We start from the raw sequence: 71,109 nt of genomic DNA on the forward strand, positions 1-71,109 counted from the left end.
AGTTCGGGCATGGACAATCGAATCCGACTTATCTGATGCAAGTAGGATCGGGAGCGTCGGTGAAACGCTACGTTTTGAGAAAGAAGCCGCCGGGGAAGTTGCTTCACTCTGCTCATGCTGTTGAGAGAGAATTCCAGGTTGAGTCTCTCTTTCTCTCACTGATTGTTCTTATTTTTGTGGCAATTTGATTTTGGCTTGGGTTGCTTGAGAAAGATGTGTGAGAAGCATGTAATTTACTTCCTGATGCTCGTTTGAAATTGAAATCAAGATCATATGCTGAGCTGAGAAAATTTGTAATTTTTTTTTAATTTTGGAGCTACAGGTTCTTCAAGCATTGGGTAATCATACTGTAGTTCCGGTTCCGAAAGTTTTCTGTTTGTGTACTGATCCAAGCGTGATTGGAACCGCTTTTTACATCATGGAGTTTTTGGAAGGGCGCATTTTTGTCGACCCCAGGCTACCGGTATTAGTTCTTCCTTTATCATTGATGTACTTGTTTAGTATAGCTGGAGTGTTCTTAATATATCTCTTCAAATTTGGTTTCGTTTAGCACAGTGTGCTGAATTTTTTTTTTTTTTATGGTAAATAATGTTCTGCTTTTGGGGTTGAGGTATGTTATTACTCTGTTTGATCAGGGTGTAGAGCCTGCGAGCAGGAGGGCTATTTACCAAGCAACTGCAAAAGCTTTAGCATCGCTGCATTCTGCTGACGTTGATGCCATTGGACTAGGAAAGTATGGGCGTCGCGAAAACTATTGTAAACGGCAGGTGCATGAAATTTTACACACTTTAGTGTCTCAGACGATTCTATGTCTTTGTATACTATAGATAGTTGAATATTACACCATTTAATTAGAATTGAAAGAGAGGAAATTTAATATGGCTGTGCAGACATCTTAATCTGGGCTTGAAGGTTCTATTAATTAGAATCCAATTTTGTTAAAGCTTACTTGGGGGCTTACACTTCTATGCTGTTCTTAGGTAGAGAGGTGGGCAAAACAATATATTGCCTCCACTGGTGAAGGCAAGCCTGAGAGAAATCCGAAGATGTTTGAGCTGATTGATTGGTTACAGCAGCATATTCCTCTTGAAGATTCTTCAGGAGGTGCAACCGGCTTAGTGCATGGGGACTTTCGCCTCGATAATCTTGTGTTTCATCCTATTGAGGTTTGGCACTCCAGATACCCTTAATTGATTTGATACTTTTTTTTTTTTTTCGAATAATTGATTTGATACTTACATGTACCTATTTGCATTTGCCTGCTTGTAGTCTTCATGTCAAATATAGAAAATTTCCTAAGCAGTCTACTGCTGCTTCTGGACTCTAGTCTTTGAGAATGATGCATTTTAATCGTTGAATTTATGTTGAACAATAAAATGCATGCCGACCTCATTTTTCTACGGCATACTGTAATGGATCTTAATATTACAGTAATTATAAAGCTTAACAGTCTGAGTGCATATCTGATGCAAAACTCTCAATGTGCAGGATCGAGTGATTGGCATTCTTGACTGGGAATTGTCTACTCTTGGAAACCAAATGTGTGATGTTGCTTACTGTTCTTTGGTATTTTGCACTGTCCAACTCTTTTCAAACTTAACTTTTTGGTTTGAAACTAGATAGTCTAAATAATTGTAAAATCATGGGCATCTCATTGATTGCTACTTTCCTGTTTTGCAGCCTTACATCACAGACTTTGGGGTTGACAAAGATCAACTTGGTAAAGGTATGGAACATACTGGGCTTCCAGAAGGGATTCCTTCTCAGGCAGAATATGTGGCAGAATACTGCTCTTCATCTGTAAGTTAGCTGTACAATCCTACTGAAACAATAGTGAATTATTGATCCATGTATTCATTTCCTCGTCTAAGAATTTTAGTATATCTTCTTTGAATAATAAGACACGTATTGGTTGTCAAAGGCATTACCAAGAGATGGTGCTGATGCTTTATCATTGCCCATTGTTAAAGTTATGTGATGAACTTTTGACCCACATATGTTAGTTGGGTTAAATTTCAGTATTAGGAATAAATTAATTATATCATGATGCTGTGAATGCTGTTTAGCAATGTTGTGGGCATATCTCTGAGATAGACATTGGGCTTATGAAGAGACTTCTAGTGAAGCAACTATTTTCCACCTGATGGTCCTGTAGATAGTATATTTTCAGTTTTTGACCAAATTCTGCTGAGTGACAGACTTGCATTGGAAATATTGCATTGCAGGGAAAGCCATGGCCTTTTGCTCAGTGGAAGTTTTATATAGCATTTTCTTTATTCCGTGGCGCATCAATTTATGCGGGCATCTATAGTAGATGGACCATGGTATCTTCTGAAGCAATTTTTAATATTAATTTTCAGTTCAGTGCACAAAGCTTGTCATTGGATGTAGCAACGTAATTTAATTAACCATCAAATGCAGGGTAATGCTTCAGGAGGTGAGAGTGCCCAGCATGCAGGTGACAAAGCTAATTTTCTTATAGACTATGCATGGGCATTTGTTAGACGAGAATCTGTGCTTCCTGAGCATCCTCCATCAGGTAGTTACGCTATCTAAGAATGATGCTTGCCTTGTAGTACGTGTTTTCTGCATATTGATTGATTACTTTTCTCATTTTGAATTATGGCTTGCAAGAGTATTGATATACAAAAATTTTTCGTAAGGGTCTTTTGTTGCTCAAAACTGCTTGAAAAGATTGGGACAAGAGAGTGAAGATCAAGGATTTTCAGAAGGGGGAGGAAAGTTTGTCCCCAGTAAAAGGATTTTAGAATTGAGAAAAAGGTTGGTCAAGTTCATGGAAGATCACATATATCCCATGGAAAAAGAATTCTACAAACTTGCTCAGTCTACCTCACGTTGGACAGTGCATCCAGAGGAGGAGAAGTTAAAAGAGCTTGCAAAGAAAGAAGGCCTATGGAACTTATTTATACCTGTAAGTATCTGATCTTCACTTCCCAATTTGAAAATTAGTTTATGCTGCACATACAGATCAGTTTTGTTTCGACTGAACATAATTGGCTCCTGCCTTTATACTTGTGTGCAGTTTGATAGTGCTGCCAGGGCAAAAAAATTAATTTTTGATGGGACCAATCAACTTCAGTCAGATGATACCTACAATCAGTTATTGGGCGCTGGTCTTTCAAACCTTGAATACGGATATCTTTGTGAGATCATGGGTCGTTCTATTTGGGCTCCACAAGTGTTCAACTGTGGCGCACCTGATACAGGAAATATGGAGGTATGAAAGTTTTTTTATCAGTTACTGACTATGAATGATCAACCAGTGTTATCAGTTCCTCTGTCTATCATCCATATGGCCTTCCCTATCCAGATATGAGTCTCTTGATCCTAATGAGTTATTTATCTTGGGGATTCTTCTTGAAATCTTCAAATTGCAAATCTAAGGGAAACACTTTTCGTAAGCTGGGTTAAGGAATAAATTACTGATATAATTTCATAGGATATTTACATATATGTTTTAATAGCAATGGATCATATAATTACTTGTAAGATATGTCTGTCATTTTGCATGATTATTGATCTGGTTCCATGCCTTTGCATTTTAGGTCTTGTTGCGTTATGGGAACAAAGAACAACTACTTGAATGGCTTATTCCTTTACTTGAGGGGAGAATCCGGTCAGGATTTGCAATGACAGAACCCCAAGTTGCATCCTCTGATGCAACTAACATCGAGTGTTCTATTAGTAGGTAAGCTTGTGCAATATCTTCCTGATGGGGATTCCTCTTTCTATGGTGCAAGGTGGTGTGCTATTTCTGTCATTAACAGAACAGCAGCTTTCACTGCAATTATATAGGAAGCCTATCTCAGTATTTTCATCCAAGCTTCTTTTAACAGATACTTGCATTGGATGTGTTTTATGCCTTTTCCTACAGTTTTCTGCTGGATATATTTATAGATAATGTATATTTATGATTGTCACTCAACTATATGTATAGACAAGGAGATTCATATATTATCAATGGAAAAAAATGGTGGACAAGTGGGGCTATGGATCCAAGATGTAGACTTCTTATAGTCATGGTTTGTTCTTCTTCTTGTATGTCATTTAAGTAATTTCAGTTTGTTGTTAATATAACCAACCAATGTTTTCTGAGTAGGGAAAAACCGACTTCAATGCTGCTATGCATAAACAACAGTCTATGATCTTAGTGGATATCCGGACTCCAGGTGTACATATAAAGAGAGCACTTACAGTTTTTGGCTTTGATGATGCACCTCATGGGCATGCAGAAGTTTTATTTGACAATGTACGCGTCCCAGCAAAGAATATTCTACTGGGAGAAGGACGTGGGTTTGAGATTGCACAGGTATTCTGCACTGCTTTTTGTGTAACCTAGTGCAGTTTCTAGATCAGTATTCTAATTTGTTTGGTTCTTATTCAAAATTTTATATGGACTGAATTCCAGATTTTACTTGGAAATTTGAGCTTTTTTTTTTTTTTTTTCCTTTTTTTCTTGTTGGTTACAAAATCCAAAAAAAATTAAGTTGTATAATGAGAAGATTATGATTACTTCCTCCCATGATGAACTTTGATCTGCCACAATGTCCTCAAAAAAATTATCGTACGTGCACAACTACATGCTTCATGTGAGCAAAAAGAAATTCTGAGATTTTTGTAGGGAATTTAAGATAATTGTTCATTTTTTGGGACTTCAATTAGAGAGCAGTAATGAGTGAGTTCTGAGTTCTGATTGGTTTTATCAACTCAGGTACTTGAGGTTCATCGTTCAGTTTGGATATTAACTTTAAGTCTTTAACTAATATTCTTGCAGGGTAGGTTAGGCCCAGGAAGGTTACACCATTGCATGAGACTGATAGGAGCTGCTGAGCGAGGCATGGAGATAATGGCTGAAAGGGCTCTTAGTAGAAGAGTTTTTGGGAAGTTGATTGCTGAACAAGGCTCTTTTCGTTCTGATATAGCAAAGGTAATGATAAAATACACCATTATTAGCTTCATTTAGAATTCTTCCAGGCTCTTCAGCCATTCAAATGAATCAAGAGGTGATCTGAATTGAATCTTCTAAATTGGCTTTCTGTTTTCAGTGTCGAATAGAGCTAGAGAAAACCAGATTGTTGGTTCTGGAGGCAGCCAACCAGCTTGATAGACTTGGAAACAAAAAGGCCCGCGGAACTCTAGCAATGGCAAAGGTATATGATTACTGTTTGCACTTATAACTGCAGGAATCAATTTCTGATCTGGTGCTCTTTTAACTGTCAATCAAATTCTTCTTGCTGGTATGTGGAGCAGGCAGCAACCCCAAACATGGCTCTGATGGTGCTGGACATGGCAATGCAAGTCCATGGCGGTGCTGGCTTGTCTTCTGACACTTGTCTGGCTCATCTTTGGGCCACAGCAAGAACATTGAGAATAGCAGATGGTCCGGATGAAGTTCACTTGGGTACCATTGCCAAGTTAGAACTACAGAGAGCTAAAGCTAAACTCTGAACTTTCAGAGAATATATCAACCAGGAAACAAGGAACTTTTAGCAGTTGAGTTCGTGAAAGTCCAAGTGCTTATTTCATTGAAAGCGTTCTGCCCTAGTTAAATCTTAATGAGTTAATAAGATCAATACGACATACTTCTACAAACATACAGTTGAGAGATAAGATCAATAATGTTGATGTCAAAAGAAATATGCTGTAAACAAAAGAAAATGTAACAATTCGAAGAGGAAGTCCACAATGTACCTGTTGAAAGTAAGCCCTTACTCTCTGTATCTTGTCCAATTAATGGTTACTACTCTTTCAATGTTGAAAAGCAGTTAAAATGATTCCTGTGTGTCATGTGATGATACAACTGTGATAATCGGTATGTGTTAGAAGAGATTTAGATAATGTGCTAATAAAGATTACAAATGCAATTTCAACTTCATTAGATTTTATGTTAATATCTATGTATTAACTCTCATTCTCAGAAACCAAATGGTTTAATTTGAAATTGAATTGCTGGAAGTCTGGAACTTTAGATGGTTAGATAACTCCAATTTCTCAGTAGCAATAGATATGTGGAACATAAACCGCTAATCTGTTAATATTTATTTTTCATTTTTTTATCATCGAAAATAGAGATTTGTTCCCTTTGACTGATATCACTAGATCAACTAGATTTTTGCCGACCTCCCCTAGATAAGGGTGATATTCATCTTCCTCTTATATAGCTGGCACCTCGTAAAAGACCTGTCCAATCTCTAAAATTAGACACCTAATTGTAGACCTTTTACCACTATCTATATCGTAATTGTGTGGATGCTCCCAATGAACAGTGTGTCTAAAATTGTCGACCCTCAATTTTGTTGGGACCAAATGACTGATCTCCAACCTGACATTTCCTAACAGAATTAACTGTCAATCAGAAAAGGCTCAACAAAGGCTTCCGAAGGTGAGCAGAGCCTAGGGTTCCAACAAAGGCTCATATCAGCTAGCCCTACGAGCTCTCTTCCCCTCACCAGAAAAAGAAACGAAACGAAGAAAAGGAAAAACACACTGGTTTATTCCCTGATTTTTTCTCGATCTCCTACCCTACTAGCTAGGGTAGTGTTGATCCCTCAAGCCACTAATTAAGCTGTGGTTTTAACTTGGAGAATTACTCAAGATGGGCGTCCCTGGAGGTAATAAGAGGATCATAATCATTACGGTCTCTTCGGCGCTTCTGGTGGCCATGGTGGTCGGTGCGGTGGTTGGTGTGATCCAATACAAAAAACAGGAGCAACGCGGAGGAGGAGGAGGAGGAGGCGGAGACGGAGACGGAGACGGAGACTCTAAACCCGGAGATAAAAACGCCGTCCGTACATCAAAGCCAATTGTAGCCATTTGCCAGCCCACCAACTACAAACAAGAATGTGAGAATAGTCTGCAAAAGGAGGCCGGAGACAAAAGAGACCCGAAAGACCTCGCAAGAGTGGGGATACAGGTGGCCATTAACAAACTGGATGAGGCTATAAGGAACTCCAAAACCTTGCCAGATCAGGCCAAAGATCCCATGACCAAACAAGCTCTACATATCTGCAACCAGCTGTTGAATGCTTCTATGTACGATTTGAAAATTTCTTTCAATAAAATGGGTGCATTAGATCTCGAAAAGGTTGATGAATACGCGGAAGATGTTGAGGTTTGGCTGAGTGGGGCTGTCAGTCACCAAGCGACTTGCATTGATGAATCTCAGAACACAACCGAAGATGTCGGCAAGAAAATGAAGGAAATTTTGAAGTCAGCTCATGAAAGCACTAGCAATGCACTTGCCATGGTCACCGAAATCACTAACGCCTTGAACTCTCTTCATTTTAAATCGAACCGACGCCGGCTCCTGGCCTCATCGCCGCCATCCAAGAATAACAACAATAATAAGAATAATCAACACAAGCAGAATGGCAACAAAAGTAATCAGGGTCTCCCTTCTTGGCTCACTGATCGTAAGTTGGATCTTCTGACAGCTACGCCTGAAACCCTTAAGCCCAACGTGACGGTGGCTCAAGATGGGAACAGTAAGTATAAAACCATCAACGAAGCTTTGAAACTGGTCCCAAAGAAGAGCAACGACTTGTTTGTGATTTACGTGAAGGAGGGAGTGTACAAAGAAAGTGTGACGGTTGCAGGTATGATGGAAAATGTTGTGATGATTGGTGATGGCCCTACTAAGTCCAGGATCTCCGGTGACAATAACTTTGCTAGCGGAACCAGAACTATGTACACTGCAACAGTTGGTACATAAACCCTAACCCTAACCCTTACTGAATTCATATTTCATGCCCTAGTGCTGGTATGCATGCATTATTAACTAGATTTCATCCATGCGTACATGCAGCTGTAGTTGGAAATTTTTTTGTTGCCAAGGACATAGGGTTTGAGAACACAGCCGGAGCGAAAGGGCACCAAGCGGTGGCACTGCGTGTTCAATCGGACTTCTCCATCTTCTACAACTGCCACATTGACGGGTACCAAAACACCCTATACGTCCAAGCCTACAGGAATTACTTCCGCGACTGCAACATCACTGGCACCATTGACTTCATCTTCGGTGACGCTGTCTCGCTCTTCCAGAACTGCGAGATTGTGGTGAGGAAGCCAATGGACAATCAGACCTGCATCGTCACTGCCCAAGGAAAGACAGACAAGAATGAGGTCACCGGCATCGTGCTCCAAAACTGCACCATCAGAGGCGACCCAGAGTACGAGAACAAGGGATACCTAGGTCGGCCATGGAAGAATTTCGCAAAAACCGTCGTCATGCAGTCACAGATTGATGATGTGATTCAACCTGAAGGGTACATGCCTTGGGACGGCGCCAAGTTCCACATGACGTCATTTTTCGGGGAGTACGACAACAGGGGACCTGGCGCTGACATGTCCAGCAGAGCCGGATGGCCTAGCATCAAAAAGCTTGATGATAAACAAGCTAAAGCCTACAGCGGTAAAAAGTGGTTTGAGGGTGATAGGTGGGTTAAGCCCAGCGGGGTCCCTTTTGTTTCTGGCATCATGTAAGTTTAGAGACTGTAGCTCGATTTCTCTTTTTTTTTTATTTGTTTTTAGAAAAATTACCCATAAATACCATTTTGCCTATAAATTGATTATTATTATTAGGTTTTCCAATCAAATGTAAGCCCAATTCTTTTCTACAATTTCCATGTAGGGCTGTCAATTCTGACACGACCCGATAACACGATTTGAAACCCACACGAAATAAAGCGGGTTAAACCCGCACGATTAAAAAACGGGTCGGCCGTGGGTCAACCCGCCATGACCCATTTAATAAATGGGTCGGCCACGGGTCAACCCGCTAACACGAAGTGAAACTGTATAACCCGATTATGCTATACTTCATCTTGAAATTTTAGATGTTGGGAGTATTTGATCATAGGATTAGACAATTTGAAATATTTTGCTTTATAATTATTGGATTTAATTATGTATGAATTATATATAATTATTTATATTCTTCGTCTTGTGGAGTTTTTAGTGAATTTAATCAATTTATGCATTTTTTTAGTTAAATGGGTTAAGCATGTTGGAAACGGGTAACCCGTTTAATAAATAGGTTGGGTTTGGGTTTAAATTTTTGACACGATTATTAAATGGGTTGGGTTTGAGTTTGTATCTTGCGACACGACAAATACCTTGATCCGACACGAACCGAACCCGATACGACCCATTGACAGCCTTAGTTCCATGCACTTTTTTGTTAATTTTTTTAAAACCATTTTATCTTGAGAAAAATACACCATCAATCTCTTAACTTTGGTATAAAGGCTAATTTGATACCCACACTTACAACTCTACCAATGTGATTATTGAAGCCATTATTACTAGAAATTGCCTATACACCTGATGATTGTGGGAGTTGTGGGTGATTATGCTTATGTGAGTGAGTAGTTAAAGGCGCCTATTCTTTAATTTATTTTTTATTTTGTTTTGACCTTTTTTGTCCCTGATGATTAAAATGTTATCCATTTTTTTTTTTTGACGGTTAGAGAAGTGAAAAAAAGTCTCCTATGGTTGAGAACACCTCTTCTCTTAAATATAGACGAGTAAGAAAATTAGGGTGAAACTTAGATTTAGATTAAGTGTGTGAGGCGCCTTCCCCAATGACGTCTGTAACTTGGTGTCGTTATCTCCACTATATTACATAAAAAACTTAGCAAAGCAGTAACATCATTTATATAAAATTTACTATAAAGGTTAGTAAACACATAGTAGAAGTGCCCATTTTCACTCCAATTAAAAATTAATAAATAACTCCTTCATAAAATAAATTACTTATATTTTATAATAAATTCATAACCTCTCTTTTCTACTTTGAAATTGGGTGATTCGAAGCACCTCGTTCAAAATGTAAAGAGAAATGCCATTGGACTGATACATAGTTGGTTATTCAACAATAATTTGAAATTTCATTCATTTCATTGTTTAACTTTATTAAAAAATAGGCTGCAACTACATACTCTGCATGTGTAAGAAACTTCTGTTGGACCATCATGGAGCATGAATGTGTATGCAATTTATGGATGATGTGTCTTACTCCCAAGTATAGGAGGTCAAGTTTTAGTAAAGGGAAAGTGAGAGTATCGTACCCAAGGGATTGAGTAACTCTACCCTAGCTAGATTACCGCGAAAAAAAAAAAAACCTAGAAAACACATGTAAAGTCTACATTTTTACAAGTTCACAATCTTAGCCCTTTGGAAACTAAATATCATGAGGATGGTATTAACAATTGTGGTAGTGAACGGCTTGGTTGATTTTAATTTTTATGCAAACAAAATTAAAGTGCACAAAAATAAAGTAAGCAAATAAAAATATAATAGAGACTTTGATCAATGAGATAAATAGGAGCATAGGTTTCACACCTAGCATTCCTCATGCATATAATGTAACCCATTTTCAAATAACAACATGCTTTGATAAATTTCCCCTTAGTGCTTTGATGAAGCTACCAAGAAACCAACTAGTCATGCAATTTAACAATCTCTTCCGAAGCAAAGCTAAATTACACAACCTTTATACTATTCAAATCTTCCAGATCCTAAATGACCTATGGTGCTTGAGTCTAAATTCTTCAGGAACCTAAACTCACAACATCATGCTTTAATTTCTAGGTAAGAAACACAAGCAATCTAGTTCTTCCCGTAAGAATAAGCTAGACCACCACCCTATTAGCTACACATGATTCTCGGTTACAAAAGATTGTCAAGCTTAAGTTGACGATTTCATTAATTCCTGTAACATGCTTCTAGGTGACAATTCCAAAAACACATGTAAGAAAGCATTAAAGTAAAGTAGCTAAAGGATTCAAAACATGCATATTCATCAAAAACATGGCATCACATTATTTTATACATAAGTTTGGCTAGGGCTAAGGCCTAGCCCCAAATTTATTCTACTCACAACCCATAGTTACATATGTCAAACCCATAAACATAATAACATCAAGCAAAAAATAGGAAGAGTGGAGAAAGTGGTTGGTTACCAAACTAGCTCCCCTTGATGCAAAACTAGTGAGAGATGTTTCAAAGTATGGAAATTTTGATTTTCTCAAATCCAAATTGCCATACAAATCCACAAATCTCTTAGAAGCTATGAAGAACAAGGCTTGTATATATGGAACTAGAGTGTGATTGATTAAAGATGTAGAGACTCTTCGGTTTTAGAACAAAACCCAACAAGCTATACACTTTTCTCTACACAAAAGCTAAGAACTATGAACTACAAGATGAAGAACTAGGGAGAATGGAGAGGAAACGGAGACAGAAAGGAGATGAAATGGATGAAGAAATATATGAAAAAAGTCCAAAGTGAGGGGAGGGTCTCTATATAGGCCAAAAGTGATGAATGGAGGGTGGAGATCAAAGAAAGTGAAGGGTTGGATGTGATGGACAAATGTGTAAGCACAAAATGTAGATTTAATTTAGTCTTTAAATCCACATTAAAATGACTTAAAAGCTCATAGATATTTTGATGGAGGAGATAAAGTAAGGGTATGAGGGTCATTGTGTAAGGAAACAAGGTAAAAAATGAGATACAAAGGTGTAAGATGTAAGAGGGAGACCACTTGTCATTTTTCAAATTTTGAATTTCAAAACAACCTACAGTACATCTTCCCACCTAAAGTCTTTAATCCTAGTCAGCAGCTGTTCCTTGTCCTCCACACATGTTCTTGACCGGCCAACTTGGCCGGAATCCTGCATTGACCAGCGTTGACCTCTTTTTCGTCCGTTTACGCACTTTCTTCTCCTATCTTCCTTCAATTCAATGTCCACCAAAACTTCGGAATTGGCCTTTACTTTCTTCATACCAAATTCTCCTCCATATGTCTAGATCATCCTGGTAAAATTTCAGAGCTTGGTTCCTCGTGGTTTGGCCGAAAAAGCTGACGGAATCCGTATATGTCATATTTTGCAGTTTTCGTCTTCTAGTACAGAAACTTGCACGGATATTTTGAAAGTCTTCCACTCCTAACCAGCTCTTGTACTCTTCATAAGAAATGATCCTCAAGATGTCTAGAATCTTTCTGTAAAATTTCAGCTCATTTGGAGTTCATTTGTTTGTCTGCCGCTTTTTCTTCCTTGCCTAACTCGGTTTCTCCTAGTCGAAGTAGGAAAAGGTCCTAAGATTGACTTTTTAGTGCATTTCCAAGCTTCTCCATCATTTCCTAGCATGATAAGGGAAACATAATAAATATATTTAAATAAACACAAAGATCAAGCAAAAGTACAAAATTAGGAGAATAATTACTAGGTAATTATGGAACTAATTAACAACTTATCTTGTAATTTTTATAAAAAATTATTTAAAAAAATACAAACAAAAAAAATGTTATATGCTGAGAAAATAGATTTAGTGGATAGTTTTTCCCACGTAATTATCTGTTTCACCATTTTTTTTTCTTATTTTTCTGTTTCTTTTGTAATTTGACTATATTATCCCTGTATATTTTCTTAGTACTAAAGTTTATTAATATTTCAGGGTTATATTGGTTCGTTTTTTCAGTTTTGGCTAACAAAGCCTCTTCTCTTAATAATAGTATAGATGGAAAAATTCTAAGATGCTTTCATTGATAATAGGAGCCTCTTTATATATAGGACATGTACAATTCATTGGAGTACAAGGTATCCTAACCAAATATGGATTAGGATATCTAGAATATCCTATCCTATTACAACTAGAAGAAGTAATCATGTTTGGGCGAAGCACACACAGATTAGGTTTCCTTCAACACTTCCCCTTGTGTCGTCCAAACATTGATGCTCCTCAAGTTGCCTCATTAAAAAGCTTGCCGAGTAACAAAACCCAATAGGACAAAAATAACTTCGGTCGAATGGGGAAAAGAGACTGATGTCTTTGATGACCACGATTATGGGAGTTCGGATCATTTCTGTAGACCAATACTTTGCACATGTTTCTTAAATGTGGATTTGGGCAATGACTTAGTAAATAAGTTCACCACATTATCCCCATATATAACTTGGTTCACTTTAATCTTGAGGAGAGTTTGTTGTTGCTGATTATAGAAGAATATATCGCCTATATGTTTGGTGTTGTCGCCCTTAATGTTCATAATTGATAAATCATGATTATGAATTCCTTAACAATTTTCAATTTGGTTGAAACATTGCATATAAATGATCTATACATGAATATCTAAATATCTAACAGTTGATTTGCGTAAATGTAATTGAAAAGTGGGTCTCACAAAATGTCCTCAATTAGTCTTCATTTTAGTAGTCCTCATTAGAAGCTCTCCCTTCATTTGATTTGACATACGATTCATTAAAGGAAAAAGAGGTAACTACACCAGTACACCCTCACAAATAAACAATTATCAAACACCATTCCTTTCTATTTAAGTGTCATTTTCATTGACCAAAATAATAAGTCAACATTTATGTAAAAAGAGGCAAAACAACTCCGACTATATACTTCAGTCTTGTGGGTATAATCAGTCAAAGGAAATTAAAGATGAAACTGCTTTGAGAAGTTGATGCCACTCTTATACAAGTAATGAATAAATCTATGATCTTCATTTTGAATGAAAGTGCCCCATGGCCCGGACCTACTTATCAAAGCCTGTAAATTGCATACACCAACAACACTTCCTTCCATGTAAATGAGCCCTCAATATAAACAACAGAGGAAAAAGTGGTAACAGCCTAAACTCTATAAAAACTGAAGTTACATTGTAGACAAAATACAAACTACCTCATTGTTATCAAAGATCCATCTCTCTCTTCAGATGAAGAAGAGTGAAGCCGAACAACAAAACAAGGGTATATCATTTGCAACGACGAAATTGAAAAAAAAAATGTATAAGCCCAAATGTGCCAGAGCTTGGAAGCCTCGACCATCAATTCTGAGTCAAACCCAAATGCATAGGCATTGTCATACACATTGACATCCTTGACATGCTGACACTGTACGTACCTGCTCTGCCGTTGCAATCGTTCAAGTAAAACAAGAATTAGAGGTTGGGGACATTGGTGGAGTCGGCGTAACTCTTGAAATCTCTAGTCCCGGAGGTGGCAAAAGTCTTACACCTATTGTGCCTATCAATCGGATCGAGCCAAGGATCACTTAAGGTACCTCTCACCAGCATCTCATTCAGCATTAAACAGCCATCTTCGACCTCTAGCACAGATATTTGCCTCTGCACACAAAACACATAAAAATGCTTCCGAAACCCTAAGACTTCCTCCAATTACTAATTACAACTACGTACTCTCTCTACTTAAGCAGAGCACAAATAAATTTCAAAATCTCCGGTTTCCTTTTACCAAAAAGAGAATCGAGGAAAAGGAAAACAAGAAAATTGAAAGGAGAATTATGATCTCGTCAGGGTTGAGGATGCTGAACTGGACCAAGCTCAGCATCACAACCTCCATAGGCGAGTACGGGAACAGAAAATCCATGGTGGTGATCTCCGATTATGTGATAACCCGGATTTTTTTTTAGGAAATATAATATAGCTTTCAAGAAAGTTCTTGAATTTCGAATTTAGTTGGGAAAAATTTTAAAAAAAAATTGACTTAGTTTCAATATAATAGTAATAAATAAATAGTGTAAATGAAACAAATAGCAAAATGGGACACTATATGTTTGCCGACAAAAAAATAAGGGGATGGGAACGAAGCATCTAGAGGAGAGGGGAAGATTAGAGAAAGAGGAGGTTCTAGGGAAGAGTCGAGAAAGGTATAGAATATGGAGAAAAACCAAGAAATTTCTCAACTTCTTTGTCTCTTTCGCAACCGACTCATTCCCCCTTTATCTTTTTTATTTTGTAAAGAATTGGGGGGAAGGGAAAAAGAAGAAGAAGAAAAAACGAGAGAGAGAGAGAGAGACATGAATCTCGTGTTCTTCTCTCTTTCGGTCTCTCGTCTTGCTCCACTGTAATCCACCTCTATGCATGTCTTTTATCATCTCGGGTTAAACAAGAAAAGGAAGAGATCGAACCTTCCCAAAAGGGGTGAGGTGACGATCTGTTCAGGCGTGATCCGATGAAATTGGAGACGCATAGCCTATGCTTCTCCTCCGATTGCAGAATTAGAATTGGGTAATTGCTTGTGTTTACCCAATTCTATTTTAATGGCTAGTAAGGTCTGTATTTTTCCTTATGCTTACAATTATACAATTTTCATGTATGGGATCGTTTGCAGAATGATTATATAAATACAAATATGATTGTTGTTATGTTAACAGGTTCTGAGAGTTGAAATGAAATTGAAATAGAAAGACTTTTTGTGAATACTAATGAACTTAAATCCGGTTAGGCCCGGGATATAATTAAGGAGGGATCGAGTTCCCTTGGGTGAAAGACCCTAAACCTCATTGGGGCTCGTGGATTCGAGCGGATAATTAAGTAGGGATTGTGCCTCCCTTGGGTGAAAGACTCAAAACCCAATTAGGAATCCGCTTAGTACGGGGTGTCCTCGGTGGCCTTAATCTGAGGTTATCTGCTTGTTCAGGGTGTTCTCGATGGCCTTAATTCGAGAGATATTGGGCATAAACGGGGCAAAGAGAAAACTAAAGAAATGTTGTTTGTTAATTTCGAAAAACATGGACCTGAAAATATTATGGTCCGAGTCAGTTAAGATAATCAATTCAAGTAATATGGGTGTATAATTTACTTGATTATTCATTAGTCACTTCCTAGGTCAGGGTGTGACGAAATGGTATCAGAGCAGGGATTAGAATCCCAAGGAATTTACCTGTGGTGGTTGAATGAACCAGTATATAGTTCTGGTCATTAGTCACTTCCCAAGTCAGGGTGTGACAGATTAGGTTTTGAAAACCCTAGATTTTTTCGATAACCGAAAATTCCACAAAAGCTAATAATCTCCTTCTCGGACTAGAGACATGTGGACACCAAGGCCACAATGCTTGCTGGAGCACTCTAAGCACGTGAGACGCCGTAGGAGATCGATGCCGCCATTTTTAGCTCTAATTCGCGAATTCTTTGAGAGGGATTTAGGGAAGGCTCATATCTAAATTGAATTGCAAAGGTTTAGATAGTCAAATTGTATTAAAAATTTTTTATAAGGGGGTTAGAAAGAAATTAACAAAAAAGAGAGGTTTAATAGATTGGGAACTCAAAAAAGATTACGTCAAACAATTTTTTGTTCAAATTACTGCTATGCCACTGTAGGTATAATAACCCCATAACGCTGAATTCCACCATCCCAGATGCAATTTCACTCGGATCGACAAATGGGTCGTCTACACTGTCTTCCTCTCGCTACTCCTCTTCGTCTTCCCCCGCGGCCGTCATTTCCTGTCGGAATCTCTCTCAGAGTCGACGACCAAGAAGCAGAAACTGGCACGGTGGAGGAGGACACTTTTAGAAAGAGAGCATTGGGTGAGGGCCTTCAAACCAAAATCATTGCCGACAAGGTGACAACGTTGCCTGGATGAATGGGTTGGTGGAAAATATAAATGAATGCGAGCAAAAGCACAAGCTGAGAAAGAATGAGCAAATGCTCTTGATTTTAGATTTTGATTAGGTTGAACAAAAGCTCTGGTGGTTGATTTGGTTTGCTGTTCTATCAATGTAATTGTGATTTGATGGACTTTAATGTGTTTTCTATGGTTTAATTGGAAATTGTCTAGCATTTTGTTACTGAAATTGTGTTGATTTTGTAATGGTTGTTTGGTTTTTTGTTCTATCTTTTAGTGCAGAGGATCGTGCTGGTCTTGTTAATGCTCTCAAGGTAAGATTGTTTGCTCATTTTACTTTTGAAGTATAAAGGAGAGCCGGTTTGGTTTTTGGGGGGAATTATTCTGTGGTCCTGGAGTACCACGTGGCACTACCATATGGTGGTCCCAACCAATAATATCACTCGAATATAATGGGGACCATGCAGAGGGTTAAAAAAGAAAAGAAAAATTAATTTAAGAGGCTAATCATAAATAATTACGAGTCACGTGGGCCAATAATATCACTCGGGACCACCACGTGTACTATAGTTCTGGACCATGTGATAATTTTCCCGTTTTTGGTAGTTTTGATGATGATCATGATATCATTAGGTTCAGTTTGGCATTGGAAATGCATGGGAAGAAATTTGTGTATAACAAATTTAGGACAAGGAACAATGTGCTAAAAGATACAGGTTTCTTCCATGTTTCTCAAGCAATAGCAAAAGTCTTTCTCCATCCCAAAGACGTATCATCAATTTCAAACCTAACCTTCACCTCATTTCTATCTCGAAACAGTAGTAGCGCTAACTTTCAATATTGTCTCGATCTTCAAGCAGTAGCAAAAGTTTGTTATTTCTTCTCCATTTTCAAAGAAGTACTCATCTCCATCTCGAAGCAGTAGCAGTTAACCTCCAAATCAGTGGCGTAGTTAGAAATTATATCAAGTAGAGTCAAGAATATGATTGAAATAGCTTAGTACCATTGTATACAAAAGAACTGAAGTTTCGTAGTACAATAAATGATAGTTATATGACTTTTTCATATGTTTGTGACTTAAATCTTTTGAAACTTGAATGGTTTACTGAAATGTAAACAAATGAATAATGAAAAGTCACAAAATTTGAAAAGATGTAGAAGGGTCAATGAAGGGTTTACAAGCTGTGTGAAACTAGAAACATCACATAACTTGAACAAAAAAGCTAAGTCAGGTTAATTGACCTTTCTCAACCACCCCTAGCTACGCCCTTGCCTCCAATAGTCTCGATCTTCAAGCAGTAGCGAAAGTATTTTCAAGCTGTAGCAAAAATTTATCATTTCTTCTCCATCCCCAAAAGAAGTAGCAAAGCTAACCTTCATCTTATCTCTATCTTGAAACAGTACCAGCTAAGCAGTAATAGAACTGGACGAGTGTCTGATGTGGTTTCTCTCTCTCTTTTTTTGGTCTGATGTCATTTTTCTCTCTTCATTTAAATAGAAAAGAGTTTGAATTAAAGAAAATAATTAGTATTTACTTATCCATGTCTGAAGAGTAAAATTATAAATGTGTTGTTGATACATGACAACAACATAACAACTTATCCTTATGTGAAAAAGATTTTCCTTAATTATGAGCATGATTTGATATTTTATGAATGTAGTAGCAAAATAATCATTTGTCAAGGACTATTCTATAATTTGCTTTTTTTTTTTTTTTTTTGAAAGAAGACCTTGTTAAGTTAAGCTTGCGTAATTACAACAATAGCATGAATAGTTACTTGAACACTCAACATTTCAACCAAAACCCTAAGCGCCGCATGGATGCCAGAAACCCTAAGCGTCCGACCAAGGCTTCTGCCCAAACTCAACGCACTACTGCCCCTCCAACCATGGACGACGTCACTGCCTCCTTCGCGGCCTCGCTCGCCCTAGCAACCAACGAGGTCGTGGACCTCTCTCGATCAACCAATACGACAACGTGTCGTGGCATGCAATCCTACTTGCTGGCCAGACCGCTTGCTGCAAAACCTGCGCCGTTGCAAGACCTCCGGCGTTTCCTTCGTCGGGTTTGGGTCCTTGAAAGAGATTTCAAGATTCAAGAGCGGGGGGAGAATCGTTTTGTGTTGGCCTTTGATCTGCAACGAGACCGTAACAAGGTTTTACGCGGCGGTCCTTGGAGGTTCAACCAAGCACCGATCGTGATGCAGGAATATGACGGGATTGCTCCACCCCAATCAGTCCCGCTGAATGCTTTGTTCTTTTAGGTTCGGATTACTGATGTGCCTCCTCTCTTTGAGGATAAGGATACCATCAGGGCTATTGCTGCCATTGCTGGGAAGGTCATCGAATTGGATGACAAGCTTTTTGACAACACAGGAAAGATCCGGGGTAGGGTTTCTCATGATCTCTCGAAACCCTTCTTTCTGAAGAAAATGGTAAGGCTTGCGTCGGGAGTTGAGGAAGAAATCTCTTTCTTCTTCGAAAATTTGATGGGTAAGTGCAACTACTGTGACTTGATTTACCATGGAAATGGCGTGTGCTCAGCAGCTAACAGTGGAAAATCTCTCAATACGGAGATGTTGACACCTAGAAGATTGGAGATTAAGAGCCCGTCGTTTGGTTTTGTCCAAAGTCAGTTTGAGAATGGTTTGTTCAAATTTCATAGACTTCAGACTCCTATATACTGCCTTCTATTGCTCGTTCTCTCTTTCATCCCACTGAGCATGGAACCCGAAAGCCTATTATTTTGAGGAGTTTAGATGGTAGGTCTTCGTCTAGTAAGGAGGCATCGTTGGCTTTGGTCCCCGTCATTGATGTTGTTCCAGCTAAAAGAGAACGACAACCCTCTGATTTTCAGTCTCCAAAAATATTGAAGGTCATCTTACCTGAGTTGTTTGCTTGTTCCCAACTTACTGAACCGCCTGCAAAGAAGCTTCGAATGCCAGAATTCATCTCCAAGTTCACTGCTCGATCATTGGGATTGATAGAAGCTCCAGGCAGCATCCTAGTGTCTAAGGCTGAGTTGGAAAATACCAACACTGAACCAAAGAAGAAGAAAGGTCGGCCTCTTGGATCGAAGAAAAAGAAGCCACCTAATCAAAGAAGATAGCTGATGCACAAGAGGCAAGCTTGGTCTTCTTGACAAAACCTCCTAGCCCTAGCATCAAGGGCAAGGAGATAATTTAGAGTCTTTTCTTTGTTTGGGACTTTGCCTATTTGCTATGCTTCTAGTTTCATAGTTGATAGGCTTGCTTGTAATAAGTGAGCATGGGAGTTCGTTAATGAGTGGTACTAGATATATATACCACGTTTTCTTATTTGCCCTCTGTATTCAAGGCAGTGGAAAGGTATGTAATGTACTGCTCTAGCTTGAGACTATAATGAGAACTCGTCATTTGATTAAAAAAAAAAAAACAATAGCATGAATTCTTTTTAATATACCTGGCGAAGATTTGAAATAGTCACAATTATTCATACTTTAATATGCTTTCGCAAAACAATACCTATTCAAAGACATTATTGATCCATTTACCAAAAATAAAAAGCCAATGATCTAATCCATCACCAACCAATTGGTAGTCCACGACTTAAGGAAAAACAATCATAATTGATGGGTCTCCAAAAATAGCAAGCTTAATTTGGATGATCTCAGTTTAGGAAACAATCAACCACGACTAATTTTATTTGGATAGGGACTTTCCCCACCTCAAGTTTCATAACTGTAATAACTGTCATTTGGAGATCTCCCTTCCCTATAAATTCCTCCATTCGCAAAAACATTCCAATCAGCGGGGCACCAATAAGTTGTTATTGTGCACTGCTTGAATAAAAAGGTTCGAATAAAAAGAGCCCCAACGGCTCTACATACGCAGCAACTCACTTGAAAAAGAAAAAAAGAACAACAAAAACAAAGAAAAAAAGAAACTCTCTTATATCTTTTTCACCACCAGGATACCCCGCACCTTTTATCTTTGAGAGCTTCTATCCAGTCTGTCAACATGAGCGGAGATGACCGTCACGCCAAGAAGAAGAAGTTCGCCATCCTCGGTGTGTCGGCGTTGATTCTGGTGGCCATGGTGGTTGCTGTGGCTGTTGGGGTCACCGAAAGCCAGAAAGGCGGAAAGGACGAGAAGAAACCAGCCACAACATCCAAGGCAATTGAAGCCGTCTGCCAACCAACAGACTACAAGGAAACTTGCCAAAACAGCCTCTCTGCAAAAGCCAGCAACGTCACCGACCCAAAAGAGCTCATCAAGATTGGGTTCCAGATCGCCATAGACAAAATCCAAGAGGTGATCAACAACTCCCCCACCTTGAAAGAGCTCGCCAAGGATCCGAGGAGCAACCAGGCCCTTCAGAACTGCAAAGAACTCTTAGAGTTCTCCATCAATGATCTGAAGAAGTCGGTCGAGCAGATCGGCCCCTTCGAAGTTAGCAAGCTCAAAGCATATGTCGACGACCTTAAGGTTTGGCTTAGTGCCTCCATCAGCTACGAACAGACTTGCTTGGATGGGTTCGTGGACACCAAGGGTGAGGCCGGGACCAAAATGCAGGGCTTCTTAAAGCAATCACAAGAACTCACCAAGAACGGACTTGCCATGGTCACTGAAATAGGCAACCTCTTGGTAAATGGCAACCTTAAAACCCAACGTCGTCTCTTAGCTGAGGCTGAGGCTCCTATAGACCAAAAGAAGGCAAATAAGATCATCCCCTCATGGATTGATGGACGCAAGCTCGACCTCGCTACCGCCAATCCCAGCTCCCTTAAACCCGATGTTGTAGTCGCTGCGGATGGAAGTGAAAATTACAAGACCATCAACGAGGCTCTCCAGGATATGCCCAAGAACGGTGGTGAAAAAACGTTTGTGATCTACATCAAAGAGGGAACGTATGATGAGAATGTGTTGGTTGACAAGCATATGACCAATGTCATGTTTATCGGTGATGGCCCTACCAAGACCAAGATCACGGGTAACAAGAACTATGCCGATGGTGTCCAAACATACAAAACCGCAACTGTCGGTGAGTGTCGCTATATAATTCGTGTGACATGCTTACATTTTTCGATAACCTAACATATTAGATTGTGTAACGTATGTTTTAAATTTGTGTGACGCATGCAGCTGTGATCGGAGACTACTTCATTGCTAAGGACATAGGATTCGAGAACACAGCCGGACCTAAAGGACACCAAGCCGTGGCACTGCGTGTTCAATCTGATCTGTCCATCTTCTACAACTGCCAGATAGACGGTTACCAAAACACTCTCTTCACCCAAACACACAGGCAATTCTACCGAGACTGCACCATCTCGGGAACCATCGACTTCATCTTCGGTGATGCAGTCGCCGTGTTCCAAAACTGCAAGTTGATCATCAGGAAGCCCGACTCAGATCAGAGCTGCTTTGTCACCTCCCAAGGAAGGAGTGACAAGCGGCAGCCTACTGCCATCGCCCTCCAAAATTGCACCATTAGCGGCGAGAAGGACTATGTGAACAACAAAGGTGCCTACTTGGGCAGGCCACAACACGCCTACTCTAGGACCATCGTGATGCAGTCCGAGATCGATGACGTTATCAGCTCTGAGGGTTGGATGGAGTGGACTGGTAAGACCAACCACGAAACATGCTGGTTCGGCGAGTTCTCAAACAGGGGACGTGGTGCGGCCACCAACAAGAGGGTGAATTGGTACAAGTTGGTCACCCGTGAACAAGCCGCCGAATTCACCCCCGGCGGAATTCTTTCTGGTGATAGGTGGATCAAGCCCAGCGGTGTGCCGTATGAGGCTGGAATGATGCGTGTCTAAGAAACCTAACTATCCATAGCACCTGCTGCAAATAGACACCTAAACTCTATAAAAACTAAAGTTACATTGTAGACAAAATACAAACTACCTCATTGTTATCAAAGATCCATCTCTCTCTTCAGATGAAGAAGAGTGAAGCCGAACAACAAAACAAGGGTATATCATTGTGCAACGATGAAATTGAAAAAAAAAATGTATAAGCCCAAACATGCCAGAGCTTGGAAGCCTCGGCCATCAATTCTGAGTCAAACCCAAATGCATAGGCATTGTCATACACATTGACATCCTTGACCTGCTGACACTGTACGTACCTGCTCTGCCGTTGCAATCGTTCAAGTAAAACAAGAATTGGAGGTTGGGGACATTGGTGGAGTTGGCGTAACTCTTGAAATCTCTAGTCCCGGTGGTGGCAAAAGTCTTACACCTATTGTGCCTGTCAATCGGATCGAGCCAAGGATCACTTAAGGTATCTCTCACCGGCATCTCATTCAGCATTAAACAGCCATCTTCGACCTCTAGGACTGACATTTGCCTATGCACACAAAACACATACAAATGCTTCCGAAACCCTAAGGCTTCCTCCAATTACTAATTACAACTACGTACTCTCTCCACTCAAGCAGAGCACAAATAAATTTCAAAATCTCCGGTTTCCTTTTACCAAAAAGAGAATCGAGGAAAAGGAAAACAAGAAAAATTGAAAGGAGAATTACGATCTCGTCAGGGTTGAGGATGCTGAACTGGACCAAGCTCAGCATCACAACCTCCATAGGCGAGTACGAGAACAGAAAATCCATGGTGGTGATCTCCGATTATGTGATAACCCGGATTTTTTTTAGGAAATATAATATAGCTTTCAAGAAAGTTCTTGAATTTCGAATTTAGTTGGGAATTTTTTTTATAAAAAAATCGACTTAGTTTCAATATAATAGTAATAAATAAATAAATAGTGTAAATGAAACAAATAGCAAAATGGGAGACTATATGTTTGCCGACAAAAAAATAAGGGGATAGGAACGAAGCATCTAGAGGAGAGGGGAAGATTAGAGAAAGAGGAGGTTCTAGGGAAGAGTCGAGAAAGGTATAGAATACGGAGAAAAACCAAGAAATTTTCTCAACTTCTTTGTCTCTTTCGCAACCGACACATTCCCCCTTTATCTCTTTTATTTTGTAAAGAATTGGGGGGAAGGGAAAAAAAAGAAGAAGAAAAAACGAGAGAGAGAGAGAGAGAGAGACATGAATCTCGTGTTCTTCTCTCTTTCGGTCTCTCGTCTTGCTCCACTGTAATCCACCTCTATGCATGTCTTTTATCATCTCGGGTTAAACAAGAAAAGGAAGAGATCGAACCTTCCCAAAAGGGGTGAGGTGATGATCTGTTCAGGCGTGATCCGATGAAATTAGAGACGCATAGCCTATGCTTCTCCTCCGATTGCAGAATTAGAATTGGGTAATTGCTTGTGTTTACCCAATTCTATTTTAATGGCTAGTAAGGTCTGTATTTTTCCTTATGCTTACAATTATACAATTTTCATGTATGGGTTCATTTGCAGAATGATTTTATAAATACAAATAGGATTGTTGTTATGTTAACAGGTTCGGAGAGTTGAAATGAAATTGAAATGGAAAGAATTTTTGTGAATACTAATGAACTTAAATCCGGTTAGGCCCGGGATATAATTAAGGAGGGATCGAGTTCCCTTGGGTGAAAGACCCTAAACCTGATTGGGGCTCGTTGATTCGAGCGGATAATTAAGTAGGGATTGTGCCTCCCTAGGGTGAAAGACCCAAAACCCAATTAGGAATCCGCTTAGTACGGGGTGTCCTCGGTGGCCTTAATCTGAGGTTGTCCGCTTGTTCAGGGTGTTCTCGATGGCCTTAATTCGAGAGATATTGGGCATAACCGGGGCAAAGAAAAAACTAAAGAAATGTTGTTTGTTAATTTCGAAAAACATGGTGACCTGAAAATATTATGGTCCGAGTCAGTTAAGATAATCAATTCAAGTAATATGGGTGTATAATTTACTTGATTATTCATTAGTCACTTCCTAGGTCAGGGTGTGACGAAATGGTATCAGAGCAGGGATTAGAATCCCAAGGAATTTACCTGTGGTGGTTGAATGAACCAGTGGATAGTTCTGGTCATTAGTCACTTCCCAAGTCAGGGTGCACTATAAGAAATTTTAGCTTTTGCAAGGGGTTTATATGCAAAGACTTAAAATTCCTTGTATTTAGTATGGTTACACAAGGAATTTTACCGTTCCTTGTATTGTTTAAAAGTATATACAAGGAATATCCAATTTCTTTACATTTAGGGCCCGTTCGGTATCATTTTGCGATACTGTTTTTTGTTTTATGAATTCAAAAATTTATGAATTTGCGTTCGGTGCATTAAACTTGAAAAACAAGGAAAATAAATTTTAGGAAACAATTCAGGAACTATGAATAAATATGGGAAATGACTTTTTGACGTTTTCATTGTTTCCTGAAAACAACTTGCCCTACAATTAGAGAAAGTGATTAATTTTTTTTACTTTTAAGCACATAGATCCACAAACTCTTCTCCTCACTTTTGATCTTTCTCTCTTTCTTTCCCACAATTTCCATTGAGACTTATCATCTCTTCTCATGATCTCATCTACTTTATATGTTGTTTGAACTTTCTTCTTCCCCGTTTTTTTCAATCAATTGAAACTTGCAGAATTATGCAATAGAGAAGAATGAAGGATTTAGAAAATCTCTCTTTCACGTGTCAGATCTAATTTATACGGATGATTTAGGGTGAAAGCTTCTGTATTTTATGCTTCAATATAATTGGATTATCTCATGGGCAAGAGGAATTAACAACTAAGGTTGAGACGTTTGATTGAATTATCTTTTTGAACTAAAGATTCAAGAGCTTGCAACTTCATATGATATATTTTATAAACAAATTTGAGGGATTTGATTCTTCTTGTTCAATCTCCTTCACAATACTCTGTTTCTTTTCTCATATCAACCAATAAAGGATTCATAATCAATACAAACAAAATAGTCAATTTTTCATGATTACTGATGAAAAACTAAACAGAGTGCTATAGATATGTTTTTTTTTTTAAATGATAGATATGTTTTTGATATTTCAAGTTTTGAAATACTTGTACCGAACATGTATTTACATATTAAAAACTTGTAGTTTAATTCCCCATTTTCATTCTACAATCCAGTATTACAAAAATAATTTCATAAAACGTTATAGGACACACCCTTAGCTTCTAGATATTTTAGAACCCATAAATTCCTTGCACATGTTTTCAGAGTCCTTGCATTGTTTTGGGCGGGAGCATTGAGCGCTCGAATGAAATCACTTAATACAAGGAATTGCAAAATTCTTTGCTTTTTATGCACAAATATTGCAAGGACACAAGATATTCCTTGTATGTGAATAAATACAAGGAGCTAAATCCTTGCTTCTCGTGTTGATGTCAAGAAGAAAAGTGAAAAGCAGAAGCTTCCTCTCACACACTCCAAAGACCAGATCCACTGAGGGCTCTCGATAATCTCTCAGAATCTGAGAGCAAACCTTTTCGAAAATCACCAATTCTCTGTCTACCTTTCTTCATCTTATCCATCCCTGATGAAGTTCACATGATGGTTCGTGTATTCAGGTTCTCTTTCTCTCTCTCTACTTGAAGGTTTAATCTTTAATAATTCATATCTCCTTGCGAATTGATGTATGCGCTTTCCATATTTGTGCTCTGGGTTCTCTTTTCTTTTATCAATTTGGGATTTTTATCATGTTTCTCTGTTTTTGGGTTGTGAACAGGTTTTCAATTTGCTTTATTTTGTGTGCAGGAAGATGAAGGCAAGGATTTTAGAAAAGGTGTGCTTTTCTGTTGATTTTATTGTCTGGGCGGGTTCATTTCAATATCCACAAACTGGTTTTAGGGTTCTGGTGCTAACTCATTTTTTGTCTTTCTATGGCATAACATACATTCCTTTTGTTCCCAATTCATTCTATTGTATTTTTTTTTTTTTGACTAAAAGATGCTGGACTTTCATTGATAATTAGGCAGCATGATTAAGATCATACTGAATTACATCATGTAAGCATTCTGGAGGTTGGTGAATCCACACCTCATGCTGATTTGCCTCAAAAGCTAAGGCAGCAAGTCTGTGCGCTGCATTATTACAAACTCTCGAGGCATGCTAGATTTGCAAACCCGAAATGCTAGCCATTAAGACTACAATATCATCTAACAGAGCTCCATGCTCATCCAGTTCATGATCTGCACTTAGAATCTGTTGTACTGCTTCTAGACAGTCACTCTCAATGGTGACATTCTGCAGTTGCATAGATTTAGCCAAGTCCAAACCCTGTCGGATAGCACATAACTCTGCATGTTTCGCTGATCCAATGTGTTGCATAGTGTGTGCGAATGCAGCAACAAAGTGCCCTTGTGAGTTTCAGAGTATACCTCCTACGCCTCCCCTTGTCATTTCAGGCATAAACGCCCCATCAACATTCAGCTTTGATCTGTCCCCGAGCTCTGGTTTCCAGTGCCGCATTGCTTCTTTGACAGTTCCTTTTGTTTCACTGCGAGCTAATTGGAACTCTTCCAACAAGGCCATGGCATGTAACAAAATACTTGGGGCAGTCTGAGAAATGTTCTCCCAAAGTCTACTATTTCGATTCTTCCATAAACCCCACAGAATCATCATCAGTTTCTCAAACACTTCCATCTTAAGTGTCAAGGCACACTCAAGAAGCCACTCTTTGAAATCAATAGAAGGCAATAAAGTATGCTGAAGATGGAAAGGAGGAGCAGACAATAATTCAACCGCAAGCGGACATTTACAAAAAAGATGTGATGTATCTTCTAACCTGTGAGTGCATAGCAAGCAATTCACTTCACCACTATACCCTTTAGTAAGCAAGCGCTCCCTAGCAGGCAGTAAATTATTTGCAGCCCTCCACACACAAGTTTGGACTTTGCCAGGGACCTTTGCGTTCCATATTCCTTTCCATAAAGCTTGAAAGGGGTCACCATCTGAAGTGGCAGCTAACAATGGGAAAATAACCCAATCCTGATCACTTTGAACTTACTAGAAACAACTGCATAAGAACAAACTTTAATCAATCTCAACACTTGTAATTTATCAGGAAAAATAATATTATGATAGGAGGGATAATATTGCTGTGTTGGTACCTTTAGGTGTCCTTACAAGATTAGAGAAATTTTGTTTTTCGCTTTGTTGATATGAATTAGAGTTTACATAATGTCTTTGTTTTATTTATTGTTATTTTTTATTTTTACGAATTTCTCAGGCTTGCAATCCACAATTGAGTTAAAGATCATTCAGCTACCTCATCACTGATCTTCAGTTGCTTTGTTTTGAAAGGTATTCGATATCTTTTTTACATTTGTTTATGCCAAACTCATATCTTCATATGTGCTTTATTGTCCGACACTTACAGGAAAGACCAAAGGTTTTTTTTTACCCATTAAGACCAGTACAATCCTCAAATAATTTATGTGAAGTCATTAAGTTGAGCTGGATCAATATGTCACTATGGATGGTCTGATATTGATGAAGAGCTTGATAAAAGGGAATTGAGGATTTGCGGGTGATATTTATACTAAATGAGGTTCATGCTAACTAGATTTTAGAAGATCTGTTGTGAGGTGATTTTTTTCTCGTTGTAACTAAATGATTATTTACTAATGATTTTGATCTAGTATACCTAAATCTGAGGTACATTATATGTCATGTATACAGGTGTTCATATCTAAGACCTTATTTATATCTCTATATTAACTGAATTTTTTTATTAGGTGTTCTTTGTGGTGGACTTGACTGATCCAGTTGTTGTTGCATATGCGGATTCCAAAATGTCTACTGCTTACTCTCAGTTCAAGACTCGACTGAAGGAGGAGTGGATGACAACATACCCATAAAGCCAGTGCACGACCATATGCACAACATGCTTTGGTGGCCTCTAAGGTAAATAGAAATTAGTTTGAAGTTCAAAAGTAAATGGACACTTAACTGGTTAGTCATATCTATGTATATTTGTTTAATGGAGTATGGCAAGGAGTTGTCGCTAATACATAATTAGGGAGTGAAACGCAAGGATGATAATTATGAATGGATCAATGAGGTTGCCAAGAACAAATATGTAAGTCAGCTAGTGTAGGTTCTGGATATCACTAGGTTCTGTATATTACAATGTGTTGGTTGGTGATCCCTCCATTCTTCTAGGGCCTTCAAAAATCTACTCTACCATGTATAAAATGATTAGGCTAGTTGCAAGAAGCTTTGGTTGTTGAGCTATGGGTAGGTTACTATAGCTTAATTGTGGAGTCATTTGGCCAATCTCTTTCTATCATGTCTTAATCTCTTTGGTTTATTCTTTTTTATTCATATTTCTCTTACTAGCTAGGTGAATGATATAGCTCTGGGCAGCGTCTTTAGATATATGGATATATACTCAATGTAGAAATTGACTTTTGTACCCAGATCGATCAATCAGTTTTGTCATGGATTGAATACACAAGATAATTTTTGGAGGGATGATGTGTTTTTCTTGTCTGAGATTTTGCAGTATTACTGAACTATTCTTTTTGGCTAGCTTTTGACTATCCAACTGCTCTGTCTTGTACTATAAATCAAGCCTCAAATTATATTCTTAGTGTTATTAATTTTAGTCTTACAAAAGGCAAGACAATCTGGGATTTATTCTATATATTGGCTGGACCATAAGAATGGAAACAAACTAGCCCTGTATTCCTTATACAGATCAAATAAGTGTTGAATCATGTTATTTGTCTTCAGTCATTTTTCTTATAGTTTTATTCTTTTATAGGAGAAGAGGGAGGCAGAGAGGAATGCCCTTATAAAGGAGTTGTACCAATACGTATCTGAGGGTACTCCACATGATTCTATCAAACTGACTTTGGAAGCTAAGTTCCCAATATAGTATGAAGGAACAAAATGGACACTTGAAGGCTCAAGTGGAAAGTTTGTTGAGGCAATATCCTAGGCAAATGAGTGAAGATGACTTCCTCCACCCCAACAGCAGCTTCTAAGACTTGCTTGAGAATTTTGGGTGAGCATTTGCTAGGCTTTTGGTCTGATATCCCTTTTTGTGCAGTAATAGCTTTTTACCTTGATTATCCTACTATCCAGCAATACTCAAGAAAATCCGTTGTCCATTTTGAGAATACAGATTGACACATTACTGGCATGTACATTGAAACTTTCGGTGGATTTACTTGAGTTTTGACATTCTGCCTCACTCGAACAGATGGGACATCTAAATTAATCTTATTATCGATTAGTGGCTGTGAAGCTTTAACTTTTGATGTACAAATGAACAAGTTGATTATATATGAAGCACATATTTTTATCTAAACTTGTTATAGATTAGTGTTAGTGGCGTGGCTGTGGCTTGAACTTTTGATGTAATTCTTTACATATGAAGAACTTATTTTTAATTTTTTAATCCTTTTTTATTATTATTTAAACCCTAAAAATAATTAATGAAGGAAATCAAATATCCACAAAAGAAAATGCAAAGAAATTTCCTTTATTTATTATCTGTACATTCATATTATTATTAAAAATGCAAGGAAATTGTCCTTGTATATTAATCCTTGCATTTGGGGAAAACTGAAACTTTAATACAAGGACTGATATGCAAGGAACTTTCCTAACATAAGGGCAATAATGTGGACCTCAAATTATGAAATGCAAGGATAAATTCCTTGCAAATGATTGTTTAAATGCAAGGAATTTTCAAGTTGTTGCATTTGCTCTTTTACAAGAGCCTCTTTGAAGGACCCAAATGCAAGGAATATTCCTTGCATTTGGGTTAAGGCAACGAATTTCCAGTTTTTTACAAGGAAAAAATTCCTTGCAAAAGGCCATTTTTCTTGTAGTGGTGTGACAGATTAGGTTTTGAAAACCCTAGATTTTTTCGATAACCGAAAATTCCACAAAAGCTAATAATCTCCTTCTCGGACTAGAGACATGTGGACACCAAGGCCACGATGCTTGCCGGAGCACTCTAAGCATGTGAGACGCCGTAGGAGATCGATGCCGCCATTTTTAGCTCCAATTCGCAAATTCTCTTTGAGAGGGATTTAGGGAAGGCTCATATCTAAATTGAATTGCAAAGGTTTAATTAGTCAAATTGTATTAAAAAATTTATAAGGGGGTTAGAAAGAAATTAACAAAAAAGAGAGGTTTAATAGATTGGGAACTCAAAAAAGATTTCTTCAAACAATTTTTTGTTAAAATTACTGCTATGCCACTGTAGGTAAAATAACCCCATAACGCTGAATTCCACCATCCCAGATGCAATTTCACTCGGATCGACAAATGGGTCGTCTTCACTGTCTTCCTCTCGCTACTCCTCTTCGTCTTCCCCCGCGGCCGTCATTTCCTGTCGGAATCTCTCCCAGAGTCGACGAACAAGAAGCAGAAACTGGCATGGTGGAGGAGGACACTTTTAGATAGAGAGCATTGGGTGAGGGCCTTCAGACCAGAATCATTGCCGACAACGTTACCTGGATGAATGGGTTGGTGGAAAATATAAATGAATGCGAGCAAAAGCACAAGCTGGGAAAGAATGAGCAAATGCTCTTGATTTGAGTTTTTGATTAGGTTGAACAAAAGCTCTGGTGGTTGATTTGGTTTGCTGTTCTATCAATGTAATTGTGATTTGATGGACTTTAATGTGTTTTCTATGGTTTAATTGGAAATTGTCTAGCATTTTGTTACTGAAATTGTGTTGATTTTGTAATGGTTGTTTGGTTTTTTGTTCTATCTTTTAGTGCAGAGGATCGTGCTGGTCTTGTTAATGCTCTCAAGGTAAGATTGTTTGCTCATTTTACTTTTGAAGTATAAAGGAGAGCCGGTTTGGTTTTTGGGGGGAATTATTCTGTGGTCCTGGAGTATCACATGGCACTGCCATGTGGTGGTCCCAACCAATAATATCACTCGAATGTAATGGGGACCATGCAGAGGGTTAAAAAAGAAAAGAAAAATTAATTTAAGAGGCTAATCAGAAATAATTACAAGTCACGTGGGCCAATAATATCACTCAGGACCACCACGTGTACTATAGTTCTTGACCATGTGATAATTTCCCCGTTTTTGGTAGTTTTGATGATGATCATGATATGATTAGGTTCAGTTTGGCCGTGGAAATGCATGGGAAGAAATTTGTGTATAACAAATTTAGGACAAGGAACAATGTGCCAAAAGATACAGGTTTCTTCCATGTTTCTCAAGCAATAGCAAAAGTCTTTCTCCATCCCAAAGACGTATCATCAATTTCAAAGCTAACCTTCATCTCATTTCTATCTCGAAACAGTAGTAGCGCTAACTTTCAATATTGTCTCGATCTTCAAGCAGTAGCAAAAGTTTGTCATTTCTTCTCCATTTTCAAAGAAGTACTCATCTCCATCTCGAAGCAGTAGCAGTTAACCTCCAAATCAGTGGCGTAGTTAGAAATTCTATCAAGTAGAGTCAAGAATATGATTGAAATAGCTTAGTACCATTGTATACAAAAGAACTGAAGTTTCGTAATACAATAAATGATAATTATATGACTTTTTCATATGTTTGTGACTTAAATCTTTTGAAACTTGAATGGTTTACTAAAATGTAAACAATTGAATAATGAAAAGTCACAGAATTTGAAAAGATGTAGAAGGGTCAATGAAGGGTTTACAAGCTGTGTGAAACTAGAAACATCACATAACTTGAACAAAAAAGCCAAGTCAGAGGGGTTAATTGACCTTTCTCAACCACCCCTAACTACGCCCTTGCCTCCAATAGTCTCGATCTTCAAGCAGTAGCGAAAGTATTTTCAAGCTGTAGATAAAATTTATCATTTCTTCTCCATCCCCAAAAGAAGTAGCAAAGCTAACCTTCATCTTATCTCTATCTTGAAACAGTACCAGCTAAGCAGTAGTAGAACTGGACGAGTGTTTGATGTGGTTTCTCTCTCTCTTTTTTTGGTCTGATGTCATTTTTCTCTCTTCATTTAAATAGAAAAGAGTTTGAATTAAAGAAAATAATTAGTATTTACTTATCCATGTCTGAAGAGTAAAATTATAAATGTGTTGTTGATACATGACAATAACATAACAACTTATCCTTATGTGAAAAAGTTTTTCCTTAATTATGAGCATGATTTGATATTTTATGAATGTAGTAGCAAAATAATCATTTGTCAAGGACTATTCTATAATTTGGTTTTTTTTTTTTTTTTGAAAGAAGACCTTGTTAAGTTAAGCTTGCGTAATTACAACAATAGCATGAATTCTTTTTAATATACCTGGCGAAGATTTGAAATAGTCACAATTATTCGTACTTTAATATGCTTTCGCAAAAGAATACCTATTCAAAGACATTATTGATCCATTTACCAAAAATAAAAAGCCAATGATCTAATCCATCACCAACCAATTGGTAGTCCACGACTTAAGGAAAAACAATCATAATTGATGGGTCTCCAAAAATAGCAAGCTTAATTTGGATGATCTCAGATTAGGAAACAATCAACCACGACTAATTTTATTTGGATAGGGACTTTCCCCACCTCAAGTTTCATAACTGCAATAACTGTCATTTGGAGATCTCCCTTCCCTATAAATTCCTCCATTCCCAAAAACATTCCAATCAGCGGGGCACCAATAAGTTGTTATTGTGCACTGCTTGAATAAAAAGGTTCAAATAAAAAGAGCCCCAACGGCTCTACATACGCAGCAACTCACTTGAAAAAGAAAAAAAGAACAACAAAAACAAAGAAAAAAAGAAACTCTCTTATATCTTTTTCACCACCAGGATACCCCGCACCTTTTATCTTTGAGAGCTTCTATCCAGTCTGTCAACATGAGCGGAGATGACCGTCACGCCAAGAAGAAGAAGTTCGCCATCCTCGGTGTGTCGGCGTTGATTCTGGTGGCCATGGTGGTTGCTGTGGCTGTTGGGGTCACCGAAAGCCAGAAAGGCGGAAAGGACGAGAAGAAACCAGCCACAACATCCAAGGCAATTGAAGCCGTCTGCCAACCAACAGACTACAAGGAAACTTGCCAAAACAGCCTCTCTGCAAAAGCCAGCAACGTCACCGACCCAAAAGAGCTCATCAAGATTGGGTTCCAGATCGCCATAGACAAAATCCAAGAGGTGATCAACAACTCCCCCACCTTGAAAGAGCTCGCCAAGGATCCGAGGAGCAACCAGGCCCTTCAGAACTGCAAAGAACTCTTAGAGTTCTCCATCAATGATCTGAAGAAGTCGGTCGAGCAGATCGGCCCCTTCGAAGTTAGCAAGCTCAAAGCATATGTCGACGACCTTAAGGTTTGGCTTAGTGCCTCCATCAGCTACGAACAGACTTGCTTGGATGGGTTCGTGGACACCAAGGGTGAGGCCGGGACCAAAATGCAGGGCTTCTTAAAGCAATCACAAGAACTCACCAAGAACGGACTTGCCATGGTCACTGAAATAGGCAACCTCTTGGTAAATGGCAACCTTAAAACCCAACGTCGTCTCTTAGCTGAGGCTGAGGCTCCTATAGACCAAAAGAAGGCAAATAAGATCATCCCCTCATGGATTGATGGACGCAAGCTCGACCTCGCTACCGCCAATCCCAGCTCCCTTAAACCCGATGTTGTAGTCGCTGCGGATGGAAGTGAAAATTACAAGACCATCAACGAGGCTCTCCAGGATATGCCCAAGAACGGTGGTGAAAAAACGTTTGTGATCTACATCAAAGAGGGAACGTATGATGAGAATGTGTTGGTTGACAAGCATATGACCAATGTCATGTTTATCGGTGATGGCCCTACCAAGACCAAGATCACGGGTAACAAGAACTATGCCGATGGTGTCCAAACATACAAAACCGCAACTGTCGGTGAGTGTCGCTATATAATTCGTGTGACATGCTTACATTTTTCGATAACCTAACATATTAGATTGTGTAACGTATGTTTTAAATTTGTGTGACGCATGCAGCTGTGATCGGAGACTACTTCATTGCTAAGGACATAGGATTCGAGAACACAGCCGGACCTAAAGGACACCAAGCCGTGGCACTGCGTGTTCAATCTGATCTGTCCATCTTCTACAACTGCCAGATAGACGGTTACCAAAACACTCTCTTCACCCAAACACACAGGCAATTCTACCGAGACTGCACCATCTCGGGAACCATCGACTTCATCTTCGGTGATGCAGTCGCCGTGTTCCAAAACTGCAAGTTGATCATCAGGAAGCCCGACTCAGATCAGAGCTGCTTTGTCACCTCCCAAGGAAGGAGTGACAAGCGGCAGCCTACTGCCATCGCCCTCCAAAATTGCACCATTAGCGGCGAGAAGGACTATGTGAACAACAAAGGTGCCTACTTGGGCAGGCCACAACACGCCTACTCTAGGACCATCGTGATGCAGTCCGAGATCGATGACGTTATCAGCTCTGAGGGTTGGATGGAGTGGACTGGTAAGACCAACCACGAAACATGCTGGTTCGGCGAGTTCTCAAACAGGGGACGTGGTGCGGCCACCAACAAGAGGGTGAATTGGTACAAGTTGGTCACCCGTGAACAAGCCGCCGAATTCACCCCCGGCGGAATTCTTTCTGGTGATAGGTGGATCAAGCCCAGCGGTGTGCCGTATGAGGCTGGAATGATGCGTGTCTAAGAAACCTAACTATCCATAGCACCTGCTGCAAATAAACACTAGTATTCTAACAAAAAAATAGCACTGTAACAAAAAAAAAAAAATATCATTTGAAATTCAAATAAATTATATTATTATTGCGTTATTATGGCCTGAGTTTATTAATTGCTTAACTACTGGATATGAGTAAAGTGCCTCTAAAAAGTTCTGTTAGTTAATAGCTAGCATCTATTTTAACATTTAGTTCTGAATTGGATTTGGGGAAGGCCGAAACATCCCCTTAGCATAATTAAGGAATGATAAGAATTTCTCCATCCTAATTTTTTCCCTCCAACATTTCCAATTTTATAGCAAATGTTATCCCATTGGGGAATTGTTAATGAAGTAACATGAGTTTCCTTTCAAAAAAAAAAAAATGAAGTAACATGAGTTCTTTCAGTGACTTCACTTCTCAATATTCCATGTTAATTTCTTTTATTTGCCTTTTCCTCATTATTTATCTTACAATTTGTACTCCATCAGAATCATTTAATGATAAAGTGATAACCTACACCATGGGATTTTGGGTGTTTTTATTTTTTATTTTATTTTATTTTATTTTTATTTTTTTGAGAAAAAAAAGAATAGAAGAAGCATTTGACACTACGTACTTTCATGCATGCCCCACTTGGCTCGGGGTAATATAGCTCAAAGATTTTGGCTGGATTTTCTTATGATGTTATTCATGTAGATAAACAGGAGTTGTCTATTGTAATTGAATTTGAATGTTTATCATATATTTATTTAATATTTAATTGAACCAAAATTACAATTATTTTAAATTAAATTTACAACATTAACAACAAATTTATTTTTATACTATTTAATTACATATATTTGAACCAAGTCAACATTGACAACAAATATTTTCACAAACTTGTTGTGAAGTTGTAAATAGAGTAATTACATCTAATAGAACTAAGATTACATAAAAATGACTCACGTTATCACAACGACAATAAATTTTTTATTAAAATGTGTGTATGACACTCATTTATGTAACATATGAATCTTAGATGTTCTGCCTAACTACAATTCATGGAACTAATTAACCAAAAAGCAATTGGAGTAAATGCTACTACTTAGTACTTACCAAGAAAGCAAAAAGCAGCAATCCAAAACTTAGAGACCAAACCAATACTATTAACTATTCTTCTTGCTTGTTGAAATCCCAAGCAAATGCAGAACACTGTGAAATTACTACAAAAAACTGATGAGCATCTCTTTGATAGCACAAAACATTAAACAAATCTCAAATGGTTGTTTGATTAATTATTATTATTATGAGTAAATGCTACTACTTAGTACTTACCAAGAAAGCAAAAAGCAGCAATTCAAAACTTAGAGACCAAACCAATACTATTAATAGAAAATTACATATAAGTAACAGACCAAAGATTGAAAAACAGAAAACCCACCTTTTGTAAGTTTTATACAAATAAGGACAAGGAGCCCGGGCCCAAAGAAAATAAAGCAGGCTTAATTCCTGGTGTTTCATCCGCAATTACAAATTTGAACAATTTTTTGTTAATATTACAATGACGCCACTGTAGGATGGAATAACCCCAAAACAGAGGTCTGATGTGCAAAGTACCGTAAGCTGGCGATGAGCTCCCGCATCGTCTCCTCAAGGCATCAAAGAAGTCCGCCTCGTCCAAGCGCTCTTACGCCGGCGACAGGAACAGAGGGATGGCGGCGTCGCTGCTGATGATGATCGCCTCGTTTCGGATGATTCCGACTTGGTTGTGATCTGCGAGAAGCTCTGATTGGTTTCGATCAGTGAAGATCAACTGAATCGACGGCCAGGAACATCAAATTTCTGAAATCCGATGAGGAATTGGTCAGTTGCTGTTGATTTTGGGCTATCACTAATGTTTAGTTTGTGGTTGCAACTTGTTGTTAAGGATGAATTGAGAGGTTTTATGAGATGGGATATGGGATTTATGAGAATGAGAGTTTAATTGTTAGTTTGGCTATTTTCTGGGATTCAAAGAGTTCTGTTTTTAATAAGAAAAAGAAAAGTTGAATGAACTGTAGTTTTTTTTTGTTACAAAACGAACTGTAGTTTAGATTTGTAGATGAAGGAATATGATTTCTGAAAGCAGTTTAGTTTGCTGCATCAATTTAGTTTTGGATGATAGTTTGTCCTAAATAGTTTAGCTGCTTGTGTTTTTTTTTTTTTTTTTAATTTCGGTTAAGCACGTAATCTGCTAAATATGGGTTGAACTCGAGTCTGTGGTGTGATCTCATGTTCAAGTTTTAGGAGTAATTATTGGAGTCAGCTGTGGTTGATCAAAGGTCTTGTTATATGTTTACTGAGTCTTGTAATTTGAGACTTTGACACACTAACTTTGGCACATACAGTAGCAGCATAAATTATAGTCTTCAGCATCTCGTTTGTGCAGAGAAGCTGGAAATGATATTTGGGTTTGTTTGGTTTGTAGATAAGTCGGTTTTTTTCTGATGCTTACTTGAGTTTGCTTTTGCTTGTGGTGGGGTTATACTTAAAATGTGGTGTCACTTGTTGGGACTTCAGATAATAGCTGTTGGTTTGGAGTAGTTGTGCTTTTGCTTGTGATGGTGGTATTATAGTTGCATTTCAGATTTTTTTTGAAAGACTTGTTGTTCTCAGACAAAAGTAGTGCAGTAGTTGTGCTACTGTGTTCAGTTTATTGTTGTTATGTGCTACTGTGTTATTCTTGCATTTGTGCTACTGTGCTACTGTGTTATTGTTGTATTTGTTATGTGCTACTGTGCTACTGTGTTATTGTTGCTATGTGCTACTGTGTTCAATTGAAATTTTTTTCTGCAGTTTATTGTTGTTATGTGCTACTGTGTTCAGTTTATTGTTGTTATGTGCTACTGTGTGCAGTTTATTATTGTTATGTGCTACTGTGTGCAGTTTATTTGAAGTTTCTTTCTGCAGTTTATTATTGTTATGTGCTTCTGTGTGCAGTTTATTTGATGTTTATTTGTGCAGTTTATTATTGTTATGTGCTACTGTGTGCAGTTTATTTGAAGTTTCTTTCTGCAGTTTATTTTTGTTATGTGCTATTGTGTGCAGTTTATTTGATGTTTATTTGTGTGCATTTTATTTGAAGTTTATTTGTGTAGTTTATTATTGTTATGTACCTGCTACTGTGTTTAATTGAAGTTTCTTTCTGCAGTTTATTGTTATTATGTGCTACTGTGTAGTAGTAGAACTGAACGAGTATGAGTGCAGCGAGGGCAGTAGCAGGATTGGACAAGTGCAGTAGCAGAACTGGACGAGTATGAGTGCAGTAGCAGAAAACAAGTAGCAGAACTGGACGAGTATGAGTGCAGTAGCAGGATTGGACGAGTACAGTAGCAGGATTGGGCGATGACGAGTGCAGTAGCAGAACTGGACGAGTATGAGTGCAGTAGCAGGATTGGACGAATACAGTAGCAGGATTGGGCGATGACGAGTGCAGTAGCAGAAAACAAGTAGCAGAACTGGACGAGTATGAGTGCAGTAGCAGGATTAGATGATGAGATGAGAGTAGTAAGAGAGTGAGATTTTGTGAAGTAACATAAATGGATTATTATCAAGGAAATAAAAGTAACATAAAGAATTATTCTCAGAAAAAAAAAAAAAAAAGTAACATAAGGGAATTAGAAGTCAAAAGAAGTAGTTAAGGGTAAAAAAGTAAATTAACTCATGGCATGAGGCAAGTGGAGAGCAGATTGTCCTTACTTGTAAGATTTGATCTTTATAAAATGATTAGAAGTTAAAAGAAGTAGTTAAGGATAAAAAAGTAAATTAACTCATGACATGTGGCAAGTGGAGAGCACATTGTCCTTATTTGTAAGATTTAGTCCTTATATGTTTAATTCAATCTTTAGATGATTTATTTGTAAAGTCATCTTTTGTCAATAACTTAAATGTAATTTGTTATACTATTAACTATTCTTCTTGCTTGTTGAAATCCCAAGCAAATGCAGAACACTACTGTGAAATTACTACAAAAAACTGATGAGCATCTCTTTGATAGCACAAAACATTAAACAAATCTCAAATGGTTGTTTGATTAATTATTATTATTATGATCCGATGTACCCTGATGAACACAATTCAGAAGAAACATTACCTTACATATACTAAATCAAAGAAATTTATAATTTTGGAGAAGATCTAAGTAATAACATATATGCAATTGATGTGTAAATCCAATCAAAAACAACTGATCAAAAATAATTCAGAAACTAAACCTAAAATACCCGCCTGACATGTCTTAGGGTTTGCGATGAAAGCTGAGAATGGATTTGATTTCAGCGATTTATAAGAAGGAAATCTGAGACGATTAAAGAAAAGAAGGGAGAGGAGAAAATGAAAAAAAAAAAAAAAAAAGATTGCGGCTAATTGATAGGTTTTTTATACCAAAAAGAAGAAATAAGGGCAAAATAGTATTTTCCATGATCGGCTAGACTTGAGTCAGCATTGTTGCTAAGCCGGTACTATTCCTGAGTTATAGTATCAAACCCTCAATTAGTATATACTAGCGTCTAGCGATATAGCCCGCGCGATGCCGCGGGTTTGTTTGCTTGATGCAGCACTTCTAATTTAACATTAACATTTCTGGGGTATTTCTAAATGTACCCTGCACAGTTCTTAATACACCCAGCTAATTTATTTATTTAAAAATATATCTAATTAAACCATCTAATTTCCCAAACTAACCTTATCTTGTACCGAGCAAAAAAAAAAAAAAAAAACACGGCCATGAAAAGTTTCCCAGCATCCTTTCTCGTGTACAACGGGTACCAGAGTCATTGTACACGAGGCCTACAGGCCCTTATAAATCTTCTACTCGAGCGAAGTATCCCAACAGGATAACTAAATGGTAGCTCCCTTACATAAGCCAAGGTCCAGTCCCTTGCATTATAATCCCTGCCCCAAGCGAGGTACACCGGGTAAGCCAAGGTCCAGTCCCTTGTTTTTTGAGTCATCTCACCTCCCGAGCGTTCTCTATACTTGGGGGACTTATTCATACCACTTATCACAAGTGGAGGTAGTACCCGACCGGGACTATCATTGAGCTTCACGCTCATACTTTTCGTGTTATGGTCTATTAATGGAAATATTGAAATTTTTCACCTATTGTAGATCGCAACAATTAAATTTCTTTTACATCCCATTAATAAGACCATATGACAAAACTCACACCCGCTCAACATGAGCGAGCTCAACTCTTACGTTCCCGTTACACATAAGCCAAACAATCGGGTTATGGCTTATACGTTCGGGTTAAGTAAGTTAGCGTTCATTCCTCTAACCTATCCTTCGATACCGGAGCTTCATTCTCAGCCTTACCGGCTTCGTCGAACGTAACCAGAATCCAAATTTCTGTTTTACGTACTACGTGACTTGGGGGACTCGGCGAGTAACCACACTCCCGGTCCTAACACATGTGCATCATATGCATACAACATATACATATCATTATGTACGCGTCATCGCGTTCATCACACATCTATGCATCATATGCACTTCGTTATACTTTCACAACCACATACATTCTAGACTTATACGTCGTATGTCAACACTACATAATACGTGCATACACGCTATATATAACATACATCTCATACAAACATTCATGCACCTCAATGCATTTAACTCCAATGTTACCTAGATTGCCCTAGTGCAATCAATATGCTCTTTGTACACTCTTATCTTATTTGCAGGTACTAGCTAGATGATGGGCCCCGTGGCACCAACCTGTCATGGAAACTTCACAAGACCCGGAAGAGTCCCTTCTTGCTCACAGAGTTGGGGGACTAGTATGGGTATGGCGTTCAACGAGGTCATCACTCATACTTTGCGGCATCATATTTAAACTCCCCAACCAAGAAGCGCCTCTTACTCGGGGACTTGGGGGACTTGGGGGACTTGTACATACCGCCTATATCACATACCGCCAAGCATAAGCAACAACCTCATAGGTGGGCCCCGCGACATGGTAGGTCCCGCCTACGATATGTATCCGGTAGACCAACACCCGAGCTACCTCGCCATGGTGGAGGTCAGCCGGTATCTTGCCAGGAGGTCACCCTCCCATGCTCTCCAAAAGCCTTCAAGAGAAGTAAATATGTGTATTTTGTCCCACATTGGAAATGTAGAATAGAATGGGACTTCCTTTAGCTATAAGAGGAAGTCCTCCTCTTCTTGGAAGGGAGGGGATCCATGATCCTTATACTTGTATCACTACAAAGGCTACTTGGCCTCACTACTAGTGGAATCTCTAAGTGGACGTAGCCTTGCCTCAAGGGCAAGGTGAACCACTATACATGCTTGTGTGTGTCTCTCTCTCTCACCCCATCATGATTCATACTTAGTTACCGTTCCGTATTCTCACACAGAAACAATAGCATAAGTGGAATACGAAATAGCTAATCAATGAAGCTTTTTGTTACCTAACTCCTCATAGAACACTGATCCCTGCACTCTCACTCAGGTAAATAGTGAACCAAACTATAATAGAGATTCAAAATAATGTGGTTTTGAAATGAAAGCTTTAACCAAATGGTCTTTTCCATCTTTCAATAGGTGAATAGATTTTGTTTACCTTGTTACAGGATCAGGGTAATGGCAGACCTGCTTGCATACAAAATCTGCATAAACAAATACAATCATTGTAGAGAGTGCACCTCTGTGGAGTCAAAACCTCTGATCCTCTAGTTTTTGTTCACTCAAACTAAGACGTTGACTAAAGATAACAGGAAAAGAAAGTATCCATACGTTCAGGCTTGATGTTCAAAAGCCCATATTCCAGCTTGTGAGGGAAAGGAAAAGGGAAGAAACCTCACTATTAAAACTGGAAAGGAAAAGGGAATAACCTTTTTAGGGCAATGTATTACAGTTTAGAAACTCTACATGACTGATTCAAATAAACAGAGCTACAGAAATTACGTATTGAACAACGTGAAGTTGATAAGACATACATATCATTAACATTGAATAGAAATCACTGTGGAAAAGCAATTCAAACCGAAATTGGAATGGAGCGACTGATGTTGATAGAGGTTGAAGTTCGTGGGAGATTGTTGATTTTGATGGCTGGGTTTGATGCTGTGAAACAGTGAATATGGATGTTGATAGAGGCTTCCCGAAGAAACTAAGAATTTGGGATTTTTGCTTATATAATGAGGGGACATGGCAGAGCCGTAGGTCAAAGCAAAAACAGAGGGCAAAACCGTCATTTCCGCTTCCCAGTGAACAATTAGGAATAGTAAACTCAGCTTTAGATATATGTATAACTAGTAATATTCGCCTGCGCTTTGCTGTGGGAATTACTGTTATATGTTACTGGGATAACATTACATAGCAGAATGTTTCTGTTGCACACCTTCATTAAAGAATGATTAAAATATTTTACACGAATTTCTCACTGGAATCAATAACTTCAAATCAAACTTGGTATGTATCGTCTAATAAAGCAATAGATGAAAGACAATAATGAGAACTGTTTGATGGATGTTGGCTTGAAAATTAGCGGTTTGGCTTGTTATTCTGTAGTTCCTGCAATGTACATTTGATAAATTTTATCAAGAATGAATTGCTGATTTCAAAAAGTCAGCATTGTTTGGGGAATGTGCTGATTTCATTTGTGTAGTTAGTGATTATGCTAACCTTGGAGCGCAATATCTTAAGCTTCCAAATCTGTGTATCAATGAACATCCAATTGCTGCAGTTGTAGAAAGACATGAGCAGCTACTGCACTACCTCCACACCAAGTAGAATGGTCTGCTTAGATACAACCAAGACATTTTTTGACTCTGCGAAGGACAATAGGAACCATGGTCATCAAATGCTGAGTAGTCAACAAACTTGCAAAAATAGTGTCAACATTAATAAAAAAACGCATGCTACTGAATCATTTCAGTGTTAATATTTACAGTTGGATCAGATTTTCAGTGGCTAAAGTCAGATAAAGAAAAAAGAAATAATAAGGAGAAAGGAAAACCATGATGAATGCAGAGAGCAACTGTTGGGAGAGAAAATAAGTTTAAAAGTATACATTATATCAAGATTGAATTGAAATGAAATCTAGTATACATTATATGAACATTGATACAATTTACTTTTAATCAAAAGTAACTTTAGAGTAAATCATCAATTTCATGCTGAAAATAGGAAATGATAAAAAATCAATATAAACAGTTATGATCGTATTTTTTTAATATGAAAAGAGTGGAGAAGTAGTAGAGAGTATATTTTTATCAATCATAGTGATAAAATAGCTTGCAGAGAAAACTTACCAAGCAAGGGATAAACTATTCTTTAGGTGTGTCTTGCGTTTTGGTCTCCAGCTAAAGAGTGGTTGCAGGTAGAATGCTATTTTGATGCTTTTAGATATTCATTTCATAAGGTGTTGACCTCTCTTGGTTTGTTGAGCACTTGATACCTAATCAGCAGCATATCAAATGAAGCATCATAAACAGAAGATTCACTATTGTACCCTATAAAACAAAGTAATGAGAAAAACTTCTGAAAAATACACCTGCCACACATAACCAACCAAGCACAAAGCATGCATATCATAAGGAAAAGGCATGTAATACCCCGGAAAATCCAAATTAATTTCCGTGGATTTTTAGAAATGATTTCACGATAGTAGGAGCGAGTACGAAGCTTGGAGAAGTTGTGGAATTAGTTCGAACGATTTTATTTTCGAAAACGAACGTTTTTAGGGGGTCAACAAAGTTGACTTTTTATTCGTTCAAAATTTGGGAAAACTTCCTTCATGAAAGTTGTAGAGCTCGTCGATACGAGTTCGTGGACATGTGGAACGCATTATTCGGAGTTCGTATGATTAAGTTATGAATATTTGAAAATTGGGAATTTTCTATAAATAGGAAAAATTTCTGATTTATTCATTAAGGACAAAAAAATGGAGATTTTGCGGAATAGTCCCCCGAAACCCTCCGTCCTCTCTCCTCTCCCACGCGGCCGAACCGCTCGACCCGACCCGGCCGAACGGCCCTCCTCCGGCCTCCTCTGGCCACGGACCCGGCCTTCCCCGAGCTCGCCGTCGCACGCCCAGCCGCTCCCTGCCACCGTCTTGCATCGCCGCTGCCCCCAGACGTGGATCGAAGCCCCCCCCAGCCTAGCTTTTGACCCGATCGGATCTTGGCCGTGCCGGCGTTGCACGGGCCGATCCTCCCCATTTTCGTGATCTCCTCCTTCCCCTGATCATCCTCATATCCTCCTTGCTTGACGATTTGGAGTGTGGAGTGAAAGATCACGAGTTGAAGATTTCGACGTCCCTGATTCAATCTGGAATCTGATCAGACGCACGAGATTAATCCAACTTCAACGCTTGATCTAGGACGATCTAGGCCAAACCAGACTTAGCTCCAGGTATGGAAGTCGATCACCCTTTCATTTTGAACCAGTTTGTAGTTGGTCACTTTGCCATCTGAGGTGGTTGACCGGCGTTGACCGCCGCGTTGACCGCCCACTGACCACCGCTTGTGGCGGCGCATCAGACCATATTTCGAGTTTTCATTATCTAGGCGATGATCTATGCATCCATACGAGCGTTTTGATATATAACATGGTCATGTTAGAAAAAGTTGATAAATAGTGGATTTACGTTTTGACGTTACTATTTAACGTTTTTACGTTTATCTTCGGTTTACGATCTGTGAAGATCTGACCATCGGTTTTGCTTCAATTTTGGATATGTTGATCGTATGACTGTCCCGGTGACCTTGTGAGGTCACGGGCGAAGATCCGACCGTTGGATCTTCGTATAATTGAGAAATAGTGATTCGGAAGGCGATTCGTGAGAATCTGACCGTCGGATTTTCATATAATTTTGTGGAGATGTTAGTAAAAGCGATTCAGGAAGATCTGACCGTTGGATCTTCGTGATAATTTTGGAGGATGATCCTAAAGGCGATCCGTGAGGATCCGACCGTTGGATCATCATTAAATTCAGATCCGACCGTTGGATCATCGTTTAATTTGAATCTGAGCGTTGGATCGTCGTTTAATTACATATTTGAGTTGTTGGCTAAGTCAAGATCATTATTGGACTAGGTGATTGACGGTTTGAGTTGGTGGACGATTGTGGATCGTATTTTGAGCTGAATTGAAGACGCAGCGGGATTATCGAGGTGAGTAAACCTCACGTGGTTCATATTACGAACCCAATACAATTAATTGCTTTATTTTGTTGCAATCATATGAACTATTGTTGGTGTTACTAGACATTCCTGTGTGAATGTCTGTATATATATTATTACGTGAAATAATATGTATTGTTGGAGTTGTGTTGAGTTATTGTTGAGAAACAATATATTGTGAGAGATATTGAGTTTATTGTTGAGAAACAATATATTGTGAGAGGTGTTGAGTTTTATTGTTGAGGAACAATAAATTGTTGTGATCTGTGGAGATCACTAGGTCACGAGGTGACCATGGCATCTATTAGTGAATCACGCTCTCGTACCGGGCTGGTGGTTATTAATAGTATTAAATCGTAATCACGTCTGTGGCCGGACGAGTGGTTACGTTCAGTTAGAGCTCTAGTCTGTCTGCCAAATGTGGAGTGAACTTATGAGTGAAATTGAGAGTAACTCATAAGTGTCAATATATATATGGTAACCTTATGAGGGAAATTGAGAGTAACTCATAAGGGTCTATATATATATATGAGTCTGTCTACCAAATGTTGGGAAATCTTATGAGCGAATTTGAGAGTAACTCATAAGTGTCTATATATATATATGAGAGTGAGTGATCTTATGAGCTAAATTGAGAGTAACTCATAAGTGTCTATATATATATATGAGAGTGAGTGATCTTATGAGCTAAATTGAGAGTAACTCATAAGTGTCTATATATATATATGAGAGTGAGAAAGTAACGTGGGTTTGTGGTAGTCTTGGAATCTAATAAATCAACAGTTCTTTCTTGTTTACTCATACTGGCTGTAAAAAGCTTACCGGGTTTTGTGTTGTTGCAACTCCCGGTACACTATTCAAATTGTGTAGCGGGTAATCCTACAGGACAGGAGAACCAGGACGGTGATCGTGCGGTTAGAGCAATTGTTAGAGTTTTACAACAATTGTAAGTTGTGAGGTGTGTTATGCTCATTTGAGCTTTATAATATATTGTGAGAGTGAATTGTAATAATGAACTCGAAGTTTCGAGATTTGGTTTTTTGTAATTGTAATTATTCAGGTTTCGGATTTGAATTTATTATTCAAAATCCGGGGCGTGACAGTTTGGTATCAGAGCGTAAGGTGCATATTTGGTGATGTGTCAATACCTTCCGAGTGATGGCCCGTCTGCAGCGGATCCCCATCGTGTGCTCTTTGGTATTGGCTAAGTCATTGGGTATGCGTGAGTGTTGGGAGTTGTTTAGGCCGCTAGGTCGTTTAGGGAACGTGAATACCTTCCCTATAGTATTGACTTGGTTAATATGAATTTGTATTTGACTTATACTGTGTTTTAAGTGTTATACATGTCTTAGCCAAGCATACTATACTCCTTAGGTGATGGAGATTCGAAGGGGTTGTACTTAGAACCTTACAGTTGTCTTGTAGGTTCGTATTGGAATAAGTTCAGTGGCCGCGAGTTACAATCCTTGAGGAATAGGAACCTCTTGATTCAACTCTGTTAAGTCAACGAGGATTGTTTTATGGAAATGAGGTTCTTTTGATTGTTGAAGTGTTTGGTTGAGGACATGGTGTGGACCTATGCACGTACCTAGTGTGGATACGAGTATGAATTGTTATAAATTTTGTCTTCTTAAGTTGGACGTACAGATGTTTAGATGAGGTGTACGTATCAAGGATTAGATATCTTGTTTTATAAAGAGACGTCTTAGTGGAGTTTTGGTAATTGACATGTGATACGTGATTAAAGTGACTCTGAGGCAATTATGCTGACCTTGTGTGAGATTGAATTCTTAGTGTAGACTAAGAAGGTTGTGTGGTGATTTTATATACACTACGTGATGAACTTTTAGAAGGAAAAGTTATGAGTAAAAGTATGGGTTTTTCCCTGATGTCTATAGCAGACTTGTGAATATAGTTTTGTTCAAGTGAATGAAATTGAATTTTGAGGCCTATGTATGGTGCAGGAAGAAGCATGGAGGACATGTTAGAGTCAGGCAAGGGTTTGCCTTTGGTGATTGATTTTAGGTGATATAGTTAAACGCAATTTCAGATATTGATTTTAGTGACTTTGTTAGGTATCCATAGTGGTTCAAGTGAATTACTATGTGATATGGAGTTTGATTCGATTTCTGAATCGCTAAATGTTAGGGATTGAATTGTGGTGAGTTTTTGTTGAAGCAATTGATAGATGGAATTATCGAGATTCTATAAGAGTTGTAAGAGTAACTCTAAAAACGTGGGTTTTTCCTAGCTAACTCAGGATGTGTTTAGCTTTATAAATCCCTAATCCTATCGATGAAATTGTTGTGTTTGGTTTGACTCAGAGGATACTAGCTAGACCTCGATGCGACTTAATTGATTGTTGGATTCTTTTTGAGTGATTGTTTTTATTGCATCATTATGAAAGATGTGTGCAGTAGAGTTGTTTATGGTTTTGAAAATAGTATTGGGTGACCAAGGTTCGATCCTTGGTGTTGTTGTTGGTTAAACAAACAGGAAAGAAAACATGCACACCATCTTATTGAGTTTATATTACAAAAAAAAAAAAGAAAAAAAAAAAAAAAAAAAAAAAAAAAAAGGAAAACGAGGACTATGCTGTACTAAGCCTAGTCAGCAGCTCCGGATGGGTTGAGGCTGAGCTCAAGAGAAACTGGAGATCCACGGTTGTAACCGCCTGAGCCACCGAAATAGTAATCATGTGCACTACCTTCCTCGGAAGTAGTCTTCAGGTTACCAAAGACGTCCTCGCCGTGCACGGGGAACAGAGGAAGAGTTTGAACCTCCTGGTGATCTCCTCCTCGTTGTTGCAGGGATGTTTGTCCTCCTGTTGTGCCAAAAGAGTTGTACTAGTATTAGTGTTGAAGTGTGAGGAAGAATATGAAACAGAATTTAAATCAAGAAATCCTTCATTACCAGTAGAATAGGTGGAACCAAAGTTGAGATCAATAGATCTACCATCATCAGTAGAACTAGTGGACCCAAAATTGATGTCAATGGATCCACCAGCTGGCCCAAAATTGATGTCGATGGATCCACCAGCACCAGTAGAACCAGTGGACCCAAAATTGAGATCAATGGATCTACCAGTACCAAGAGAACTAGTTCTCATGGGCACTGGAGCAGCCTGATTACACCTATTCATCTGCTTCTCTCGAGCCCTGACGTTCTGGAACCAAAAGTAAATGTTCTTACCCTCAACATGCCCATACTGGTTCAGCTGGAGACAGATCTCGTGAATCTGCTCTGTAGTTGGGCACTTAAATCCCTTGACGTAGTAAAGATCCTTGAGGATTCTTATTTGTTCTGGAGTAGGAATCCACCTGGTACGGCTTCGCCAGAAATCCATGTTGGCACTACTTCCAGCTGCTTGGGTGTTTCCTCCCTCCTCTGTTGGTTGCTGTTGTTGTGGTTCCATTTGTTGCGGGGTTTGGAGCTCCATTAGTTGCAGAGTTCGTGGCTCTTGGGTCATGGGGTGAGAGGATGTGGAAATCGAGGAATACATGGTTTAGTGTTTGAGGGAGATTTTGTTAGAAGGATTGGAGTTGTTGAACTGGTGATTGGAGATCTGAGATTCTCAGAGGAAAGATGAGATCGAATCTTCAAATGGAAGAAAAGATCTGAGAAAGAAGGATTGAAGATTTGGAGGAAAAGATTGAAGATCTGAAAGTTCAGAGGAAAGATGGGATTGAATCAACTAGATGGGAGAGAAGATCAGAAGAGAAGGATTGAAATTGATGAAGAAAGGATTTGAGAAGAGAAAGGCTGAAGAGTTGGGAGAGAGGGGCTGGAACTCAGGAGAGATTTTCGTTCCTTTGGAATGAACAGTTGCGCCCTCAGAATGCACCTATTTATAGAGCGAGGTGAGCGGATCTCCACCGTTGGATGGACGACTCCTGTGATTCATTCTACGCGTTGGATTAAAGTCGCCCTAAAACACGGAAAAGCTGTTGGCGCGTGGAGAGCGTGTAAGGGGACCGAGGGAATCTCGAGGCGCTGTGGCAGACAGCTGTAGCCGAAAGCAGATTTGACTGCCGTAAATCACGGAAGGGATAAGCCGTGACACAAGTGGGCCGTACTTGGGCCTGTCTCGGATCAAGGCATCACTGTAGCTGTGGGTGGAGGCCTGATGGGCCGAGTTTCAGAAACAGTTTTGGACATGATGGGCCGAGTTTCTGAAACAGTTTTGGATGAGTTGGGCCGGATTTCTGTAACAGTTTTGGATACGTTGGGCTGGGTTTCTGCAACAGTCTTGGATGTTTTGGGCCGAATTGTTTAAACAGTTGAAACAGTTGGTTTAAATAAAAGGATTGGTATGGATAATAACGTGAGCAGCCGTGCTCGAGTGGTTGAGTGTACAGTTCGTGTACAAGAGGTCTGAGGTTCGAACCTCGCCTCTCGTTTATTTTTATTATGTTCGTTATGACATAATAAGTATAAAATTTGTACACATTATATTAAGCACAGCTTGTGCTCCAGTGGTTGGGGGACAAAGGTTTCGTGCGGCAGGTTGAGGTTTCGAACCTTGCCTCCCCCGTTATTTTATTTATGTCGCTTATGACATAATAAATATAACACGTGAGCATATATTAATGAAGGCAGCTCTTGCTTCAGTGGTTGAGAGCAAAACTTTCGTGTTCGAGGTCGGGAGTTCGAACCTTACCTCCTACAAATATTTTTGGATCTCGTATATGATTGATATACGGACGTATATACGGTATGTACGGTATATATACGTATATACGGTCTGTACGGTATGCATACGTATATACGGTATACCTACGGTATGTACAATTTCATACCGTAGCCGAGCTAAACTTTGTGGGCCGAATAGTAAGCCCAAATTGGTTGGGCCTATTCAAAATGCTTTTGTTCGGCCCGAATGGTAGGCCCAAATGGTAAGCCCAATTGTTCGGCCCGAATAGTAGGCCCAAATGTTAAACCCAAATTGGTTTGGGCCGGTTCGAAATGTGGATGGTCCGATTTCTTCAGGCCCAATTGGCCAGCCCTAGTGCTTAGCCCAAGGATTGAGCAAGCCCAAGTCATCATCATTGGGTGACATAATTTATTGGCGTGCTTTTTGGGATGATTTGTTTTGAGTGATGCATCTCTATTGTTGTGAAGAATGGTGCATGCTTGAGTTTTACTATAGAGATTTACCGTGATGCTAATTGAGTAGCGAAACACTTTGTGGGAGTGTTTACTGTGCTTGTATGCCAGTACAGAGTGATGATCTATGTGAAGATCTATGTGATGATCTATGTGAAGATCTATGTAAGGATCTATGAGATGATCCACGTGATGATTTTGTGTAATTGATGTGGAGTGATGTTGAGCAGTTGTTTTGTGAATTTACATTGTGATGAAAGGATTTAGTGGCCCTAGGAATGTATTTTTATACAAAGGATTGTGGCTTTGTAGATTACTACAGATTTGGAAAAGATGGAGATTCTATGATTAGGTCAACCTTAATCGAGAGGAATTGACTTACGCTCAAATTTCGGGACGAAATTTCTTTAAGGAGGGTAGACTGTAATACCCCGGAAAATCCAAATTAATTTCCGTGGATTTTTAGAAATGATTTCACGATAGTAGGAGCGAGTACGAAGCTTGGAGAAGTTGTGGAATTAGTTCGAACGATTTTATTTTCGAAAACGAACGTTTTTTAGGGGGTCAACAAAGTTGACTTTTTATTCGTTCAAAATTTGGGAAAACTTCCTTCATGAAAGTTGTAGAGCTCGTCGATACGAGTTCGTGGACATGTGGAACGCATTATTCGGAGTTCGTATGATTAAGTTATGAATATTTGAAAATTGGGAATTTTCTATAAATAGGAAAAATTTCTGATTTATTCATTAAGGACAAAAAAATGGAGATTTTGCGGAATAGTCCCCCGAAACCCTCCGTCCTCTCTCCTCTCCCACGCGGCCGAACCGCTCGACCCGACCCGGCCGAACGGCCCTCCTCCGGCCTCCTCTGGCCACGGACCCGGCCTTCCCCGAGCTCGCCGTCGCACGCCCAGCCGCTCCCTGCCACCGTCTTGCATCGCCGCTGCCCCCAGACGTGGATCGAAGCCCCCCCCAGCCTAGCTTTTGACCCGATCGGATCTTGGCCGTGCCGGCGTTGCACGGGCCGATCCTCCCCATTTTCGTGATCTCCTCCTTCCCCTGATCATCCTCATATCCTCCTTGCTTGACGATTTGGAGTGTGGAGTGAAAGATCACGAGTTGAAGATTTCGACGTCCCTGATTCAATCTGGAATCTGATCAGACGCACGAGATTAATCCAACTTCAACGCTTGATCTAGGACGATCTAGGCCAAACCAGACTTAGCTCCAGGTATGGAAGTCGATCACCCTTTCATTTTGAACCAGTTTGTAGTTGGTCACTTTGCCATCTGAGGTGGTTGACCGGCGTTGACCGCCGCGTTGACCGCCCACTGACCACCGCTTGTGGCGGCGCATCAGACCATATTTCGAGTTTTCATTATCTAGGCGATGATCTATGCATCCATACGAGCGTTTTGATATATAACATGGTCATGTTAGAAAAAGTTGATAAATAGTGGATTTACGTTTTGACGTTACTATTTAACGTTTTTACGTTTATCTTCGGTTTACGATCTGTGAAGATCTGACCATCGGTTTTGCTTCAATTTTGGATATGTTGATCGTATGACTGTCCCGGTGACCTTGTGAGGTCACGGGCGAAGATCCGACCGTTGGATCTTCGTATAATTGAGAAATAGTGATTCGGAAGGCGATTCGTGAGAATCTGACCGTCGGATTTTCATATAATTTTGTGGAGATGTTAGTAAAAGCGATTCAGGAAGATCTGACCGTTGGATCTTCGTGATAATTTTGGAGGATGATCCTAAAGGCGATCCGTGAGGATCCGACCGTTGGATCATCATTAAATTCAGATCCGACCGTTGGATCATCGTTTAATTTGAATCTGAGCGTTGGATCGTCGTTTAATTACATATTTGAGTTGTTGGCTAAGTCAAGATCATTATTGGACTAGGTGATTGACGGTTTGAGTTGGTGGACGATTGTGGATCGTATTTTGAGCTGAATTGAAGACGCAGCGGGATTATCGAGGTGAGTAAACCTCACGTGGTTCATATTACGAACCCAATACAATTAATTGCTTTATTTTGTTGCAATCATATGAACTATTGTTGGTGTTACTAGACATTCCTGTGTGAATGTCTGTATATATATTATTACGTGAAATAATATGTATTGTTGGAGTTGTGTTGAGTTATTGTTGAGAAACAATATATTGTGAGAGATATTGAGTTTATTGTTGAGAAACAATATATTGTGAGAGGTGTTGAGTTTTATTGTTGAGGAACAATAAATTGTTGTGATCTGTGGAGATCACTAGGTCACGAGGTGACCATGGCATCTATTAGTGAATCACGCTCTCGTACCGGGCTGGTGGTTATTAATAGTATTAAATCGTAATCACGTCTGTGGCCGGACGAGTGGTTACGTTCAGTTAGAGCTCTAGTCTGTCTGCCAAATGTGGAGTGAACTTATGAGTGAAATTGAGAGTAACTCATAAGTGTCAATATATATATGGTAACCTTATGAGGGAAATTGAGAGTAACTCATAAGGGTCTATATATATATATGAGTCTGTCTACCAAATGTTGGGAAATCTTATGAGCGAATTTGAGAGTAACTCATAAGTGTCTATATATATATATGAGAGTGAGTGATCTTATGAGCTAAATTGAGAGTAACTCATAAGTGTCTATATATATATATGAGAGTGAGTGATCTTATGAGCTAAATTGAGAGTAACTCATAAGTGTCTATATATATATATGAGAGTGAGAAAGTAACGTGGGTTTGTGGTAGTCTTGGAATCTAATAAATCAACAGTTCTTTCTTGTTTACTCATACTGGCTGTAAAAAGCTTACCGGGTTTTGTGTTGTTGCAACTCCCGGTACACTATTCAAATTGTGTAGCGGGTAATCCTACAGGACAGGAGAACCAGGACGGTGATCGTGCGGTTAGAGCAATTGTTAGAGTTTTACAACAATTGTAAGTTGTGAGGTGTGTTATGCTCATTTGAGCTTTATAATATATTGTGAGAGTGAATTGTAATAATGAACTCGAAGTTTCGAGATTTGGTTTTTTGTAATTGTAATTATTCAGGTTTCGGATTTGAATTTATTATTCAAAATCCGGGGCGTGACAAGGCATAATAACGTCAACTGAATCACAATAGTGTTTTAGTTTCATTGATCAAGAACAGGGATAGTATTTTCATATGGTTGAAAGTAAAGTCAATATATATGCACAAACAACACAAACAGCGTAATGAATATATGTGGTAACTGTGAAAACACAAAATCATTGAAAACCTGATTCTTTATCAGCAAGTATTGAATTTTCAAGTATTGAATTTTGAAGCATTCAATCCTTGACCGATCAAATACAGGATCCGCAAAAAATTTCAAATCAAATTCACACAAAATCACAAATACCTTCCACTTGTTTTGTTTTGAGTAACAACTTTCCACCTCTCTCTTCTGCTTCTTTTCCTTATTCCCTGTTCTCTTATCTCTCTCTTTGTTTTGTCTCCTCTCTTTCTGTATTGGATGAACAACAAATCCGAAAATTATGAATCGGAGCATATAATAAGAAATCAAACTATCAAATTAATAAAAATAATAAAATCAAAACAGAGACTTAAATCACCTAATACAACTTGGTCACCTTGTTCTTTTTTTTTTCTTCTTTTTTTTTCTTCAAATAATCATATATGCAAGTTCATGGAAAATATCAGAAAGTATTCATTTAGACATGCCAGAAACAAAGAAAAGAAAAACTTGTACGTCTTTGAAAATGATTGAAAGAAGCATCAACTTGTACGTCTTTGAAAATGATAGATGTATGTAATATTCTAGATGGTGTGCGAAATCAACTTGACATTTATTTGTACATATATTGAAAGAAGCCTGATTTTTTTTGTACTACCCAAAATGTTGCAGACCCTTCTCCAGATCATTCAATTTGATAATATCATGAAGCAGCTAATCCATCACTAACTTATGAAATATATAAACCCTCTAAACATGTATGAAAGGAAACAGAGTCTCGCGTGGAAACTGTCTGTACCTTCTAGACATATATGAGCCACCCTCTCCAACTCCTAGACAGATTAGGACATGTTGTATGCTGAGGTTGTTTCAAAAATAGCAGTGGTTGATGAGGCCAAAAGAGAACAACAGGTAATGGTTAGATGAGGCCAAAAGGGTTGCTTAGAAAGAATATGGTAAACAATGAAGCCTGCATCTTTATAAGGAAAGGAAGAACAAAGAAGGACTTGGCCAAAACTAATGAACAACTAAAGTTTCTTAAAAGCTTACCGAAATGAGGCCAATGATATTATTTAGATTTCCTGAATAGATTGGTATACGAGTGTGACGACTGCTCATTAATCATTATTGAATCCAGTGTTTCCTAAGGACATATAAAAAAGATACATCAATGAGCTAGAGTTGAACATAAGTAAATACTATGTACATATTAGAGTGATAAATATCTACATGTGAAGTTTGGAGTTTATGAAGGGTAAAATTTTCTGATATTGGAGTCAAAACATCTTCAGCAGTCTTCCGCGTCAAATCCAAAGCACCACCAATAGTGGTAGTTTCATGATGTGACAACTCTCCACCTTTCCCTGCCTGAGGATGAACAACAGCATGTTATATAAAAACTAATAATTGATCAATTTCAACTACCACAGAAGCCCTAAAATAGGGAAAGAAAGAACTCAAGCCAATAAAAAAAGAAAAATGTAAGAAACATATTTTCAGGATTTTTGCTTGCTTATTTTATCTAATCTACCTTTGATTATGATTTCACTTTGGGTAAACAAACCATCTTATATATCCAGCCATCTAAATCAAGTGGCTTTGAATCATCCCACTTTTTACTCGCTAATGCTTTCTCTTCCTAAATTGGGAGACAATGATTTGCAAAACCGAAGAATGTGCTCCCAATTCACAATCCAAATCATAAAAAGGAAAAGAAATTCCAGCCCCAATATCATTCACCAATTTCTTTTTAGGCAATTAAGGGACTTTGAATCGTCCTTCTGTTTTTCACCAGCTTTTTATTTTATTTTTTATTTCTTCTTCTTGCCTTCTTGGAATTTTAAGGGAAAAAGTATACTTCCAGTAGAACATGAAAAATTCGGGCAAAACAAATAAGAATTTGCAAGAGAAGTGAACTTAGTTACCAGCCTCGCATTAGCTGCTTGAATTGCTTCTCATTGCTTCATCTTTTGTTCTAACATTCCTTGGATTTGAAGAAGTTGTTTCCCGTTGTCTTGCACTGCCAAAAGCAATGTCTCATTCGAACCAGGATGGAATGTATGTTCCACTCGTTCTTCTTCATGAAGTTCGATCAGTATATGCCTTCAACTTCACTTTTGATGAGGAAGGAGACAAACTGCAGCTTCTGGTACTGAAAAATTGATGAATGCACTGATCACTAAAAAGTTTAAGATGAATTTTAATGTGTGAATGAGATCAACCATCTAGCAAGTAGCAACAAAGTCAACAAAACAAAAAAATGGAACCAAAAACCTATTTCAATAATGATCTCATTCACACAGAAGCAACAATGAAGGTTAAATTGAGCATCTAAACTAATTGACCGAGATCATACCTTGCAAGTATGTAATATTCTAGATGGTGTGCAATTGATTTCAACAGCATCAACTTGCTTGCATGAGTTGTAATGATAGGATCCCCACTCAAACCAAAACCAGCCTGCAACGTGTCACGCCCCGAATTTTGAATAACAAATTCAAATCCGAAACATGAATTTAACAACTTAATCAAATAAACGTTCTGAATTTTTTTTTTTCTCAGAACAAACACACCACTCGCCACTCAAATATAAAATCTCGAAGACCTCGAGTTTATTATTACAAATTCACTCTCACAAGTAAAATTGTAAAGCTCTAAATGAGCATAACAAACCTCACAATAGAAAATCAGAATAACACACTTGCAGCTACTCTACGCAGCTCGATCACCTTCCTGATTTTCCTGACCTGTAGTAGTACCCGCTACACAATTTGAATAGTGTACCGGGATTGCAACAACACAAAACCCGGTAAGCTTTTGACAGCTCGTATGAGTAAACAAGAATGAACTGTTGATTTAATAAAATACATTTCCTTTAACTCAAGTATAGAAATGTAGAAACATCACAATTACAATGATCACCACAAAACCACTTCACTTTCTCACTCTCATATATATATAAATATATATATATATAAATATTATACACTTATGAGTCACTCCCCGTTACCCTCATAAGGTCACTCAACATTTGGCAGACAGACTAGAGCTCTAACTGATCGTTTCCACCTACCCGGCGCGAGGGCGTGGTTCACGATTTAATGCTATTAGTTTCCACCTACCCGGTACAAGGGCGTGGTTCACTAATAGATGCCATGGTCACCCCCGTGACCTATTGATCTCCACAGATCAATATATCTCAACAAATCAACAATTTATTGTTTCTCAACAATAAATTTAATACCTCTCACAATATTGTTGCTTTTCAACAATAAACTCAACACAACCATAACAGTACATAATATCTCACAATTTCAACAATACATATTATTTCACATAAATAATATATATATAGATAGACATTCACACAGGAATGCCCATTAATACCAACTATAGTTCACACAATGACGACAAAAAATAAATTAATTAAAAGTACTCGGTTCGTAATATGAACCACGTGAGGTTTACTCACCTCGATAATCCCGCTGCGTCTTCAATTCCGCTCAAAATACGATCCACAATCGTCCACTAACTCAAACCGTCAATCACCTAGTCAGATACGATCTTAACTTAGCAATCATTCATAAACCACACATATACGGAAATCCAACGGTCGGATTCTAATTTAATGATGATCCAACGGCCAGATCGAATTTATATGATGATCCAACGGTCGGATCCTCACGGATCGCCCTTAGGATCATCCTCCAAAATTATCACGAAGATCCAACGGTCAGATCTTCTTGAATCACTCTAACAAACATCTCCTCAAAATTATACGAAAATCCGACGGTCAGATTCTCACGAATCGCCTTCCGAATCACTATTTCACAATTATACGAAGATCCAATGGTGGGATCTTCGCCCGTGACCACACAAAGTCATCGGGACAGTCATACGATCAACATATTCAAATTTGAAGTAAATCTGACGGTCGGATCTTAGCGGATCGTAAACCGAAGATAAAACGTAAAAACGTTAAATAGTAACGTCAAAACATAAATCCACTATTTATCAACGTTTTCTAAAATGACCTTGTAATATATCAAAACGCTCGTAAGGATGCGTAGATCATCACCTAGATAATAAAAACTCGAAATATGGTCGAATACGCCGCCACAAGCGGCGGTCAGTGGGTGGTCAACGCGGCGGTCAACGACGGTCAACCACCTCCGATGCAAAAGTTGTCAACTACAAACTTGTTCAAAATGACGAGTTGATCCACTTTCATAACTAGCATGAAGTCTGAAAACGAAAGGAAGTGGTCGGAAATTACCTAGAACAGTCGAGGTGGCCGGAAAATTTCCAGAATCCGGCGAAAATTTGCAGAATCCGGCGAGGTTCGATTTCGATGTCAAAACTTCAATTTCAGGCTTCGATCCCTTCTGGAGAGTTGTTAAGAAACTAAAGGTGAACTCACTGGTTCACGAATCACAGAAAAATATGGTCTGTAGCTCGAGATATATCGATCGAAAGCTTCGGTGGTCGGGAAATTTGCAGAATCCGGCGAGGGCTCCGATCGACGTAAAAACTCCCACCATTCGCTTCGATCCCTTCTGTAGACTTCTTCAGAAACTCAAGGCGAGTTCACCAAGCCAAGAATCAAAAGAAAAGGTCGTCTGTAACTCGAGATATCCGGATTTGAAGGTGGGTTGTTTTTCGATCTAAACCTGTCGAGCTCCGTTGAACGTGAAATCGTTCTACCCAGGTCTGGTCCTTCTAGGTGCTTGTTCAGAAAGTTGAGGCGAGCTCGTGGATGAAGTTTGGTGAGGATCGGTGACCGGTAGCTTGAGATATTAAGCTTGGAACCAAAACGAGCTCAAACCGGGCGGAGCTTCCCGCCGCCACTGGTGGCCGTGTCGCGGTTCAAGGCTGCCTCTGGCAGCTGCGCAAGGTCGAGATGAAGCCAATGGAGATGGTCCGAAGCTGTTTGGTGGCCAGTGGAGGGAGAGAGAGACCGGAGAAGCCGTGCTCTGTTTTCGAATGGGTTTCGGACGAGAAAGAGAGTGAGAGTTTGAGTGAGAGAGAGAGAGGGTGTGAGTGAGGGAGAGTGTCGGCCAATGAAGATCAACTCAATCAGTTAACCCAAGCATAATCATTAAAGTTAAAGCAGCGAAATCATGAAAGTAAGCAATACTGTTTTGCTTTGATTAAAAGAAATCAACCGGGTATTACACAACGTCTATTTCTTCTTTTTCTTCAAGCAAATTGGTATATGCCTGCGCGTCAGATATAAGCAAGAGATTTAGACATAGCAAGACTGGAACATGTGGTACAAATAATCCTAGAGATTATACAAAATCAAAGAATCAAAAACAAATGTATTTTGCACCCTAAAACCCTGAGATCAGATTTTTAAAACCCAAAAATATTAATCAGTTTATAAGGAATAGTAATTAATAAAAACCAAACAATTTCCACTTCCGCTAACGTAGTTCTTGAAACAATGTTGCGAAGATAAATACATAGGACCTATTCAATTTCAACAATACATAGCAGACTCCTTGTTGATGAAAAATGTCAATAAAAGCCCAATCTTTCCCACTACACAAATCAACAAGCATCAAATTTCAAAACCCAGAAAAAAAAATGACGGAAAAAGAAACTGAAAAACCAAAATTCAGAGAGAAACATATGCTTTGCTGATCGAAAATCCCAATAAAAACTCACCCTTTCCCATGCAGAAACCAATAGATTGAGATACATCGTGAATATCAAAACTAATGAAATAAAAGTTGAGGACCAAGAACAGAACTCTGGCGAATAATCGATCCGGGCATAAAAGGAATTACCAGAGATATCGAACGGAAAATTTCATATTGGATGTTGCTGTTATTGCAATATGAAAGAAAATTGGAACTTTTTCCTCTACTCCCTCGGGCCTATGTGTCTCTCACTCTCTTTCTGCATGAAAGAAGTAGCCCCTCACTCTCTCTGCACACACCCTATATCGTCTGTGGAGCAAAGACACAGTGCCAGACTACCAGGCCGAAAGCAATCGGTGCCACAAAAATTGAACAGCTGGAGGGACAGTTTCGTAAAAGACCAGGCAAGAGAGGGGTAGAATGGTCGAGACACTATTCATTTATTTTGTCTGTTGCGAAATGAACAGTGAAAGGCAGTTTAGCTTTAGTATATTTAGTAATAGTAATATAACTAGCGAGATAACCCGCGCGATGCCGCGGGTTTATTATCTTGCCCCGGCACTACTAATCCGACATTAAATTTTCATGACCGATATTAGTTGTCAAAAAAGAATGTTTCACTTTTGAAGAATTCATTCAATTTGTGAACTCAGGAACTTTCAATCTCAGATCTTAAAATAGGGCCATAAGTCAGCTATATGTACAATGAAATAGGAAACCCCAAAAGAAAAAAGAAGAAGGAAAAAAAAAAAAAAAAAGGAAAAAAGATAGTGTAGAAGCCAAGACTACTAAACTAATGTAACTCATTCTACTGGAAATGTATATAAAAGTAAACTATACTTATTAAGAGCAAAGCTCCAGCTTAAGTAACCACTACAAGTGGCCTAGTGGTTCTTGCCTAGTTGGGTGTGCTCCCCAACCTAGGTTCGAACCCTGAAGCTGTCAAAGTGGCCAGGCACTGTGCTGCAATGCACAGTTGGAGCATTTCACATGCGCCGAAGGGTTTATATTGGGCCTAGGAAGCCTTTGGGTTCCCCTTGACAAAGTCAAAAAAAAAGCTCCAGCTTAAGTTTTCTTCAATTTCTTCCTCATCCCAGCAGCTCTTCACGATGGCTTTCTCTCTTCACTTCATTTCCATTTACTCCCTTCCCATTTCCATTCACATTAGCATTGCCATTGGAATAAGAACTGTCACCAATCACGACAAAAAAGATCAGTATCTTTTAGTTTGCTCAAACATTCAGGTGACCAAAATTAGCAGTATGGTTACACAACCAATTCTCTTATTGCATCTATCCTATTTTGATGAGAATACCAGAATTTGTATTGAAGAAATTAATTAATAGCATACTGACCTGAACTTCAGCTGCATTGAAGCAGTCCCCATATAACACCATATGGAGGTAGAATTTTGAAGCTGAAAACCGAGATATTTTTATGCCTCACAATCAATCACAAACCAAATAAACAGAGAAAACCACCTCACAAAGAATCAAAAGGAGAAAGACCCATGCAATAATTTTGGTACCCTAAAGGTCAGTTTTTTCTTTCAAATACGTACTCTGATCAAGTAGAGAATGGACTGATTGATCACTCAAATCACTTAAATTTAATAGTTTAAGCACCCCAAAATTCCAGCCATCATTGGACCTATTTTTCTAGAAAGAGAGGTTCCCAAATATTGATCCTACTTTCTTTCTCTCTTTTTTTCTTTTTCCCCCAACCAAATAATCTTGAAAAGATTGAAGCCCGAACAATCCTACTCTTTCTTTTCAGCAGATTAAGAACATCAGAGGGAATTACTTCCGACTGCAATCAAACCAATGAATCAACAAAAACATTATTGACGATGAAAAATTACCAGCTAAAGAATCCTAGCGTTCCAACCAAACAGTAGCGAGCAGCCAACTGCAAGACAACCATAACAAACAGAAATTAGATAAATTGAAACTCTTCAGAGCCAATGAAGACAGAAGAAAACCTGAATCCACGCCCAAAACTAATTATCTTTGCTGCCTGATCAAAACCCAACCTCATCAGCAACCGACAACCAAAATCTCTGCGCCAGAAAAGCTCCAATCTCCAGCCATGCAAACTCCTCACCCTCTCTCTCTCTCTCTCTCTGGATGAAAACGGTACTCTACCTCTCTCGCTCTCGCTCTCGCTCTACCTCTCTGTTTTAGGCTACCGATCTCACCCTCTCTCTTCGTGGCAACAGAACAACAGGACAGATGGCCAGAAAGATACAGCACAACACTGGGGGGCAATCGAAAAAAACTCTAAACATGCAGGGGCAAAGTCGTCACCACACTGTTCATACGGAAATCACTGTTTTGTATTTTTTACATTGTTCAAAAGTGGACATTCTAAGCATTGCTTGGCCGATCTATTTCTTCAAGTAGGTTTTTCATCTCTGGTGGAGCTCCAATCTAATATTATGGACATATTATTTTACATGTGTTTTTACACTTCTTTTTAGCCATTAGATTAAGTGTTTTCGATGGTTTTGATTAATTTCAAGTATGATGTGGCAAATAACGTGGAAACAATTATATTTTATTAAAATAATAAAAACTTAAATTAAAATAATTTTTTATGGAAAATCAAAATTAGAAGATGGACGTGTTCTTGGAAAATATTTGAGGCCTTGCCTCTCTGAAAGAAGTACCATCTTCTCCATTTCCTTGAGTTAAATAATTAATTTTTTTTTCAATGGTACCTTATTGAGTTCATTTCATTTAGGTTTTTACATGATTTGCTAGAAAAAAGTCTCTCACCCAAATCATTTTGTGCCATATAACAATACATAAGTAATGTGCTCACAAAAAGAAAAAGAATTACCTTTTTGATCATTGGAGAAAAAAGCCACAAAATTTTAGCCTCTCGCTATAACCAACTACCACAATTATCAAGTTACTCTTTTATGGATTGGGACAAAAACATTTCAATTGAAAGCACATAATTAGTAAGCCCGTAAAGGATAGCTAGCGTTTTCTACTCTACCTATATTAGACAGCTTGAATGCAAGATAAACATATAACAAAAAGGAATGCTCAATGAATTGTAACATTCATCATTCTATAAATCGTTTCATATACACCAACACATTTGTTACTGACACATAATAAAAAAAATAGCATTTTCAATCAAATTTTTCGAGCTACAAGCAAGACGCAGCGTCATAGCATTTCTAGAAGTCGAAGATGTGCTCCATGGCCCATATTTAAGCTTGAGTACTTACTGTTAGCCAAATAGCCACCCTTAAGTATAAGGGGTACAAGTAATAGTATAGAGATTTAAGAAAGGTTGTCGAACCCACGAGGATTGGATTCCTTTCACTAGCTAGGGTGTGAACCTAAGGAAAGCTAGAATATTCAAATGTACAATCACAAACCTAAATTCACAAGGAAATCTAGGCTCATGGTGAGTATGTGCAAGATGGAGTAGTGATTTGATTTTGGTTTTTGAAGATAGTTTTGAATCGAAAACAACTAGATGCTCAAATATAAACTAAATTGCTCTAAACTAAACTAGTGATCAAATGGATGAAAGTTAGGATTTAGATTGTCTACCACTAACCTCCCTTACAAGTATTGATGCATTTCTATATGAATGATGCTAAATTAATTAACCAATTTCTCTCTTTGCATCCCTTTCGGGTATGACAAGGGACATGCTCCTTTTGTGATATCAAGCAACCCCTCTCGGGTGTAGTACTTAACTACTTAAGTCATGCATTTCAATCCGGTTAGGTATCTAGTGCATAAAGTTTGGAGATGAAGAAATCATGCAAACCAACCAAGCTTATCTCTAAGTGGATTGTAATTCACAACCCCTACATGCACACCTAGTGTGCTTTCATACTTTAACATTCAAAGGCTACCAATCTCTAAACATTATATCATGACATAGCAAATACACATACTTAAAGTGATAAAGTCTAAGCATATGCAGTCAACTCTTGAACTAGCTTGTAGGCATGTTAAAGAAAATTGCATAACATCATATTATAACATCAATCCATACAAGATTGGCTAGGGCTTTCAACCCTAGCCCCAACAAAGTAACTACTCACTCATAATCATACAAATTAACATCAAATTTATAATATACATCAAAGTAAATTAAAGAGTTAAGGAAAGAATGAACTAGTTGAAGCTTGATAAATTGATGACTAGCTCCTCCATGGTTTTCATCTTTCAATGCCCTTAGATCCTCCTTGATGGTGGAATGAATGGATTATGAACTTGTTGATGTTTATGGTGAATGGAATGGTGATGAAGATATGATGCTTCTTTGTCTAATTTTGAGTGGTAGTGATGAAGTTTATGGTGGTGGTGATAGAGTTTATGGTGCTGGAAGATGGTAGTTGTTGTGGTGGTGATGGAGAAGATGGAGTAGTAAGGGGAGTATGGATATTATGAGTTTGGATTTTGAGAGGTGGAGATGGAGGTTTTGTTGTGGAGATCAAGAGAAAAAAGATGTAATGGGGTGGCCATGGAATGGGTGATGCCTTTAGAGAAAATAGAGAGGAGTAAAATCATGAATGAAAGCAAAAGGAGCAGCTCAAGTATTAGAAGAAGCATGGAGGTGGAGTATGAGAGTGGTAATAGATCCTAAAAACAAGGGGAAAGGGTATGGAAGAGATGGAGTAAAAAAGATAGAAGTAATGATGAGCTATTAGAATGTAGAGTAGAAAAAGATGACTTAGGAGAAGAGAGGAGCAGCTAGCTCTTTTTTTTTTTGAAAAGGATTTGGAACTCAGCCTAGCTGGGAGGCTCAACCCCATGCCCGGTTCCATTTATTTTATTAAAAGTAGAATTTTTCATCGGGGGGGGGGGGGGGGGGGGACATAAAACCTGAACCCCGAGCTACAGAAAAACAGTGACAATAATCATCGTAGAGAACATCCTGAATAATAGCAGGAGTCTCATCTAACCAAACATCATCAATAGCAACAACACTAGCAAGGTGTGCAAGTCTATCTGCAACACCATTTGCTTCCCGGTAGGTATGTAGAATTCTAACTGATTGAAAAGAAGAAAAGTACTATTTACAATCATCTAAAATTTTACTTACCTCCGATAGATTCTCCTCCTCACTTTTAAGTGCAGCAATCAGAGTGGTCGAATCGCTCTCAATATCTATGTCCGCCCAACCTTGGTGAATACCAAGAAGAATACCAGCTCTACACGCCTCTGCCTCCATACTAAGGGTTGAGTGTGCATGTAAAAAAAGGTCTAGCCATGGCCGTGATCCCCCTACCCTCATGATCTCTGACAACTACACCAATACCTCCACAACCACCGTTCACACGGAAAACCCCATTAATGTTGATTTTCAGTCTGCCGCTAGGTGGGTTCTGCCACTTAGTTAAAAGTACTTAACTAAGTCTCTGGTGATAAAAGTCTCTGGTGACCTCTTTGGAAACCTCCGGTGATCGGAGTCCCGTGGCCGAATTCCGGAGACCGATGACCAGAGTCAGGCGAAAGTCTCCAATGACTTTTTAATTATTTGAAGGGTAAACTTGTCTTTTTACCTTTAAATTGGATAAGTGAGCACACATATCTTTTAGTGGAGTAAGTGAGCATTTGTTAGGTCCAAATTAGGTAAATGGTCAAGATAGAAATAATCATAGTTTTTTATCAGAAAATACTAAAATATATAAGATAATATTATCCAAATTTCACATCAAACACATAAATCACATCTACGTGTCACTCGTGCAAGGAATTGTATTATGAGATAGAGTTCATAAACATATGAGTTTTTTTCACCAACAATGTCTGGACACTTAGGTGACTTTTAGGATGATACCTAAACTTACAATGTGATCAATGTAATATCTGAGGGTAAAAACTTCAAAATTGTACCTGAACTATTACGAAATGTATTTTTTGGTACCTATGAATTTTTTTTACCCCAAACGGTACATGAAGTATTACACCGTTACCAGATATAGTACCTCAATTAACTTTTCCGTTAAAGTCGCCTACGTGGCATGTATTTTTTAAATAAAAACTTCAAATGGTACCCGAACTATTGCAAAATATATTTTTTGGTACCTATAAATTTTTTTTTTACCCCAAATGTACCTCAAGTTTTGCCCCAAAATATTTTTTGTTGATAAAATTTTTAGCTAAAAATAAATAGTTAATTTGATGAAATATTAGATTTTTTTTTTATACTGAAAGTCTGAAACTTGTATTGTTTCAACCTATTTGTAACACTTCTTCTGATGAATGAATTTTATATTATGATGAAAAAAATAGTAAATGCGCAATACTTGAGGTACCATTTTGGGTAAAAGAAAAATTACAGGTAACGAAAAATATATTTTGCAATAGTTTAGGTATCATTTGAAGTTTTTATCCAAAAAAGTACATGTCACGTAGGTGATTTTAACTGAAAAATTAATGGAGGTATTATATTTGGTAATGGTGCAATACTTCAGGTACTATTAGGACTAAAAAAAATTTGTAGATACCAAAAAGTACCTTTTGTTGTAGAGAAACTGAAATTGAGAGGAAATCGCTGTGTATATTCATTGATAATAGGGGCCTCTTTATATAAGGGATTACAATGTATAGAATCTCAATCATACAAGGAAAGTAATCGTACATTGAATAGGAATCTAGATCCTTCTAATTTAACCCTATTACCACTAGGTCAAGTAACCTAGAGTTTGGGCCAAACACAAATAGAGATATCCTTAAACACTCCCCCTTGTGTTGTCCAAACGCGGTGCTTCTCTCATTGCCTCGTTAAAAACCTTGTCGAGTAACAAAAACCCAGTAGGACAAAAATAACCTCGGTCGAAGGGGAAAAAGAGCACAACACACCCTTCACGTTTCGAGACCATACATGTAGACATCTCCCCCTGATGTCTGCATCTCCCCCTGATGGCAACGGTCATGGGAGTTCGGGTAACTTCCGCAAACGATGCTACCAACATGTCTCTCGAAAGTGGAATTTAGGCAATGACTTAGTGAGCAAGTCTGCCACACTGTCCTCAGATTGAACCTAGTTCACTTTGATCTCAAGGAGAGTCTGTTGTTGCTGATTATGCTTGGGGTTATCGCTTTTGATGTAGCCTTGCCTCATTTGTTCAAAACAAGCAGCATTATCCTAAATGCTCGTAGGCTCATCTGTGGTAGACTTCAAACCACAATTGTTCGAACATGCGTAATTATGGATCCAATCCATATACATTCACGAACCACTTCGTGAAGAGCAATGATTTCTGCATTGTTCGAAGATATAGCGACTAGGGTCTATTCTGTAGACCTCCAAGATATCACGGTCTTTTCCCATGGTGAACACTTAACCGGATTGGAAATGACCTTTGTGTGGGTCAGAGAGATACCCAATATCAGCAAAACCTTCCAAAACACATGTTGTTTTGGGATGGGGATAATGAACGCAGGCCAGTGTTGGCGGCGTTCCTGGTGTGTGATGGGTCCGAATCCATCATCTTTTTGTAGGGATAGAACAAGCCCATATCAATCATACATCTCAAGTATCGAAAGATATCTTTTACACCAATCCTAATGGCGTCGCGTTGGCGCAGAGCTATCTCTTAGCTAACAAGCTTACTGCAAATGAGATGTCCGATCTTGTGCATTTAGCTAAGTACAATAATGCGCCTATTGTACTAAGTAAGGCACTTCTGCCTCTAGCACATCTTTGTCATCATCCTTTCGACGAAGAGGATCCTTTTCAGGATCAAGACTACGGACGATCATGGGGGTGCTTGAAGGCTTGACCTTGTCAAAATGCCTAAGCATCTATCGATACGATGCTCAAGTTCCAAACCGAGACATAATCGTGTTCTCCCATAATCCTTCATCTCAAAATCGGATTTCAAGTGTTCATCGGTTTCCCTTAACTCTTTAAGGGCTTCCAATGAAGATCATGTCTAACATGAACCACGATAGAATCCGAAACTTGTTATGGAAACGCGTGGGCATATCCCTTCCCAATCAAGTAGTCACTTTAGTGAGCGTTTCAACCTCTTTGTAAACGCGCTCCGTGGTTCAAAGCCACTTGACTTGGATAAATGAAGTTCACCATGAACCTTCATGTATATTTCGTATCTAGATCCCCATATAGATACGTAGTGACCACATTTGTAAGTTGCATGTTCAGTTATTCAGAAACTACCAAACTGACAAGGTAGTGGAGTGCAATGACATCCATTACGAGAGAATATGTCTCATCGTAGTCGATTCCAGGGCTTTTTGTGAGAAGCCTTGCGCCATAAGGCGAGATTACCATATCTTTTTCTCATCACGCATTCTAACGAAGACCCATTAGTCAATAGGTTTTATGTTAGGAGGTGTTGGCATCACTGGCTCAAAAAACCTTCCTCTTCGTTAGAGAATCCATCTTAACCTGGATCGCATCTTTCCATTTAGGCCAGATTTCTCTACGTTGGCATTCATTTATCAACGGAGCGTGGTTCGATATCATCTGACTCAACAAACTCATGCGCAACTACATCATCAATTATGATGGAGTTTCTATCCCACGTCTCATGTACACTAGTGTAAGTTTCATAGAGCTCTATATTCTCAGGAATAGGTTCTAACGTTGAGGCGTCCCCCAACTATAACCATAATCCAGGAGATACTCATGAGACGGATTTTGAGTGTCGATGATCAAAGGATTGTAACGTGCCAAAGTATCCTTCGAAACCCACTGGCCTCCCATGCATCCTAGCTGGGGCCATGGCCTGTGACGCCAGAGTGCCACTCTCTATGGCGTTGGCGCCATGCCTACCTCTATGTAGGGTGGCGCTACGTCCTCTCGTAGGGACGTCCATCCTTGCAGGCATGTTTGCAGCATATTTGTGTGATCTCGTCATTTTAACAGGGATCGAGATGAAACATAGTGGGGACAGACTACGACAATTCCTGTCGTTCCTGTTGAACATTCGTGTTCTTATCTCCCCCTAACGACGGGAAGACTGTCTCATCAAAGTGACATCCGCAAATCTAGCGGTAAGGAGATAGCCTAGCAAGGGCATGAAGTGGCGGACGATTGTTGGAGTCTCAAATCCAACGTAGTTGCCCATTCGTCTGTAAGGACCCATCATAGAGCGCTGTGGCGGCGCAATTGACACATAAATGGCTCACTCAAATATGCGTAAGTACGATACTGGTACCCAGTCACTAGCTATAACGCGGAGGTACATTGAGTGGCGGTGGGTCGTAGACGAATTAGCATAGCTTCATGCGATATTGCATTACCCCAAGCGGATATAAGGAGATTGGTGCGCATTACCAATGTCCGGACTATCATCGTAGTCGTTTCCGCGAGACCATTTGGGTGTGTACATGGGAATATGATGTCCAACATCAGTCCCAATGCAGTAACCATCGAGAGTCTTCGATGTAAACTCACTAGCATAGTCAAATCCAATTGACTGAATATGATGATTCGGGGAGTGAGCCCGTTGTCATATGATATGTGCTAGGAGTATAGCATAAGCAGCATTACAGGTGGACAATGGCACAACACGGGACCAGCGTGTTGGCATATCAACCAACATCATGAGATATTTAAACGTCCGCAAGTTGGTGGAATCAGTCCACAGAATCCCTACGGATTCTATGTAAGAACATGATGAGTATTTTCATATCCTTTGCATAGGACGGTCTCAGTCCTAATTTTCCTAAGGAAATGGCTTTGTAAAATGAGCGAGAGACCTTAGAAGCAACCAATGAGAGTTTTGGTTGGGCCTAAGCGTTTGAAACGCATATTGAAGCAAAGTTTGTGACTACATCACCCATCATGGTGTCATGACCATGGGAAGTGGCATCCATGGCGTTATAACCATGGGGATTGATATCCATGGCGTCATGGCCATGGGTAGCGCCATATATGGCGTTGTCACAAGGGACTTGGGCGGCCATATGGCACCCCAAGACAGCTGCAGCGCCAGATGCTGCAATTGTGGCGGTCTTGCTAAGTCCAGAAACCAATTTTTGATTCTTGCTTCATTTTGCTCAAAAGGATGGATGTCCGTGTGAAGTCTTCAGTAGACGAATCATCATGTCATGACTAGGATGATCTATCCTGTCGTGACAAAGCCAATATGTGTCTAAATCCAAGAGATCTTCTCTCATAACTTTATTGGATTTAATAGCTCGAATAGTGACATAGAGTCTACTAGAGAGACACATAAACGTCTCTAATATGCGCCTTTGTTCGCAGTCGTTAGAGGTATTGCAAAGGAACTCATCTCCGTTCTCTACATGCGTTTTTGCATGGAATCCGTTGGCTATTCATAGGGCAATTTGCTCTAAGAGCGTAGAGAGTTTCTGTGACAGTAATCAAGGTGCCATTTGGCAATGGGAACTTGGGCTATTCCATGTCCTCGAATTAATATTGATGGCCCAGCCATCGTAGTCACAAAGTAATATGCTCAGAATCAAAATTGAGTCATAATGAAAAGAACTCGAAATTTTATTCATAAGCCAACGGAGTACATCATTGTCTCTTAACCATTAGGAGAATCTAATCCAAATGCTAGCTAATGCAAAACAATGGTAATCGTCTAACTTCCTTCGGTAATTCCAATATAATTGTGACCAGGTGAGTAAAGAGATGTCGGTGGAGCAGGGCTCGCTTAAGTACCACTAATCTCAAAACCTTCCTAGACATCACATTTACGTTGAGTACGCCTACTTTGAAGAAAGACAAAAGCATTGGCATCTACTACAAAAATGATATGGCAATTGCCTACATCTCTTGGAAAATAAAGACTTAAACAGAATTGGCGATCTATTGATCCCAGCCAGATTTGTAGTCTTGAACCCTTCACTCTAGATCATCTTCTTGATCTTCTTGTTCCACATAGTGAGCTTCTCTTGCTTCACAATATGCTTTGTAGGCGGTGACAATTTCTTCACGAGCTCTACAAATGTGTGCCCAATGATCAGACACTCCACATCGAGAACATATATCTCTTGCTCAAACTCCATTGATTGAGGCGCTTTGAAAGCGTCATTTAGATGGCTCTTAGTGTTGGTGGCGCCACCAACATGGCCAGAGGCGTTGCCTCCCTCTCTCTTTCCACGTTGACCTCTTTGGTTCCGTGTTCGCCTATATTGGCGGTTACCTTCCCAAGTAGAGCGATTATATGGACCAGAACGTCCAGAAGTATCCCTAAGGTTAGGGTTTCGCTCTTGGCGCCTTCTCTTAGGGGCGCGACTATAATTGGATTCCGGAATATGCTCTATTTCCACGAATCTCGAATTATAGTTCTTCACAAGGATGTTGTCATGCCTTTCAGCGACATTCATAGCTCCAATGAGCTCATGAAACCTTGTGATTCGTCTTGCAGTAACATCAATTCGATAGTTCTTAGCAACCATCAATGCAGAGACGAGGAAGGTAGAGAGAGTCTTCTCAATCAACATCGCATCTGTGATCTCTTTACCACATAATTCCATTAAGGATTTAATGCGAAGTGCTTCCAAGTTGTAGTCAATAACTGACTTGAAATCACAGAAGCGGAGGCTATGCCATCTCACTTCTAGTTCAGGAAGCAGGGAGTCACGGACGTTGCCAAATTTTTCTTCGAGTGAGACCCACAACCTTCTTGGGTCTTCTTCATTTATACACTCGTACTGGAGCGGATCATCCATATGACGAGTCATTAGGATGATGGCTTTCGCCTTATTTGCCTCTAAGGCTGCTCTATTTGCTTCCAAAGCTTGAGCTTGCTCAACAGTTAGCACGTCCTGGCTAGGCTCGAGAATCGTATCCAGGATTCCATCGGCCTTGAGATGCTGGCGGACATCACGAATCCACCTGTGATATCCAGAACCAGTTGTTCCCAATGGAGCAAAGTCCAATCTATTCAGGTTACTCATCCTGAAAGAGAACAAGAAAAGGGTTAGTTTCGGAGCGTAAAAGGCTACCACGAAAATATATAAAATTTCTGAGCGTAGTCGCTTCCAAGAAATTAGGAATTTCCGAGCGTAGTCGCTTCCAAGAAATTAGTAATTTACGAGCGTAGTCGCTTCCAAGAAATTAGATTCCAAGAGGGGTTGGA

At 38.9% G+C, this 71,109-nt stretch overlaps 5 protein-coding genes and 2 long non-coding RNA genes across 17 annotated transcripts in view; 5 read left to right on the plus strand and 2 right to left on the minus strand.

Annotated features, from left to right (window-relative positions):
* The window catches only part of LOC133709580 (probable acyl-CoA dehydrogenase IBR3), a 6,083-nt gene extending 288 nt beyond the window's left edge, over positions 1–5,795 (plus strand). The window contains exons 2-17 of the mRNA XM_062135369.1: positions 3–137; positions 323–463; positions 636–767; positions 981–1,166; positions 1,489–1,566; positions 1,681–1,800; positions 2,226–2,324; positions 2,422–2,539; positions 2,664–2,932; positions 3,044–3,238; positions 3,567–3,709; positions 3,959–4,043; positions 4,121–4,330; positions 4,796–4,948; positions 5,067–5,171; positions 5,272–5,795. Of these exons, the coding sequence (XP_061991353.1) occupies positions 3–137; positions 323–463; positions 636–767; positions 981–1,166; positions 1,489–1,566; positions 1,681–1,800; positions 2,226–2,324; positions 2,422–2,539; positions 2,664–2,932; positions 3,044–3,238; positions 3,567–3,709; positions 3,959–4,043; positions 4,121–4,330; positions 4,796–4,948; positions 5,067–5,171; positions 5,272–5,469 (2,367 nt within the window). The 3' untranslated portion in view covers positions 5,470–5,795. The remainder of the gene's footprint in view (positions 1–2; positions 138–322; positions 464–635; positions 768–980; positions 1,167–1,488; positions 1,567–1,680; positions 1,801–2,225; positions 2,325–2,421; positions 2,540–2,663; positions 2,933–3,043; positions 3,239–3,566; positions 3,710–3,958; positions 4,044–4,120; positions 4,331–4,795; positions 4,949–5,066; positions 5,172–5,271) is intronic.
* A 591-nt stretch (positions 5,796–6,386) lies between these two features.
* Positions 6,387–8,597, plus strand: LOC133708220 (pectinesterase-like). The gene is made up of 2 exons (XM_062133682.1): positions 6,387–7,724; positions 7,826–8,597. The coding sequence occupies exons 1-2, from the start codon at positions 6,617–6,619 to the stop codon at positions 8,500–8,502; spliced, it is 1,785 nt and encodes a 594-aa protein (XP_061989666.1). The 5' UTR covers positions 6,387–6,616; the 3' UTR covers positions 8,503–8,597.
* Positions 8,598–20,177: 11,580 nt separating this feature from the next.
* On the plus strand, positions 20,178–22,421 carry LOC133712204 (putative pectinesterase/pectinesterase inhibitor 28). Its single transcript, XM_062138321.1, has 2 exons — positions 20,178–21,421; positions 21,523–22,421. Exons 1-2 carry the CDS (start codon positions 20,398–20,400, stop codon positions 22,203–22,205), a joined length of 1,707 nt encoding a protein of 568 aa, XP_061994305.1. The 5' UTR covers positions 20,178–20,397; the 3' UTR covers positions 22,206–22,421.
* A 3,102-nt stretch (positions 22,422–25,523) lies between these two features.
* On the plus strand, positions 25,524–29,628 carry LOC133710857 (uncharacterized). 8 transcript variants are annotated; one of them, XR_009846932.1, is made up of 6 exons: positions 25,524–25,849; positions 26,037–27,068; positions 27,511–27,584; positions 27,661–27,868; positions 28,019–28,187; positions 29,050–29,628. It is a non-coding gene; the product is annotated as an uncharacterized LOC133710857 (long non-coding RNA). The 8 variants fall into 8 exon arrangements; XR_009846929.1 differs by having other exon boundaries at positions 26,037–26,064; XR_009846931.1 differs by having other exon boundaries at positions 26,037–27,868; positions 29,050–29,292; positions 29,413–29,628.
* Positions 29,629–32,863: 3,235 nt separating this feature from the next.
* On the plus strand, positions 32,864–35,021 carry LOC133712718 (putative pectinesterase/pectinesterase inhibitor 28). The gene is made up of 2 exons (XM_062138820.1): positions 32,864–34,113; positions 34,215–35,021. The coding sequence occupies exons 1-2, from the start codon at positions 33,090–33,092 to the stop codon at positions 34,895–34,897; spliced, it is 1,707 nt and encodes a 568-aa protein (XP_061994804.1). The 5' UTR covers positions 32,864–33,089; the 3' UTR covers positions 34,898–35,021.
* A 6,353-nt stretch (positions 35,022–41,374) lies between these two features.
* Positions 41,375–55,869, minus strand: LOC133710689 (uncharacterized). 4 transcript variants are annotated; one of them, XR_009846805.1, is made up of 9 exons: positions 55,757–55,869; positions 55,326–55,552; positions 54,631–54,764; positions 54,451–54,544; positions 54,200–54,259; positions 53,566–53,670; positions 43,196–43,341; positions 42,567–42,712; positions 41,375–42,455 (listed from the first exon to the last, which is right to left on the minus strand). It is a non-coding gene; the product is annotated as an uncharacterized LOC133710689 (long non-coding RNA). The 4 variants fall into 4 exon arrangements; XR_009846803.1 differs by having other exon boundaries at positions 54,631–54,768; XR_009846804.1 differs by having other exon boundaries at positions 43,196–43,396; positions 54,631–54,768.
* LOC133707840 (protein WUSCHEL-like) lies at positions 47,545–49,658 on the minus strand. Its single transcript, XM_062133316.1, has 2 exons — positions 47,981–49,658; positions 47,545–47,891 (listed from the first exon to the last, which is right to left on the minus strand). Exons 1-2 carry the CDS (start codon positions 48,567–48,569, stop codon positions 47,674–47,676), a joined length of 807 nt encoding a protein of 268 aa, XP_061989300.1. The 5' UTR covers positions 48,570–49,658; the 3' UTR covers positions 47,545–47,673.
* Positions 55,870–71,109: the final 15,240 nt, after the last annotated feature.

The sequence above is a fragment of the Rosa rugosa genome, chromosome 5 (assembly GCF_958449725.1).
Source record: "Rosa rugosa chromosome 5, drRosRugo1.1, whole genome shotgun sequence".
In the NCBI taxonomy this organism is placed as follows: Eukaryota; Viridiplantae; Streptophyta; class Magnoliopsida; order Rosales; family Rosaceae; genus Rosa; species Rosa rugosa.

What these genes read in the sequence shown, in the direction of transcription:
- LOC133708220 (XM_062133682.1), top strand. Translation starts at nt 6,617, where the DNA reads ATGGGCGTCCCTGGAGGTAATAAGAGGATCATAATCATTACGGTCTCT. An exon ending in TATGTACACTGCAACAGTTG is followed by an intron (nt 7,725 to 7,825) that starts GTACATAAACCC and finishes GCGTACATGCAG; the next exon opens with CTGTAGTTGGAAATTTTTTT.
- LOC133712204 (XM_062138321.1), top strand. Translation starts at nt 20,398, where the DNA reads ATGAGCGGAGATGACCGTCACGCCAAGAAGAAGAAGTTCGCCATCCTC. An exon ending in ATACAAAACCGCAACTGTCG is followed by an intron (nt 21,422 to 21,522) that starts GTGAGTGTCGCT and finishes TGACGCATGCAG; the next exon opens with CTGTGATCGGAGACTACTTC.
- LOC133712718 (XM_062138820.1), top strand. Translation starts at nt 33,090, where the DNA reads ATGAGCGGAGATGACCGTCACGCCAAGAAGAAGAAGTTCGCCATCCTC. An exon ending in ATACAAAACCGCAACTGTCG is followed by an intron (nt 34,114 to 34,214) that starts GTGAGTGTCGCT and finishes TGACGCATGCAG; the next exon opens with CTGTGATCGGAGACTACTTC.
- LOC133707840 (XM_062133316.1), bottom strand. Translation starts at nt 48,569, where the DNA reads ATGTATTCCTCGATTTCCACATCCTCTCACCCCATGACCCAAGAGCCA. An exon ending in TGGTTCCACCTATTCTACTG is followed by an intron (nt 47,892 to 47,980) that starts GTAATGAAGGAT and finishes TTGGCACAACAG; the next exon opens with GAGGACAAACATCCCTGCAA.